The sequence below is a fragment of the Adiantum capillus-veneris genome, chromosome 26, assembly GCF_014529385.1.
Source record: "Adiantum capillus-veneris isolate H3 chromosome 26, ASM1452938v2, whole genome shotgun sequence".
Taxonomy (NCBI): domain Eukaryota; kingdom Viridiplantae; phylum Streptophyta; class Polypodiopsida; order Polypodiales; family Pteridaceae; genus Adiantum; species Adiantum capillus-veneris.
The window spans coordinates 139,363,558-139,435,646 of NC_140956.1; the positions used below are offsets into that span (position 1 = coordinate 139,363,558).

At 44.4% G+C, this 72,089-nt stretch overlaps 1 protein-coding gene across 2 annotated transcripts; it reads left to right on the forward strand.

The window, feature by feature from the left end:
* The first annotated feature begins 6,717 nt into the window (after positions 1-6,717).
* ABCB26 (transporter associated with antigen processing protein 1) lies at positions 6,718-53,855 on the forward strand. 2 transcript variants are annotated; one of them, XM_086502087.1, is made up of 19 exons: positions 6,718-7,303; positions 32,356-32,483; positions 32,643-32,685; positions 32,772-32,816; positions 32,896-33,018; positions 33,119-33,222; positions 33,301-33,355; positions 33,464-33,534; positions 33,650-33,752; positions 33,845-33,895; positions 33,986-34,055; positions 52,023-52,096; positions 52,242-52,298; positions 52,394-52,468; positions 52,545-52,619; positions 52,718-52,999; positions 53,094-53,161; positions 53,244-53,304; positions 53,384-53,855. In XM_086502087.1, the coding sequence occupies exons 1-19, from the start codon at positions 6,800-6,802 to the stop codon at positions 53,459-53,461; spliced, it is 2,067 nt and encodes a 688-aa protein (XP_086358213.1). In that variant the 5' UTR covers positions 6,718-6,799; the 3' UTR covers positions 53,462-53,855. The 2 variants fall into 2 exon arrangements, with proteins under 2 accessions (XP_086358213.1, XP_086358212.1); XM_086502086.1 differs by having other exon boundaries at positions 6,720-7,303; positions 33,845-34,055.
* Positions 53,856-72,089: the final 18,234 nt, after the last annotated feature.

A 72,089-nucleotide genomic window follows, 5' to 3' on the forward strand; every position in this document is an offset into this window, starting at 1 on the left:
GATTTGGACCTTCATGGAATCTTTCTCTCGTCCACTTTTCAAATCAAGCCTCACCATCAACACAAACAGGTGTTTTGTGTCCATTAACATTGCCCCTTATCTTTTTGCATCCATGTTTGTTTGCTTTAATTGTGATTGGTAGCATAATATTCAGTGCATTTTCTTAGTATCAGACATTAAATTCAATGTATTTTTTTGTCATAATCACTTGTCTAGGTTTAAAAATCAAGCAGTCCAACTAAGCTAGTTTGACCAAGCTAGGTGTTAGAGATCTTCTCTTAATACCATGGGAAACGCCTTCCTAATAATTAATGGTTACTTAGGTTCTTAATCCGATTTAGGCAGCATTGTGTGAAATGTACTAGGGCTTTCTAGTGGGCTTAGTCCCTATTGACCTTTAGCTTAAGTATTATAAAGGGAGTTTACTAGTGTGATGAGCCTGGGGAGGGTAACAGTGTTATATGACCCCCAAAGTTACAAAATTAAAATGCTAAAAATGAACAAACAAAAAATCAAAGTGCCACAATGTAAAATCTTAAGCTGGAAGAGAAATCTCATCTTGATTGAGTACTTCACTCACATGTATCGCCTATGGTACTAGAGCCCTAGAGGTTCCCAGTGTGGGTGCTTTTCCTTGAAAAGCAAAAAACCCAAGGCATACAAAATAAGCACACACATCAAAATTGAATCACTGTGAAAAGACTTTGGGGGTCAAAGAAAAGGTAATCAATCAAGCGATGATTTCATGAGAAATTCCTTTTATCGTAGCTTAACTACAAGGTCTTCTAGGTATAGCCTCTAGTCAGCCCTCGAACATGAAATACTTGGCTCTCGTGATTAAACAACTTAATTGACCAGAGAAAATTAAGAAGCTTGCCCATGGTATTAATAGTCGATCTTTAGTGCCTTTCGATCGTTAAATTAACGACCCAATACTTGTTTAATTTTTTACCTTTACAACTGTTTATGCGTTTGATTATATTGCAATTTAATGTTTATTGCTGACAAATGGATTAAAATTTTGTTACCAATCAAATTGTCTGCCTACAACTGCATATGCTTTTTAATTGTATATGAGAATGCAATTACTATGCCAATGTTGTTTGATTTGGCAGTGATGACTGAAGAAGGCTAAGGACATTCATCTCAAATGCTCTTCCACCTCAATGAACGAGCTTCAACTCAATAGCTTCCGAGGAAGGAATCTACATCAGGAAGGGGGGCATGTTAACCCTCACACAGATTCCTATCACCTACGATGAATGTTGTATTTTTTTTTGTAGAGTCAGGTACCGGGCTTGTCAGTCCAATAGGAAAAGGGTAAGAGTGATCGTCGATGAGAGGTGCACTCTAGCTGGAACATTCAAGGGATTAGTTGGTTAAGCATGGGCGCTCAATTGTGAATGGGGCGAGCTCATATAAAAGTCAACTAAACCTAAAATTCACTCATTCTCTCATTTGTGCAATTGAAGAGTGCTCTTGCTCCATCTCCATCTTCTTCTTCTTCATCTCCTTTTGTGTGTGTGTATGTGTGAGAGAGAAAGAGAGAGAGAGAGAGAGAGAGAGAGAGAGAGAGAGAGAGAGAGAGAGAGAGAGGGTGCGATTGAGCATTGCGGCGGCACGATGGCCGCGAGGCGGTTGAGCGCGGCGTAGCGGCGTCTCCCTCTTCTTTGCGGCGAGGAATCCTCCACGACAACAAGAGTTAGAGCGGTGAGTGACATACCATCGCCATCTTTGAGCTTACTAGTTTAGGCTTGTTGTGTGATTGGAGCCATTTGTGGCTCTCACACAGTGTATCGGCAAGTTCCTTGCATTGACACATGCGACATACGCGCACAAGACCTATGGAAGTGGTAGTGTCCATGATCGTGCAAACCTATTGGGTAATTGCCTAAAAAAGATAGATATTTTGTCCATTCTCGGTGCACCTCAAGAGACAACAATAAAAAAGGACACCACTAAGTGCGTATATGCACATTTTCTCTAATCTTGTGATGGATCTTTACATGAAGAGCACGTTGTCGAGAATTGCGGTCTTGCCAGGAAAGCACCGAGCTTATGGCTGTGAGAGTTACTGAGAGAACTCAACAAAAACTATATGAAGGAGTTAAATCATAGATGCCACGAAGACTAGGGTTTGGAAGGAAGTGCAATCAAAGAAGCCCCACTCTTTCTCTCTTGCACTCACACACACAAAGAAAGAACACAAAAGAGAGTGTCAAAACAACACAAAGATGAAAACATCAAGGCTATGGTCATATCGTATCATGGGTAATATGAAAGGGTTAATAGATGAGTTAATGGCATTCAATCTTGGCTGACCAAATAGGCTACGAATTGTTCTTTGGAATTGTAGTTTTGTGCTTACCATAATATATATATTTTGTCTAGTGATTGGGATTAATTGTGTGTACAAATCCTCTTGGTTCATAGCAAGATAACTACGCTTACATCAAAAGAAAAGTTATAGTCTATGAGAGGTAGTATAATGGGATCCGGTGATAGAAGTATTTCATTGAGCCTTTCTGGGCCAAAGAGAAACACTATACGTTGTTGAAAGTGTATTTTACGGCTAATCCATACATTAATTCTAATAGATCTTTTCAAGGAAGAAGAGGTCCCCTTTTATAGTTGAAGGGAACCCCCAAGGGTTTACACAAGAAGAGAGGAGCCAGTGTGAATAGAAATTGGAAAAGTTAGAAATGAGCTGTCCCTGCATGATGTGGGCAGACTGGGGTCCAGTATTTTGATCATATCTCCTCAACCATGGCTCCAAATAAAAAAGTAAAAATATGGGTAGAAACTTCAGCTCATTAGCTACGATTTTCATTTTAAAATCGTTTTCCAATTCGGATTGGAACCTTGTGTAAAATAATAATCAAAATAGGGTCCATTTCTGGCAGCAAAAGTTTTCCTGTGGTCCCCTTAGCCTAGAATTTCATTTGATTCCAAAGGACACCTCATGCCATATGAAAGCATGACACTGTTCTTTGACAAAGTTTTGTAATCATGCTTGCAATCATGCATTAAAATAAGTGTATCTTTCAAATCATGCCACCTAGTGTCCCACTAGGATTTGATTCCCTCCTAGTAGCTATTTAAAAAGAAATATAAGAAAAATATGAAAAATACAGAGTTTACCCTAGATATAGGATCTAGCTAGGGTGTGAGATGATAATGAGATAGTAAAAATAAAGAATCAATGATTTTTGCCCCGAGTTAAAGAGGCGGAGCTATTGAGGTTTTTCCCATAGTATTTTTTATGGTAAAGTAAGAATAGGTTACTCTTGAGATAAATAATAGAATGAGATAGAAAACATATTATTATACTTAAATATGCATATGTACATTATAGAAAATATAACTATGTATCTAAAAAGTTGCAAAATAACTCTTGTAGCATGCGTTCCCACTATGTACGTGTCACAGCACGACAACGTGTAATGAGATTGGCCATTAGGCAAGGTCAATGTCAAGTTGAAGGAAATCGCTTCCTTAGTAACTTAAGGAGGAGCCCATTTCCCCCTCTTGCACATCCAATTCTTGTAAAAAAATTGCACATCCAATGTGGTGCGATTTTTAAAGTACCTAATGCAAAAATCTTGAGGAGGCAATCACAAACTTGAATTTGGCCTCATTATAAATTTTCTTGGTAATTTCCTAATTGACCCCTGGCACACCACCTAAGATCATTAAATCTATGTCCTTGCAAATAAATATCATTGGCATTCATGCAAGAGGCAAGACCCGAAGAACATGGCATTCAAGCAAGAGGCAAGACCCAAAGAACATGCTTAGCCACCAACTAAGATCAATAGATGTAGCGGCCTTGCCATAATTAAGGCTGGATTGAATGTTGCTTAACATTTTGTGTCAAAAGGTAATTATCGACATTTGGCTTTGGAATCTCATTGTAGTTAATCGAAGGTATGTCGATTGGTTTCATCATAAAATAGCTTGAGGGAGCCTTAGGTATAACTTACGACTAGGAAAATAAAAGAAGATATGCCTCGCCACAAGTAGCTTAGAGGACATGCAAGAGAACATACTCTTAGCAATGCTTGGATGGAGAGCCATGAAGGTACTTGTAAAGCTATGGAGTGGTTGTTCTTCTCTTGCCAATTGTTGCTTGGGTATAGGAGAGGTGAATATCAAACATAAACTAAACATGTTGCATGAGCACCCCCATGCCATCCTTTGTATGCTTGGAACCTTGAAGCCTCCCTTTCCAATGTCACTCCGATAGAGCACAATTTCACACACGAGGAGGACTCATGGTGCTCGATTGCATGAACACATATTCCTCTTTTTTGAAGTGCCCTTTGATTTATTCATCATCTTCATTCCTTGTGTTGTCCAAAAGCATCTCACCAATGTTACCCTTGGGTCTCTTGTGGCTAGAGGAGGCACACATGGTTGGGTGCAATAGCACTACAAGGTGGTAGGATGAGGTGGAAGGAGAGACATGTAGAGGGTTGATTCACAAGAGCTTGACCTTGAGCTTGAGAGTGTGTATATGGCAAGCTATGAAGAATTGAGGGCATGTGGAAGAGCTTGAGCTTGAGACAATGTAGGTAGTTATGGAGAAATGAGGGCAAGTGGGAGAGCGTGAACTCATGAGAAAGTAAATGGCAACTATGGGGGGCAAATAGGAAGGGAGCTGAGGATAGTTTATATTTTAGAGTGAGAATGTAGATGACAGATATGAAAAGCTTTAGTTGGTGTAGATTTCAGAAAGAGAGTATGGAAAGAAAAACGGAGAAGAGGATGGAGAAGAAATTAGGTTAGTTTCAACACTAGATAGGTGGAGAAAGGGTTCTAAAGAGAGAAAATGCAATTTTGATGTTAGAATACGTGGGGGTGGAAAAAAGAAGTTTTAATATTCTTTTTAGTGTTCTTTTATGGACCGATCTGTTTTTGGTGGATAAATAAACAAAATGAATCCCCCATTCTCTCTACGGACAAAGTCATTCTTAGTGGGGAAAACTAAGTTCCTCCCTACCTTTCCTTAGCTACGAGGTGGTGGTACCACCACCCTCTTCCTATTGGTGCAACCTTAAGCCTTCCTTAATCCAAAGGGCCCTTTCATGGACTAGATATTTCCTAATGGTGTTTTTAGTTTATCTCTTGGATTATAGAGGTGGAGTTTGTCTCTTTTATTAGAGATGTTTTGTATCCTAAATTGGGGATGTTATTTATTTTGCTTGTGGACTGGAGAGTCTTCGTGTCCTTATATCATTTGTCATATCCCAAATCCCAAGGGGAGGATTCTTAGGTTATATGGGCTTTGTCCTATGTTGTATGCTTCTTGGTGTGTACCACTACTTGTTACATGGATCGCAATTGGCATAGTCATGTGCCTAATCCTAAATATACTAAAGGACAAGTGGGGTGTATATGGAGCCATATTCAGCCCCAGTCTTCTAAGATTGAGCCCATATTTTGGGTCTATTTTGGAGCTCATTTTGGACTCGTATGAACTTGTACTACCTATTTGCACCCTTGTTTGAAGGTTCTATCACCTAGAGTTTCAATAATGAAGATTACTTTGTGTCTATTCTCTCTCTTGGTGCATACTTTGATCAAGTGTGTAATTATGCTTAAATGATGAATGCTTGTTTGCTCTATCCACAATAACGATCACAACTGCTAGCACAAAGAAGGACTTTAACTTCAAGTTGTCCTCTACTCGAATGGTGGTAAAGCGGGCAATGTATGCATTTGGGCGGTTGAAGCAACATTGGCGATATCTATATGAAAAAATCTCCGAGCCAAAGTTTAGATACGCTGTAAAATGTTGCTCGTTGCATTTTTCACAACATATCTTTGGATGTTGACCGCTACTTGGAAGAGGGCCCCAATGATCCCATGGCTTTAAAGCAAGCTTACCCCCTTGGCATTGTTGTGTGTGCAGATGCACTAGCCACTTGGGGTGAAATGTGTGTATATCGACACTTGCAAGCCAAGTGGTGCTCAACTACAAGACTCCGACATATTGAGGAGCATGCCATCTGCCATGGTTGAGGAGTGCTCCGATTGACTAGAGAATGCAACAATCATCATGTATTGGAAGTAGAAGTTGTTCAAGTCCTAATTGTGCGAATCCATGGTCTACAAAAGGCATGAAGATCAGAAGCTAAACTCTTAGCAACCATGTAGTGGTTGTAAGAAGAAAAGCACTTCAAGGCCAGTATTTCAAGCAAGCAGGTAAGGAGATGGCTAACATCATACTTAAATGGATTTTGGAAAAGGAATCTCCCAACAAACGTCTTCCCAAGTGAACAACCCGTTCCTTCATCAATGTTAGCGCATAAAAGACCATAACCATGACGCTTGTTGGCCTCTGTTGCAATGTAGTAGAATTTGCGACTTCTCACATAGACCAATACATGCGTGCATGCACACACAATCCATGTCCTCTCTCATCTATTTTTGAAGTGCCTTATTATTGGAGCTCATAGGAAAGAGGATTTGGGCAAATGGGCAGCCCCAACCTCAAACAGAGAGGGATACTAAAATTTAGTCATACGCTAGAGAGACGTTTTTGCTTTGTGTCAATGTAAGGTGGCGAGCGACCAAGGAGTAGGGGGGTGTTTTTGAGCCCTCATATTCATTGGTGCTAATAAACGCCAAATATGACCTGGAAGCTCCAATTTACAAACACCTTTGGGAACTCATGTGAACTGGCTCATAGACGACTTTTTGGTCCTCCCGACAGGCAAATGGGCCCTTAAAATGCGATATCTGGCGATACCAAGTTCTTGATGAAGCAACGCTGTTGTTCTGCCTTCCATCCTCCATGGGTGCTTGTCTTTATCCCCACTCTTTGGACCTCTTCATTTGCCCATCCACTCGCTGGAGCAGACGAAAGAATGACAGTAATAAATGCGTCTCTTCATCCAACACAACCTTTGACATTTTCTGTCAACCATTTCTGGCTTTTCGTGGCGAGCTCATAGTCGGAAATTTGGGCAGCAAACGCCTCAGCTTGTGCTGCACCGCCGTTGGTAACCCTCACGTTTCTGGGGAATCTAGATTTTCTGACAGTGGCAATGGCTCCTATGACTCATGCTCCTCAACACACCAAAGTGATAAGGAGAGGCTCTTTATTGAGAGACTTGTATCAGCGCTCAAGAGCATCCAATCTGTTTTGCCCGGAGGCTCTTGGTGGAAGGTTCATGGAGTCATTCAGGATGATTCATCCCAGATTTCTTTTGTGTCAGCGATGCAACGCTTCTGGCCTCTTGTTGCTCCTGACAAACTTATAATCAGCGTGGCTTTCCTCGCGCTTGTGCTAGCAGCAGTGAGTGCCAACACACTTTCTAGTCTAAGTTCTTGGTCCTTGCTTGCAACTTTGTTTGGCATGTATAGCAGTGAATGGTTCTTGAAGAACTTCCAATTGGGTTGTGAGGATTTCCAAAGTCTCTTGTTGTATCTTTCCAAAGTTACCATGGATGTTGACAAACAAAAGATAATTTGACAGATTACAGTGTACTAGGATTTATTTCACTGTAGCTCCTAAGGAGTGGAGTTCTTTATGTTCCAAAATGTGGTGGCTCAAAATGGTAGAGCATAATGTCAGAGTCTTAGAAAATAAAGATAGGGAAGTTGGCCAAGTGAGCTCTTGACATTACCGCCTTCGACTCGCCCTGAGCAAGGTTGCCCTCGTGAGTCATGGGCGAATTGTTGAATACCATGATCGCAACGGTTTCTGCCTTATTTGGTCTCTGTAGTTCACAGGCATCTGCCACCTTAGTGTTGTATTGGCTTCGGGTTTTTCCTTGGTTACCTCTTCGGCTGCGGCTCCACACTCCCGTCACCCCTTTCCTTCTTTGCACCTGGTGGTTTGTCTATCAGGCTTTCTGTACCTGGTTCAGCTTCGCGTGCAATCTTGCAGAAATGGAATTGCTGAGGGGTGTTGGTGATTTGGGAAGCCCTTGGTATGCTCCTTTTACCTAACGAAGCTCGTGATTGCGCGCAGTTCCTGCCTTGGTCGTTGCCAATGGAGCTACCCCTGCTGCCCACTCAACGAGCCATCTTGTGACTTGCTTGCCTTTAGTGGCAGATGCAAGCCTGAGTTCTTTTGTTCTTTGGTTTGTTTCAATGCTTTTCTTTCTTATTTTACTTATTGTTTTGTGTTTTGCATGTGCCCCCCTTGCTTCAGTGTGTGGGTGAGTTTATGCGTGCCTTTTTCTTTCCGCTTGCTTTTTGGTGGTGTGAGTGGATGTGTTTGTGTGTGCGCATGTGGGTGCGTGAAGCTTGTCTTGTGTGGTATGGTGTTTTTGTTTGTTTTCTTCAATTTTTGATTATTGGCTGTTTTTATTTTGCTTTTGTGCTTGTATTCTTAGGCAAGGGATTTGTCTTGCCAGTAAATCTGTGTCCACCTGAGTTGGTGGTTTCTTCTCTGGGAACATTGTGATTCCATGTGACGTTGTCGTGGCCATATCTCATGTGCCTCCTCGGATAAGTGAAGAGGTGTTGTCCAAAGCAATCCTCAAGTCACGATCCCCTCTAGAGTATGCAACTGCCAAGCAAAGACTCGAATGAATGGTTCTCCTAAGAATCCTATGCCCATAGATGATCAAGCCGAAGTCAAAGCTATCGTATGCTGCAATAGTCATTGATAGACCGCAAAGACCACCACTGGGTGGTGTCCTGCCACGAGGTAGCATCCTCCAATGCACAAAACGCAAGCCAATAGGCTGCTTTCCACCCAAAAATGCAGCTGTGAGAGGTTGTAAGGCGAATTCAGTGTGCTTGTTCGCTCTGGTTAGAGTAGTGAGCGGCGCATAGGCTTTGAGGAGGGTAGATTTCTGTGTGCAGAGCTGTGGGAGGGCTGAAAAGAGAGAATTTAAGAATAGAACACTTGCAAAAGAGTGCAAAACATCAGATCTCAATCGGTCGAGGCATAGGATGCTTAGGCCAAAACGCCATGGGTGTTGGATGTGTTGGTGAAAAATGCTAGCATGCTGAGGTACTGTAGGTACTTGGTGCTTTTATCGAGGGTAATGACTTATGCTTGAGAAAAGACCCCTAGGAATTAAAGGTGGGTTGGGCAATGCCATTAAAAAACCCACGATTTCTATAATGCTAGCTAAATGTCACTTCAACTCTAGGTAATCCGTGAAGAAATCTTCGTCGACTCACAGTGGCTCGTGGATTTTGTGCTACAGGCTTGGACACTCCAAGCGAGAAATCAATAGCACACACGAACAGAAACCGCAAAATCACTGAACTTTACGAGAGAGAGAGAGAATCGACACGGCGCGACACAATTCCACGTCTAGATGCATTGGCCCCAAAGACTTGCGCCCCTTTTAGTATTTCTTTATTATTGCTCACAACAAAGCGTAACTCCCAAGGGTCCTCTGCTCTCAGACTTTGCGTCCAGATGCTCTGCAGAGTGAGGCCCCAAGGGCATCGGACTAGTCCATTAGATTAGGTTTTCCAGTTTTGGAACCCTCTTGTGTAAATGGTTTGTACAAGCGTTTTGACATATGTTATTACACTTCGATGGTCATCTGACATGATCAACATGTAGGTTTAGGTTAGAGGAGCATGCGTCATGGCGGTCCAGTTGGTTTGTCAAATGGGTCACAAAATAGTGAGTTATTATTAGAAAACTCACATGTGCGAACGTTTGCACATTTTTCCGACTTGGCTTAATTTTCCTGACCTGACTAAAAATCCCCTATAAAAGAAACATGTAAGGTGCAGCGGAAGTGAATGTTGAACTTTGCTTAAGATGAGTGCTCCAAACCGTGCTCAAGGGTTCCTTTTACTTACAGAAGGGAGAGCCTTCCGTTCCTTTAGTGTGAGAGTGCAAATGATCACAAACAAAGTGAATGACACTGTGAATGAAGGTGCTGAGAGAGAGAGAGAGAGAGAGAGAGAGAGAGAGAGAGAGAGAGAGAGAGAGAGAGAGAGAGAGAAGAATACGACCCGGTTGTCAAATCCTCCTCCAAGGGCCCCCCTCTCTATGGCGAGAGAGGTCTATTGATTGCACAAATCTGGTACAATAGTCTAGATGCAATGGACTTGCCGACGATGTCGACAACAACGACGATGACGATGAGATGGGCTGAAATCTGAAAACGCTAGGGGCTGAAATCTGCAAATCTGTTAACTGCTGAATTCTGACACCGTGTCAGCGAGGACGGCGATGGCGACGACGCCACGACGATGCGTTGAAATGCAGATGCTGAAATCTGCGGACAACGGGCTGAAACTGAAAATGTTGGCTGATCTGACCGTGTGGCGAGGATCTGTTGCGGTTAGGTGAGATTTGTGTGGTTTGGGGCTGATCTTGCGGAGTCTAAGTGCTGAAAACTGAAAACGCTGATGCAAGGGGATGATCTGTCGCCCGGAATCTGGAAAACGCTATAGTGGTTTGCAAACTGCAAAAACGCCAGGCTGAGTCTGGGATGTGCAAAACGCCAGGGTGGTTCTGGTACTGCCGGTAAAAAACGCCAGAAGCTCTGTTGGCTGAAAATGCTAGGGAATTCTGTTGGTCTTGCTGAGAGGGTGCACTGCAAGTGTAGGAACTTCTGTTGCCTTTTCTGCCAGAAAGTGCTAGCACTAGGTTTTTATTGATACCTGCTTAGCAAAAATGCCCTACCCAGTTTCCCAACAAAGTCTCTTATTAATAATAAGTGAAAAATGGATAAAATAAGGAAAATGGGTTCTGTGCACTGTAAAATGCTGATGATGGGTAATGACTGTCATGCTGATAATCATGCTGTGTGCAACCAGAGGATATGCAACTACTCTATGTGCCTGGACATGCACGGCCTGCGCACAAGCTCACAAAGGTGCCATAACACTTCCTAAGCTGACCTGAACCCTAGACCTGAAGTACCTTGTCCACATGCACATAGGTTAGATGTGCACGTGACATCCCCTCCTTTTTAAAGTGAGGTATTGGTACCGATCCGCATGGCTTCCTTGTAGGCTGCCAACAATTCTGGGTAATCTTTGAAAAACTCTTCATCGACCCACACTGCCTCGTGGGTTCCTCGATCCTTGAACTTCAAAAAGTACTGTCTGACTTGCTTCCTTGAGCCATGGCAAAACCGATGCAACAATACTTGCTCTGGCTCCATGACTTCAGCTTCATCGATGATCTCGGGCTCTTCTTCTTTGGAAATGTCCTTCGGAGGTGTTTCCTGAAGCACTTTCAACCAAGAAACATGGAAAACGTTGTGCATTGACCATGAGTTAGGCAATTGCAATTTCATCGAAACCTCATTTATCTTTTTAATGACAAGAAATGGACTATACATTCTGAAAGACAACTTAGGGCATTTCTTTCGACTTGCTTAAGATGTTGCTTCACGATTCTTAAATAAACCCAATCCCCTTTCTTGATAGAAACATCCTGACGATGCTTGTTAGCCTGTCGTGAGTAAGATTCCTGAGCCTTGCTTAGCCGAAGCTTCATAATTTCAGAAATCTCATCCAATGATTGACTTTCAGCATTGGCACAGGCATTTGATTGACTGAGCGAGTCAAAAGTGACTGGAACGGACGGCCAAAAGCTGCCTCATACGGAGTTCGATTAATGGCAGAGGAAAAAAAGTCGTTCAAAATAGCCTGAACCAATGGAAGATAGAGCTCCCGCTCCCAATGAGACTGCTGATCATGCACATAAGACTTTAAAACATCAAAAGCCAACTGATTCTAAATCTCTGTTTGACCTTCTGGCTGTGGATGAAAAGCCGATGAAAAATTCAACTTAGTGCCAAAATTTTCAAAGAGTGCGCGCCAAAAATTGTACGTGAACTTAACATCCCTATCTGAAACTTGGCAAACCACAGAGGGGGTACCAATGCTTTATGAACAATCGTGCTACATCTTGTGCGATGACTGTGGCCTTACGAGGAATCAACATGCAAAACTTGTTGAAATGATCAACAATGGTCAAACATTGAGTGTTTCTTGAATGCAAACCAGGTGGAAGGTCAGTCACAAACTCCATGGAAATATCCTGAAAAGGTCCATCGGGAATGGGCAGCGGAAGCAAGAGGCCTCGCTGCTTACCCCGAGGAGCTTTTACCTTTTGACAAATAGTGCACTGTGTGACATAACGAAACACATCCTTTTCGCTTTCGCATTTTAGGCCATAAAAGAATCTTTCTATTTTATCCAGAGTGGTGTTCATTCCCTTGTGCCCACCCGTGAGAGAGTCATGTGTATCGTGCAATACGGTTGTCCTGAGAGAGGGCAATACATAGACAGTGATGAAAATACAACAAACCATCACGAATGAGATAGTTGCTAGGCCCTTGGGAAGCAAGAGCCTGCAACCATTGCTTACCAAACTCGAAATCTGTGTACCGGTTCTTCATGCTATCGAAAGACACAACCTGAAGAGAGAGTGCGGATCTTGACTCAAGAGCCAGGATCTGTCCCTTGCGACTTAACGCATCTGCAACAGGGTTAGCTTTTCCACACACATACTCAATCAAACCTCCACATTGCTCAAAAAATTGCGACCACCGTGCTTGGCGATCACTCCAAGGTGCACTAGGCATAGACTGGAGCCACTTGGGCTTGGTGATCTGTGCGAACTGTGAACTCTCTACCATACAGAAAATGCTTCCAATGCTTAAGAGTGTGAATGACAGACAAAAGTTCTCTATCATAACGGAATAGTTCTTTTCTGCACTATTGAGCTTCCGACTAAGGAATGCAACTAGATGGCCATGCTGCTGAAGCACAGCGCCTATGGTGACATTGCTCGCATCCGTCCATACCTCAAAGGGGTCATACCAAGAGGCAAGGATAAGACACGGCGCTTCTGTCATTGCAACTTTGAGAGCTGCGAAAGCCTCAATGCCTGCTTTAGGCAAATCCACGCGCTGTCAGCGAGTCTTTATCCCTTTCAAAACATCTGTCATGGGTGCAGCAATGCGTGCAAAATTCTGTGTGCGAACTATATGCTTGACATAAACCAAGAAAAGAACGCACATCATATGCAGTTTTGGGCAAATCTGAATTACGTACTTGTTCCACCTTTGCGGGATCTAGCTCGACGCCTTATGCAGAAATGATATAACCTAGATAAGTAACTTCAGTGAGAAAAAACTCAAATTTCTTAGCTGCAATGTATAGCTGACACTCATCCAAATGGGTTAATACCCTTTCTACATCCTTTTCATGTTGTTCCCACGATGCAGAAAAAATGAGAATATCATAGAAAGATGAACACACATAGACAAACCATATCGCCAAAACGGCCTACCATGAGATGGTTAAATTCACCCACGGTACCTGTCACAAAGTGATGACGTGTCTGCCGGAGAGCCGAAACCCTAGCTGTTGCTGAAAACCCTAGCCTAAAACCTGCAAACCCTAAAATTTGCCAGAAACCCTAACCCTAACCCTAAAACCTGCAACCCTAAAACCTGCCAAAAACCCTAACCCTAACCCTAACCCTAACCCTAATGGCACCAGGGCTGAATCCCGGAATTTGCGGAGCCATGCTGATGTGGCATCGTACGGCAAGGCCCGGAAAAAGTGGCGGAGATTACGCTGGCTGAATTTACGTGGCTGCTTTTTGCTTTTCTCTACGCAAATTGAGATAGAGAGAGAGAGAGAATACTTTTGCTTTATTTATTTTCTAAAGCTCAAAAGAGCTTGAGAGAGGAAAAAAGCCTTTGCTTTTATTTTAGGGTTTTGATTTGAAGCTTTTCGGGGCTCTGCTTTTGGCATCCCTTGTAAACATTAAATAAGTGGTTTGGGCTCCCACTCTGCAGAGCATCTGGACGCAGAGTCTGAGAGTGAGACTCGAACCACTCTTGTACTTTGAACTGATTAATACATAAAGAAATACCGAAAGGGGCGCCAATCTTTGGGGCCAATATCTCTAGGCACAGAACTCCGCCGGGCCAATGCAAATCTATTGTGAACTGTGAACTGTTTTGAAGTGGTTATTTGGTGCTGTCGCGATTGATTCTTGACTTGGAGTGTCCAAGTCTGCTACAGTGGTATCAAAGCATGGCCGATTTCTCTTCTACGAGAAATCCGATCCCAATTTTTTTTCCGCGGCACCTATGGCTTCACGCAAGGATCAATCGACTCCCTCTGCATCTGGAGATGCGGACAGGGATCACAACGAAGATTCCGGCAGAGAGTATGGCCCGTCTCGGCCTACTCAGGCGAGCAACGAGAGATGAAGCGTCGTCAATTGATTGGCGATGCGACAAAGATGATGCTCAGTTTTGCGAAGGACCCAAAATTGGCAAAATATATGAGCGAGACTTCTTTTCAAGAAGTGCACGAGTAGTGGCAGAAAACCACAACACCACCCCCAAAACCCGCTCTCAAGAAACCTTCTGCTCACAAGACCTATTCATAAAAGGAATTAGAAGAGGTGGTTGCCCATGGATTGCTCAGCTTTTTGACGCGCAGAACAAAGCCAAAAAGCACGGCAAAAAGCAAAAGAAAGACACTGACTTCCTGGGTTATTTGGGTCGTCAGTCGACATTTGAAAAAGCAAAGAAATAGAAGAAGCGTGTTCGATTTGAAGGAGTACCCAGTTCTTCTTCTTCTTCTTCTTCTGACAGTTCTTCTAGCTCTTCAGATTCGAGCGAAGAAGACAGAAAAGGCAAAAAGCGAAGCAAGAAACAACGCTTCGGAAAGGGCAAGAAAAAGGCAAAAAAATCTAAATCTTGCCCAGTGAGTGACAGTTCTACAGAGGACTCGTCTATAGACAGTTCAGACTTTGATGATGGCAATTTTTATGCGAAAAAGAAGAATTTTTATAAAGCCAACTGTTAGGTGCAGCGGAATGAATGTTGTATTTTCTCAAGATTAGTGATCTTTATTGCTCAAGGTTCCTTGTAGTTCTTAGGGAAGGAGAGAGCCTTCCGTTTTTATGGAGAGTGCTATGATCACGAACAAAGTGAGTGGATATTGTGCGTGCAAGTGAATGAGACTGAGAGAAGGAGAGAAAAGACATACGACACCCGAGAGGTTGTAAAACCCTCCTCCGAAGGCCCCACTCTCGTCGGCGAGAGTGGTCTACTTTGATTCCACAAAGGTGTACAATGCGTATGCAATGGACTGATGCAACTTGGACTATGCCGATGACGATGACCGTGACGACGACGACGACGACTTTATGGCTGAAATCTGAGCTCTTCTATTTGCTGAATTTCGGGACTGTTTCGGTGGATGGAAATGACTGTTTTGGCTGCGTTTTTCGAGGCTAAAATTGGGGGATCTTCAGCAACCAATGGGGGCTGAATCTGCTACTGATCAAGCATGCTGAAAACGCTGCATTTCTGCTGCGTTTTGGCTGAAAATAAAAAACGCTGGCTGTGGGCTGAGCGTTAGTAAAAACGCTAGGGCAATGGGTACTTCTGCTGCAAACTGGATGGATCTGCAACCGCTAGGTGACTTGGGGGATGAGGGCGATCAAGCAAAGGCTGAAATCGCCATGGGATCTAGCACTGATGAGGAAAAGCAAAAAAACGCTACTAGGCTGAAGTTGATGGCGATGATGCAAGGGAAAACGTTGGGGATCTGCTATTGCCGGCGGTGATTGCAAGAGAAAATGTTGGGCTGATATCTGTATCCAGAAACGCTAGGGGCTCTGATGGTGTGGCGAGGTGGAAAGCTCCAAAAATGCCAAGTGGTGGAGGTACTGCTGAGAAGTTGCCTGCTGAGCGGGAAGCTCCTGCTGCCTCTTGTGCCAGAAAGTGCTAACTTGGGTTTGCTTATATATTAACTTAGCAAAATTGCCCTACCTAATTTTGTTGGAAAGTCACTTAAAAATAATAAGTGAAAATACCAAAAATAGGGAAAACAGGCTAAATGCACTGGAAAATTCTCGTGACTAAATCTGATGGATTCTGAAGGGAATACTGATGATCATGCTGTGTGCAACCTGAGGATATGCATCTATGCTAAGTGACTGGGCATGCACGGTCTACGAATAGACTCACAAAAGTGCCAGATCATTGCTAATCTAAACTGACTGGACTGACTGAACCCTGTTGTGGTGTAGCTTGTCCAGGGACACATAGGGTTGGGATGTGTCACGTGACACCAACCAGTATGACTTTCTGGAAGATAAAAGCAAGAAAGTCCGAGAGTTTAAGGAAGGTGGACAGTCGATCAAATTTGACACTTTTTCAGGATATAAAGACGCTTCGAAGGCTTTGTCTTGTATACAACAGTTTGACATGCTTTCGCGGGAGGACGCTACTCAGAGCACTCCAAGATTCCAAGAGCTGCCTCTTATTTTAAGGGGAATGCTGGAACTTGGTGGTCCACGCTTCTTTTAAACAAGACTGCGCCAGTTAAATGGCTGAAATTTATGAAGCTTTTTATTTCTTCTTGGCTGACGCAAGAGTATGAATGCGATATACGAGCTGCTTAGAACCATCTTCGGATGACCAAGAGAGATACAACGGATGCTTATTGCGAGAGATTTTGGAGCTCTTTTCTACCCGCCTCTTCATTCAAGAAGATCTCGTTCAGAGAACAGATTGAGCGGTTTACCTTGGGTCTACCTACAGAGATCCGAGATCACTGCTTGGAAGAGAAGTCAGCTTATTTTGGAGTTGATGAGTCATGCGAAGCGGGGTTTTGCCATGCACTCTGGCAGTCTGACCTACCCCACCGATAAGGTCATGACACAACGAGCCGAACAGACTTCAGCGAATGAAAGTAGAAAGAGAAAGAGCAACCCAGAAAAGAAGGATGCACGACCCAAGCTTACCTCGCTTCATCAGGGGAGGGAAGTGCTTTAGATGCGGGGAACATGGGCATATCTCCGCGAAGTGCCCTAACAAGGCACCGAATGAACAAGATAAAAAAGGGCCAGAAAGTTCTAAAGCAGCTGAGAGACGTGGCAGAAAAGGCAGATAAAAAGCAGAACCGGTACCACATTGCGTGGGACCTGAACAGACTCAAATGAATGAAAGTACAAACTTTGCCGCTTTTGGGGCAAAGTGAAGGATCAGGAAGCTCTTTTAAAGGAGCCAAGGCCAACTTCTTTTCACTTGGAATTGGCAGCTCGATTTGAAACTACGCCCGACAAGCTGAGGCCACAGGCGGAGGAAGTTCGAGTGGCACCCGGACGGGATGTTGCCATTGCACCGAGCATTGGCAAACTTTGCTTGCAATGACAGGGGTGTTCAGGGCACGCGAGTGACGTTCTACTAGAAATCCCTTGGTTCCACAAGAACTACGCCGTGGTTGACTACCGGGCCGAGAAAGCGACTTTGACAAATGAAGGGCTCAGAGTTTGTACTTGATGAACTTCAATTTCTTTACTCATTCTTTTGGGAGAGAACTGAATGATGGACAAAGGTCGAATATGTTTTGACCTGAACAAAAGAACGCCAAGAATTTTCTCCACACTCATGCCGATTGCTTTTTAGAGGGCCTGAAGATCATAGTTACCGGGGAACGCCCCCTAGCCCCCGTTCCGGCGTTCCGGGGGGGCAGTTCCCTTCCAAAACGTTCCGAAACGTCCCGAAACGTTTGACGTTCCGGGTGGCCAGTGCAAACTGGAACGGCCGTTCCGAAACGTTCCGAACGCCCCCAAAACGTTCCGGAATGCCCTTGGAACGGCCAACGGCTACAAACAAATTTGGCAAAAATTAAAAAAATTGAAGTAAATGTTTGGGCTTCGTTTTGAAGTGTGCAAGGCCTCAAGGACTCATAAAATGCACCCCCCTCCCCCTTTCTCTCCACAAGCTAATCCTCAAGGCTCAAGCTCTCTCCCTCTCATACTCTCAAGATCTCTCCCTCTCAAGACTCACTCTCTCAAGGCTCAAGGCTTTAAGCCTTCAAGCTCTCTTCCTCTCCCTCCCACTCTCAAATCTCTCCCTCTCCCTCTCACTCTCTCGAGTCTCTCCCTCTCTCTCTCTCTCTCTCTCTCTCTCTCTCTCTCACACATCATCTAGTCATAGCAAGATTCAATGGTCTTCAAAACGAGTTTTTTGTGAGTATTAGAGTCAAAGCACTCTAATACTCCTTGTATTTAAACACAAGAAGCTAAAAAATGCACTATTTGGGTGTTTTTTATACCTCCCGTTCCGCGCCGTTCCAGTTCCGAACCCCTAGCCGTTCCCCCGTTCCGCGGGGATCCTGTCGCCGTTCCCGTTCCGCGTTCCGGGTAACTATGCTGAAGATCATACCATTGATCTGATACCTGGAAGCACACGACCGAACCGGCCACCTTACTGTGTGAGCCGAACACAGAATGAAGAGATTATGAACCAAGTGAAAGATCTCTTGGAAAAGGGTCTTGTCCAGCCTAGTACTTCACCGTATTGCTCTCCAATATTGTTGGTTTTGAAGAAAGACGGATCTTGGAGAATGTGCATCGATTATAGAGCTCTCAACAAAATCACCATCAAGAACATATTTCCCATTCCTAGGATCGATAATATACTCGACAGATTACAGGGATCCTCATGCTTTAGCAGGATTGATTTGAAGAGTGGATATCATCAGATCATAATCGCGCCGGGAGACGTCTACAAGACAACTTTTCGGACGACTTTTGGGTTATTTGAGTTTTTGGTGATGTCTTTTGGCTTAACCAATGCTCCTGCGACATTTAACCGGATGATGGACATGATATTTTCGAGAGTACAAGCTATTTGTTGGCACTTTCTTTGACGATATCATTGTTTTCTCCAAGAATGAGGCAGAACACAAAGATCATCTGCTTCAGGTCTTCCAGGCATTACGAGATCACATGTTAGTGATTAATGCAAAGAAAAGCGAATTTTTCCTACTGGAGAGACATTTTTTGGGGCACATTGTCTCAGCAGCAGGAGTGCAAATGGATACGGCCAAGATAGAGACTATCCGTGATTGTCCCGATTTGAAGAATGTACATGAAGTTGGAAGCTTCTTGGGACTGTGTTCGTACTGAAGGCGGTTCATTCGAAAGTTTTGCGGAGGTTGCTTCCCCTTTGCATATCTTGACACAGAAAGGAGTCCCTTTCTCGTGGGGATCCACAGAGGTGACTGCCTTTCAGACATTGAAAGAGAAATTGACTACGGGACCAGCTTTGACTTTGCCGGACTTGCAGAAGTTATTTGAAGTATATTGTGATGCTTGTGGTCGTAGTTTGGGTGCGGTCTTAATGCAAGAAGGCCATGTCATTGCTTACGAGAGCCGATTGTTCTCAAGGCCGGAGATGACAACACAAATTTATGAAAAAGAGCTTTTAGCGGTTATCCATGCTCTTACTCAGTGGCGGCATTACCTACTCGGAGCGGATTTTACCGTCTTTACAGACCATCAGAGTTTGCGCTACTTGTCACAGAAGTAGCTTTCGGAAAAGCAGATGCGGAGGGCGAACATCTTGTCACAATTTCACTTCCAGATTGTCCTTGTGTAGGGACAGAAGAATGTGGTGGCAGATGCTTTGTCTCGGAAGTCGTTGGTTGTGGCTATTTCCGCGATACATCATAGGAGCTTGGAGCTTCGAGTATATGGTTGACTTGTATGCCACAGATACAGATTTTGCAGACGTTTTCACACGGATATGGGATGGGAAGATAGTAGCGGGATACTCCATTCGGGATGGCTACTTGATGAGAAAAACCATGTTGTGCGTTACACAGCCATTGAGGGAAAAGTTATGACTGAATGCCACTGTCCACCTTTTACGGGTCACCGCGGCATTGGCTACCACCATGAAAGGAGTAGAGAGATACTTCTCTTGGCCGAGACTCAAAAAGGATGTGGAAGAGTTTGTGCGCAGTTGCTTAGTATGCCAGAAGGTCAAGTTTGACAGGCATAAAGCACAAGGATTGTTACAGCCTTTACACATACCCACCTCCCCCTGGGAAAGTATTGCAATGGATTTTATTTTTGATCTCCCGAGAACACAGAGTGGTCACGATGGTATCTGGATTGTTATTGACAGATTTAGCAAACAGGCTCATTTCATTCCAGTGAAGAAAACACTTAAGCCGGATCACTTAGCGAGACTGTTTGTGGCCCAGATTTTCAGATTACATGGCATGCTTGAGACGATTGTCTCCGACAGGGACCCCAGATTCACGAGTTTGTTTTGGAAGGCAATTTGGGAGAATATTGGCATGCGGTTGCAGTTCTCGTCATCGTTCCACCCGCAAACTGATGGGCAATCTGAGATTGCCAACTCAGTGGTTCTATATTTATTGAAGTCTTATATCTCGGAACAGAAGACTCAATGGGAAAAGTACCTACCTTTGGTGGAATTTGCCTACAATAACACGATACACTCTTCGACGGGGAAGGTGCCATTTGAGATTGTTGAAGGTGCTGCGAAGGTTCCACCCTTCCTAAGCACGAAAGATAAGATTTTTGAAGCGGATGAATATACGCAAGACTTAGATACGGCTTTTGACAAGGTTCGCGAGGCTTTGTAGAAATCTCAAGAGGGACAGAAAAAGGTAGCGGATCGCCATCGTCGCGACTTGAAATTGAAGGAGGATGATTGGGTGCTCTTACATTTTGAGAAGGCACGCTTGAGAAAAAAAAAGGGAAAGGAGAGGCTTTTTCCAAAGCTTAGTATGCGATACTACGGACCTTTCCAGATCACTGAAAAGATTCCGACTGAAACTGCCCGATACTTGGAGGATTCACAATGCATTCCATGTGAGTCTCTTGAAACCTTTTAAAGGTGATGTGCCTGATGATGGGGAGCCTGATGAGCAACCCAAAGTGGAAGAAAACGAAGAGATCCTTGTTTCGCAGATCTCACCTTCCCATAGCAGATCCTCGCCGCATGGTCAGATCCCGCTCAATTTGCAGATTCAGCCCGGAAAACGCAGATTTCAGCATTTGCGTATTCAGCGCGTCCTCGTCGCATCATCGCCATTGACATTGTCACTGACATAGAGTCAGAATTCAGCAGATACAAGATTTGCAGATTTTAGCCCGTCTCGTCGTCGTCCTCATCGTCGTCGACATCGTCGGCAAGTCCAAGCATTGTAGAGATTTGTGCAATCATAAGTAGACCGCTCTCTCCATAGAGAGTGGGGCCTTCGGAGGAGGGTTTGACAACATTTTGGTGTCGTATTCTCTTCTCTCTCTATCTCTTAGTCGCAGCACCTTCATTCACAGTGTCCAGTCACTTTGTTTGTGTTCATTGCACTCTCTCAGTAAAGGAACGGAAGGCTCTCCCTTCCGTAAGTAAAAGGAACCCTTGAGCACAGTTCGGAGCACTCATCTTGAGCAAAGTTCAACATTCACTTCCGTTGCACTTTACATTGGTATCAGAGCTTTGGCAGTGTTCTGTATCACTCAAGGAAAGAACCACATAAATTTTTTTGCTTGTTGAGGTCGCACGTAACCCAAGTCCACTTGGGCGTGTCGATTCCTAATCGTGTTTTTGAAGAGTGACAGGAATTCCAAGAAAGAAGGGCTTGTCCAACGTCCCCTTGTGCCTCTTTTCACTTATTGAGAGTGGACCATGCACTTAGCACTTAGCGGCCGGCCAATCAACGTGAGATGGGAAAAAGCAACCTTGGTGTGAGCGCAAGGCTTGCAAGGGGTGCACCCACAGGGAAGAGTATAGCTCGGGTAAAGAGAAGATCCTTCTCTAACACAGATTGCAAGCTAAAGAAGAACCTCAAGAACCCAAGAACCTCAAGACCCCAAAGAACCTCAAGACCCTCAAGAACCCAAAGACCTGCACGAACCCAAGGTCCTTGTGAACTTAAGAACCCACGACTTTAGTAGATGGTCATCACCCGAAGCGGAATGGATACTTCGCATGGAGGTGATGAGCATGAGGGTGGCGAAGAAGAATTTCCCCCACCAGGCGGTTTCACTGACCCTCTCTCTTCCCCATCTACGTGAAGGATTGCACTAACTCCTATGGAGGCTTTCGACAAGATGATGATGGACAGGAAGTTAGAATGCGAAGAAAGAAGAGCAGAAATGGATCGCAAGCACAAAGAAAGAAGAGCCGAAATGGAGCGCGAACACTTAGAAAGAAAAGCAGAAATAGCCTGCGAACACGAAGAAAGCATGGCAGCCATAGAGCGTTGAGCACAACGAAAGGAAAGCCGCATTGTTCTGACTCTTTTCTAATGTGCAGGCGCAGCTTAAAGGGATTCGGGAGAAGGAGACTCTCTCAGTCTTGTCTTCTCCAGAGCAAGACACACATGATTTGCATGATTATGATAAGCACGATGATGATAAGCATGATGATTTGAATGACAATGATAAGCATGATGATTTGAATGATAATGACAAGCATGATGAACTGCATGATAATGACAAGCATGATGATTTGCATGAAGAAGATGTGATTGTTCACAAGGATGTTGTATTAGTTGATACTTTCTCTAGTGAAGCTAACCTCATTGCAGAGACGATCAATCACGAAGCACCGATCTCGGCTCTCGAGTCGAGGTCCAACGAACCTGCTCAGGAAGAACTGATCTTGGCTCTCGAGCCTAGGTCCAGAGAACCTCCCTGGGAAGTATTATGTGTTCGCATGATTAGTCAGCACGCATTGATCGAGTGTTTTATTCGTGATCGTTTCCTGTATTTTAATCAGCGTCTTTATGTGATCCCTTCTTCTTGGCATGCCATATTGTACGATGAGCAGGATTGACTTATGAATGAGCACGGATGTATGCGGATGATTCATGAAAAGATGAAATGTTTGCACCCAAGGAATTCACATTCCATGTCTCTTCCTTGGCATGACATAGTTTCAGAAAGCGCACAAGAAGGATTGAGCATCAAGCATCGGCATTTCCATTGTGTTTTGCCATAGTTGATTGATTTAGATCAGAAGGTCAAGATTCGACCCCATTGTTTGCGTATGTTTGATGAACGGTTTGGCAATCCATCACTTTGTTCATTTGCATTTAGGAATTTTCATCCTCAGAGATTCTTGAAGAAGGTAGACGCGTGACTCTAGACAAAGTTGAAGCATTGAAGGAGCCACATATGACTTTGTCGCTTTCGGCGTGGCCCAAAGAAGCAAGCGTTGCAGACCTTTATGAAGTTCAAGAATCGCATGACCCACACATCAGAGTGGGCCGGCGAAGAGTCCTTTCCAGGATTCCAGACATTGTTGGCGATCTCCCTCAACGCCATACAGTTTGGTACCAGTACCTCACTTTGAAAAGGAGGGGATGTCACGTGCACATCTAACCTTATGTGTACGTGGACAAGCTACGTCACGACATGGGTTCAATTCAGTTTAGTTAGCCTAGCTTAGGAAGTGTTCTAGCACTTTTGTGAGTCTGTTCGCAGACCGTGCATGTCCAGACACTTTGAGTAGATGCATATCCTCTGGTTGCACACAGCATGATCATCAGCATTACCATCAAAATCCATCAAGAGCATTTTCCACTGCACACAACCTATTTTCCCGATTTTAGCCATTTTTCACTTATTATTTTTAAGTGACTTTTGTTGGGAACTAGGTAGGGCAATTTTAGCAAGCAAGTATATAAGTAAACCTAGCGCTAGCACTTTCTGGCAGAAGAGGCAGCAGGAACCGTGTATTCAACAGACACCTTCTCAGCAGACCCCCCACAGGACACCTAGCGTTTTTGGAGCAGGACACCTAGCGTTTTTTGCATCAACAACTTAGCGTTTTCAGCATTGCAGACAAGCCCAACGTTTTTGCACATGTAGCAACCTGGCAACAACAGATCACAGATTAGCTCTAGCGTTAGCAGTTTGCACTAGCAGATCAATAGCGTTTTTGCATATCAAGACAAAATCATCCCTAGCATTTTTGATTTGCATATCAGCCTCGGCATTTTGCAGATCTACCGCGACGGAACCTCAAGATAGACCAACATTTTCAGTTTTCAGTATTTAGACACAGCAGAACAACCCTCGAACCTCGCAGATCTCACCTTCCTGCAGCAGATCCTCGCCACATGGTCAGATCCAGCGTAGTTTGCAGATTCAGCCCGGAAAACGCAGATTTCAGCATCTGCGTTTTCAGCGCGTTGTCGTCTCATCGTCACCATCGACATCGTCATCGACATAGAGTCAAAATTCAGCAGATAAAGATTTGCAAATTTCAGCCATTAGCATTTTCAGATTTCAGCCCGTCTCATCGTCGTCGACATCGTCGGCAAGTCCAAGCGTTGTAGAGATTTGTGCAATCATAAGTAGACCGCTCTCGCCATAGAGAGTGGGGCCTTCGGAGGAGGGTTTGACAACATTCTAGTGTCGTATTCTTCTCTCTCTTTCTCTCGGTCTCAGCACCTTCATTCACAGTGTTATCCACTTTGTTTGTGTCCATTGCACTCTCTGACTAAAGGAACGGAAGGCTCTCCCTTTCGTAAGTAAAAGCAACCTTGAGCACAATTCGGAGCACTCATCTTTAGCAAAGTTCAACATTCACTTCCGTTGCACCTTATAAGTAGCTTGCTGAAAAGCAGATGCAGTGGGCTAACATCTTGTCACAGTCTCACTTCCAGATTGTCCATGTACAGGGACATAAGAACTTGGTGGCAGATGCTTTGTCCCGGAAGTAGTTAGTCTTGGCTATTTTCGCGGATTCATCATAGAAGCTTCGAGGACATGGTCGATCGGTACGCCACAGATCTAGATTTTTCGGATTTATTTACACGAATATAGAATTGGGAGGTAGTATCGGGATATTCCATACGGGATGGGTACTTGATGAAGAAAACGATGTTGTGCGTTACATAGCCGTTGAGGGAAAAGGTTCTAACCGAATGCCACAGTCCACTATTTATGGGTCACCATGGCATTGATACTACCTCGAAAGGTGTGGACCGTTACTTCTTTTGGCCGAGACTCAAGAAGAATGTGAGGATGTCACGTGACACATCCCAACCTTATGTGTCCGTGGACAAGCTACACCATAGCAGGGTTCCCGTCAGTTCAGTCAGTTTAGATTAGCAGTGATCTGGCACTTTTGTGAGTCTATTCGTAGACCGTGCATGCCCAGTCACTTAGCATAGATGCATATCCTCTGGTTGCACACAGCATGATCATCGGAATTCCCATCAGAATCCATTAGCATCAGTTAGGGGAATTTTCCAGTGCATTTAGCCTATTTTCCTATTTTTGGTTATTTTCACTTATTATTTTTAAGTGACTTTCCAACAAAAGTAGGTAGGGCAATTTTGCTAAGTTAATATATAAGCAAACCCAAGTTAGCACTTTCTGGCAGAAGAGGCAGCAGGAGCTTCTCGCTCAACATGCAACTTCTTAGCAGCACCTCAGAACCTTGGCTTTTTTGGACTCCCAACCTCGCCATACCCCAGATCTCCCTAGCGTTTTCCTTCTCTAGTAGCAGAGCCATCACCCAGGTGTTTTCCCGCGACCACCAGCCTCAGCCCTTAGCGTTTTGCTAATGCCAGCCTTTCTGAATTTCCCAGCGTTTTCAGCAATCTACTAACGCTAGCAGATCTGCAAATCAAGCATACCAGCGTTTTTGGATTTCAGATGCAGAACTGCCTGACGTTTTTGGCCAGCAGCAAGGAACCTCAGCGTTTTTTATTCTCAGCCATACCGCAGCAGATACACACAGTTTTCAGCCTCAGACACCGTAGCAGAGCAGCCCCCCAGTTGGTTGCAGATGTTCCCCCATTTTCAGCCATAAAAACGCAGTCAAAACAGTCATTTTCAGCCACCGAAACAGCCCCGAAAATCAGCGATTAGAAGATCACAGATTCCAGCCATCAAGTCGTCGTCGTCATCGGCATAGTCCCATTGCATCAGTCCATTGCATACGCATTGTACACCTTTGTGCAATCAAAGTAGATCACTCTCGCCGACGAGAGTGGGGCCTTCGGAGGAGGGTTTTACAACCTCTCGGTGTCGTATCTCTTCTCTCTCCTTCTCTCAGTCTCATTCACTTGCACGCACAATATCCACTCACTTTGTTTGTGATCATAGCACTCTCCATAAGACGGAAAGCTCTCTCTTTCCCTAAGAACTAAAAGGAACCTTGAGCAATAAAGATCACTAATCTTGAGAGAATACAACATTCATTCCGCTGCACCTAATAGAGGATTTTACACGCAGTTGCTTGGTATGCCAGAAGGTCTAGTTTGACAGGCATAAAGCACAGGGATTTTTACAGCCTTTATCCATTCCCACCCGCCCCTGAGAAAGTATGGCAATGGATTTCATTTTTGATCTTCCGAAGACATAGAGTGGGCACGATGGTATTTGGACTGTTATTGTTAGATTTGACAAGCAAGCTCATTTCTTTCCAGTAAAGAAAACAGTCAAACCGGATCATTTAGCGAGACTGTTCATTGCCCAAATATTCAGATTACATGGCATGGTTGAGACAATAGTCTTTGACAGAGATCCCAGATTCACTAGTCTGTTTTTAAAGGCTATTTGGGAGAACATTGACATACGGTTGCAGTTCTTGTCATCTTTCCACTCGCAGACGGATGGGCAATCTGAGATGCCTACAATAACACGACCCACTCTTTGACGGGGAAGGCGCCATTTGAGATTATTAAAGGTGCTACGAAGGTTCCACCCTTCCTTAGCACGAAAGATAAGATTTTTGAAGCCGACCAGTACATGAGGGACTTGGACCCTGCTTTTGCCAAGGTCCGGGAGGCTTTAGCGAAATCTTAGGTAAGACACAAGAAGGCAGCAGATCGACACCGTCGCGATTTGAAATTAAAGGAAGACAATTGGGTGCTCTTACGTTTTGAGAAGGCACGCCTAAGAAAGAAAAAGAGAAAGGAGCGGCTTTTTTTTCCTAAGCTTAGCATGAGATACTATGGACCTTTCTAGATGAAAGAAAAGATAAATGATGTCTCCTTTAGACTGAAGCTGCCCGATACTTGGGAGAATTCACAATGCATTTCATGCGAGTCTCTTGAAGCCTTTTATAGGTGATGCGCCCGATGATGGGGAGCCAGATGAGGAACCCGAAGTGGAGGAAAGCGAGGAGATACTCGTTCCAGAACAGATATTGGCACATAAAGATAAAAAGATCAAAGGTAAAGTGATTAGGGAGTTCTGGGTTAAATTCAAGAACTATCCTGCATTGGATGCAAAGTGGATGGAGGAGGAGGACCTAGCAGATACTCCTCATATTGTGGAACTTTACCTTGAAGTCTTCGATTTAGCATAGTCTACTCCGATAGAACCCCGATTTTAGCATGGGTGAATTTAGTGCAGCGGGTTTGTACAAGAGGGGTGTCACTCCGCTCCTTTGTCAATAGATTACCCCGATTTTTGATATAGAGTCACTTATATCTCTTTGGGTTTCAGGGATACTGCTGGGCTGACAGTATTCTGCTGTATGACTTTATGAATTGGAATTTTCGAAAATGAAAATGATATTGATTGATTTGTACTTGATTTGTTTAAGTGCCAGAACTGAAAGATGAAATGCCTGCAGCATTTCGGTCTCATAAAATTCTATAGACATGATTGCAATAAGGATTAGTTAATCGGACATCTGTGAGGTCCCGACTGGATCTAGATGCGATTACTAAATACGTTGCCGGTTAATCATGGTGTGAGATTTGGAATGAATTTGAATGTGATTTGTCATTGTGATGTCTTGTGATGTCAAGTGATGTCCGGTGATGTGACTATCGATTGGTACATGTGCTAGATGTGTTGTGCCTAGTGCGTTGGTACTAACAGTCATTGTACTACTAAGACAGTTTATGGCCTCTGTCTGTTTTGCAGGCGTAATCGAGGGCGATTACAATGCTCTCAAGAGGGGGGTATGGCACAAACTGGTGACGTAGCTAACCCCGGACACACACAGACACTGCCCGAAAATCGCGCCGCGATTTGCGCCGACACGTGGCAGCTATACGGACTCGCAGATTACGCTGGCAGTGCTGACGTGGCATTCCATACGGATTTGCGTGAAAAAGCGCTGACTGAATTTTTATGGCAGCTTTTGGGCCTATTGATTTTAAAGTTAAAAGATTTTGAGTTTAATGCTTTTGGGGCTCTGCTTTTGGGCATCCATTGTACCTTTAAATAAGTGGGCAAGGCCTCACTTCTCAGAGCATCTGGACGCAGAGTCTGAGAGTGAGTACTTGTCCGCTCCCTTGTACTTTGAACACAGATTAATACAAAAAGAAATACCGAAAGGGGCGCCAGTCTTTGGGGCCAATACCTCTGGGCACGGAACTACGTCGGGCCTTGTCAATTTTGTGAACTGTTTTGAAGCGAATCTCTGTTGTGTCACGGTAGAATCTTGACTTGGGGTGTCCAAGTTTGTTACATCCTCCATCCACTTCGCATCCAACGCAGGATAGTTCTTGAATTTAACCAAGAACCACCTAATCACTTTACCTTTAATCTTTCTATCCTTGTGTGCCAATATCTGTTCTGGAATGAGTATCTCCTCACTTGCCTCCACTTCGGGTTGCTCATCTGGCTCCCCATCATCGGGCACATCGCCTTTAAAAGGCTTCAATAGACTCACATGAAATGCATTGTGAATCTTCCAAGTATCGGGCAGCTTCAGTCTAAAGGAGACATCATTCATCTTTTCTTTTATCTGAAAAGGGCCATAGTATCTCATGCTAAGCTTTGGAAAAATCCGCTCCTTTCCCTTTTTCTTTCCTAGGCGTGTCTTCTCAAAACGTAAAAGCACCCAATCGTCTTCCTTTAATTTCAAATCATGTCGGTGTCGATTTGCTGACTTCGTCTGTCTTTCCCGAGATTTCGCTAAAGCCTCCCGGACCTTGGCAAAAGCAGTCAAAAATCTCATCTTTTGTGCTAAGAAGTGTAGAACCTTCGCAGCACCTTCAATGATCTCAAATGGCGCCTTTCCCATCGAAGAGTGGATCGTGTTGTTGTAGGCAAATTCTACCAAGGGCAATTTTTTTTCCTATTGAGTCTTTTGATTAGAAATGTAACACTTGAATAAATCCAGTATGACTGGATTTGCAATCTGAGATTGCCTATCTGTCTGCGGGTGGAAAGATGACGAGAATTGCAACCGTGCGCCAATGTGTTTCCAAATAGCATTTGAAAATGAACTCATGAATCGGGGATCTCTGTCAGACACAATTGTCTCAGCCGTGCCATGTAATGTTAAAATCTGTGCAATGAATAGTCTTTTTAAATGATCCGGCTTGACTGTTTTCTTCACTGGAATAAAGTGAGCTTGCTTGCTAAATCTGTCGATGACAGCCCAACTGCCATCATGCCCACTCTGTGTCTTTGGGAGATCAAAAATGAAATCCATAGCAATACTTTCCTAGGGGCGGATGGAAATGGTTAAAGACTGTAACAATCCCTGGGCTTTATGCCTGTCAAACTTGACCTTTTGGCATACCAAGCAACTGCGTACAAAGTCGTCCACATCCTTCTTGAGTCTTAACCAAAAGAAGTAACGGTCCACACCTTTCAAGGTGGTGTCAATGCCGCGGTGACCCATAAAAGGAGGACAATGGCATTCATTCAGAACCTTTTCCCTCAACGGCTCCGTAACGCAAAATATCATTTTCTTCACTAAGTAGCCATCCCGCTACTACCTCCCCATTCTGTATTCGAGTGAATAAATCCGAAAAATCTGGATCTGTGGCGTACGATCAATCATGTCCTGGAAGCTTCTATGATGAATCGCGGAAATAGCCAAGACTAACGGCTTCCGGGACAAAGCATCTGCCACCAAGTTCTTCTGTCCCTGAACATGGACAATCTGGAAGTAAAACTGTGACAAGATGTTAGCCCAGCGCATCTGCTTTTCCGAAAGCTGCTTCTGTGACAAGAAGTAGCGTAAACTCTGATGATCAGTGAAGACCGTAAAATCGGCTCCGAATAGGTAATGTCCCCATTGAGTAAGAGCATGGATCACTGCAAATAGCTCTTTCTCATAAATCTGTGCTATCAATTCTTGCCTTGAAAACAATCGGCTTTCATAGGCAATCACATGGCCTCCTTGCATTTAAGACCGCACCCAGACTACGACCACAAGCATCACAATACACTTCGAATGACTTTTGCAAATCCGGCAAAGTCAATACTGGTCCAAAGTCAATTTCTCTTTCAATGTCTAAAAGGCAGTCACCTCTGTGGTTCCCACGAGAAAGGGACTCCTTTCTGTGTCAGAATGTGCAAAGGGGAAGCTACCTTTGTAAATTTTTGAATGAACCGCCGATAGTAAGAACATAAGCCCAAGACGCTTCTAACTTCATGAACATTATTCAAATCGGGCCAATCATGTATAGTCTCAATCTTGGCCGGGTCCATTTGTACTCCTACTGCTAAGACGATGTGTCCCAAAAAGTGTATCTCCGGCAAGAAAAATTCACTCTTTTTGGCATTGATAATTAACTTGTGATCTCGCAATGCCTAAAAGACCTGAAGAAGATGGTATCTATGTTCTGCTTCATCCTTGGAGAAGACTATAATGTCATCAAAGAAAGTGCCTACAAACAATCTGTACTCTTTGAAAATCCTATCCATCATTCGTTTGAAAGTCGCTGGAGCATTGGTAAGGCCAAAAGGCATCACCAAAAATTCATATAAACCGAAGCTCGTCCGAAAGGCTGTCTTGTAGACATCTCCTGGCGCGATTCTGATACGATGATATCCGCTTTTCAAATCAATTCTACTGAAACAGGAGGATCCTTGTAGTCGGTCAAGAATATCATCGATCCTTGGAATCGGAAATATGTTTTTAATGGTGATTTTCTTGAGAGCTCTCTAATCAATGCATATTCTCCAAGATCCGTCTTTCTTTAAAACCAACAACATTGGAGAGCAGTAGGGTGAGATACTGGGCTAGATAAGACCCTTTTCATTTGTCAAAGTCGCTTTCTTTGCCCTATAATCGACCACGGCGTTGTTCTTATGGTACCAAAGGGACTCCTAGGAGGACGTCACAACCTTCCAAGGGCATTATGTAAAAGTCCTCATGCCCAAAATACCCTTAAAAATGCAATCGAAGTTTGCCAACGACAGGTGTAATGGCTATGTCCCGTCCGGGTGCCGCTAGAACTGCCTCTGCTGGTGTCCCATCCTATCGGGTGTAATCTTGAGCCGTGCTGCCAATTCGGGAGAAATGAAGTTGGCCTTGGCTCCTCCATCGAAGAAAATCAGGGCTTCTTGATCTTTCACTTTGCCCCAAGCTCGATAAAGTTTTGTACTTTCATCAATCATGCTTGGGTCAGTACCCATGCAATCTGAAACCAGTCCTGCTTTCATCTTGCCTTTTCTGCCACGTTCCTCTGTTGCTCTCGAACTCTCTGGCCTATCTTCATGTTGTTCTTGCTGTGCCTTTTTGCGGCACTTTGCGGAGACGTGCCCATGTTCCCCGCAACCAAAACACTTCCTTTCTTTGATGTAATTGGCCCTGTCTCGAAGAGTGAGCCGGGGTCGTGTATCCTTGTCTTTCTTTTCTTGGAAACTACTGTCACAAATCCAGCAGTTAGACCAGCGTTTTCAGATTCAGCCTCAGATCAGTGAGCGTTTTTCAGTTTTCAGCCCATCCTCGGTATCGGCCATAGCAGATCAGCCATAACCTCGTGGAAGGTTGCAGATCCCCATCAGTTCCCCTAGCATTTTGCATTTTCTGCCCCTAGCCTCGCAGATCCAAGCATCAATAGCAAGATCCCATCAGCATCTAGGACTATTGTATCAACATTTGTGCAATCTAAAGCAAATACCTCTCTAGGGATAGAGAGGGGGCCCCTTAGAGGGGGGTTTGGGACCCCATCTAGTGTTAGTCTCTCTCTCTCTCTCTCTCTCTCTCTAAGAACCTTCACTCATAGTATCATTCTCTTCTCTCTCTCTAGTCTTTGCACATCTCTCATGAAGTAAAAGGAACTCTCACAAAGTAATAATAACCTTGAGTACGCACTGAGCACTCATCCTGAGCATTCACCATCAATTCCGCACCATTAATCTCTTCCACTGCACATTACAAAAAACCAGCTGACCAAAAAGTCTCAGAGCGACTTCCAAGTAAATGACCACAATGCGGGATGCGGCTCTTGCATAAGTGTTGCTCTTGGGTTATCAGATAATCTAAGGGATGGTTGACCTCAGTTGCTAGGCTCGATTTTTTCTTTGACATTACAAAAAGACATAGTGAGCTCAGCGGGGGCGGGCAAGGGGGTTGCATCAGAGTCCTTCCAGGATGAGTTACAGCACATGCTCTTGCATCAGCATCTATAGAAGATACGTGTACTGCATCCTCCCGAAATATACAAACAGTTATCAGCCTTCATTCTGCTTTTCAACTTTGAGGAGCTTTTACATGCTAGCATTGACCAGCAGATGAACTATTTGATACATTTAGCACTGAGGAGGCGCCTCTTGCTTGATTTCTTTGAACTTATCAAACTGTGTATTATTTTGTGCAAGACTAGAAGTCTCTGCTCATTTCTACTGTGAATGTGATTGTTTGTCTGCACATATTGCAGTTCTCAGAAATCGCAATACCACATTATGTAACAGCTACCATTTTCTCTGCTCAAAGTGGTCTAAAACATGAGTTTGTTCAAAATGCAAAACGTCTCGCCATTTTGAGCATTGCATTTGGATTATTCAGGTCAGACACTCTTCCTTGCCTCAAAAAGAGTCAAAGCTTAAAGTGCTCTCATTAATATCTGCAAACCATTTTGCTTGTAACCATTATCCCTTAACATATGTTCAAGTGGCCTTAACATATGTTCAGGTGTAACTTTTCGTGGCAATGTTTTGATTTCAGCGGGTTGCGGGGTGGATGTTTTGGTGTTTCAAATCAAATTTTGGTAAGCATATGTCTACGTCTGCTTGCAGTGGTGAACATTCCATAATAGCTTTGTGCTGCAGTGAACAATACAGATCAATTTTTCAGGTGAGGCGTATGAGGGACAAACTTTTCTCCACGATGCTAAATCAGGCAGGAGTTGGCGTTTATCTCCTTTCAAAGAAGAGTACTGTAGACTTTTTTGGTTCTTACTTCCATTAAGGTTTTGCAGGATATATCCTTTTTTGACAAAGAAGCTGTAGGGATCCTGACAAGCAGGTTAGGATCAGATTGCCAGCAAGTTTCCCAAATCATAAGCAAAGATCTAAATATTATGTTAAGGAATGTTCTTCAGGTAACTTGTTCTCTCTTCTGTTTGGGTATTGTTATATGTTGGAAGAGGAGAGGAAAAAACTGTCTTACTTCATGCTCACCCAATCTTGGCTTTTCTTCAGGGCCTAGGGTCTTTGGTATATTTGTCAAGAATATCGTTGCCATTGGCGCTTTCTACAATCACTATCTGCACAATTATGTGGTGCACTATGGTCTATTATGGAAAGTATGAAGCTGCAAGCAATTGGCAAAGACATTGGTCTGTTGGAATAAAGGATTGATGGATAAACATCTCATATTGCAGATATCAGAGAGTGGCTGCAAGATGTGCCCAAGATTTGGTTGCCTCAGCCAATGAGGTTGTAGCAGAACATTGATTTGCAAGATGTCTGGTATTTGAATTTGGCCACCCGAAGCATGACATAAGTTTTGCATTCACATAGCACTGCATTGCTTGACTTTGTTAGGTGGCAGAGGAGAGTCTCTCACTGGCAAGAGTAGTTCGCACATTTGGAACTGAGAAGCACGAGTTTGCAAGGTGAAGGTTGGTTTTATTTTTTTTATGGGCACTTTCTACCTTTTTTTTGGGCTTTTTGTTACCGCCATTGGCTCATGGTATTGAAATTACCTGGATCTTTTCAAAATGACTGCAGGTATAGTAACTGGTTAGAGAAGCTGATTAATGTCAATCTTCGTCAAAATGTGGCCTATGGTTTGTGGAACTGGAGTTCCAACACTCTTTACAATGCAACTCAAGTACACCCTTGATATTTGGACCTTGTTGTCTCAATGTATGCTCTGTGGGCATTCACAGATATCCTTCTCATGTCCAGGGGCTTATTTTGTAGGTGATTGCATTAATGATTGGAGGAAGCTATGTTCTGATGGGTAACATCACAGCTGAGCAGCTCACCAAGTTCATATTATATTCTGAGTGGGTTGTTCACTCGACATGGTGGATAGGAGATCATTGGGCTTCGTTGATGCAGGCAATTGGCTCAAGTGAGAAAGTTTTTGAACTGATGGATTTGCCTCCTAGTAATCAACTCATCAATGGAGGTACGTGAGTTTGTCAACCATGGGTTTAGATGTAGCTAGATAAACTGTCAGGTGTGCTTGTTTTCAGCTAGTGTGACCTTCAATCTGTCCAATTGACTGACTGCTCCTCAGGTTTAAACAGTGAGGCTGTTACAGTATTTGACATACCATGATTATCAGTAAATTCTGCCAGTTGAGTTTCGGCAACTCTTTTTATGGGAGCAAATTAATGCACCTTCTCCAGGTGCTTGTAATAATGTATTGAAAAGTTATTATTGATTGGAGGGAAACAAGGAATAATGCTTGCAAGCAAGTCATTTTCACTGACCAGCTAAAGCAATGCCTGGAATAGGTTGGCTCTTAATTTTTGATGATTTTGGCTGTTCGCTTTGCATGCTTGGAAGGTTGGATTTCTGAAATTTTCCGGTCGTGTAAATTGAGGAACTTGATTGCCGGTGGAGAAATTGTGTAAATGCCTGATGTCTTGAATATTAAGTGCATGACCATTAGTTACAAAGATGATAATGCACAGAGACCACACACACGTATGGACTATGTTAGTTGGTTCTTCACTCTTGCTTCTGGGACATGTTTTTGCTCTCATAGCTGTGCTTCAAGCATAGTTGGAGGAGATGTGGAAGCACCTGTCGGAGTGATGACACACATATTTTACACTTGCCTCTCTTATGCATGTATAGAATGCTAGGGTGTATCCACTTGCGTGATGGGCTGGACTACATCCCATCCCCCACTCTTGGATACCTTTCATGTGATCTTTTGGACGCACATTATACTGGTCAACAGGATCGCAAGCTTTACGAGGTGAACTTGGGCACGAAGAATCTAGACGCTTGCTTGCAATAATTTAAGGCCCCTTTTCCTAGGATGTGCAGCCTTGAATTCCTCTTTTGGGTTACTCCCAAAGTATGTATCTCACAGACTATGGCATTGTGTGAAGTCATCTTTTTTCTTTTGCACCTTTCACAAAATAGCTAGATGGTGGGCCCTCCTCACTGTGGCAATTCCAGTGTCAATCCACATATACCCTTGTTTTTTGGAGCTCAAAGCTAGTGAAGATCGGTTCCAGAGGGAGCCCTTGGGTTGCTCGCTACTGCTGCTCGCCCCCCCCCCTTGCTGCGCCATCGCTACCCTCCTCCCCCCCCCCCCCCCCACCACACACACACTGTCCCCCCACCCCCTTCAGCCCCTGCGCGTTGCCCCTCAGTCCTCCCGCTGCCCCCCCCTGTCTGCGCGCTGCCCCAAAGGCTGCCCGCAGCCCGCTGCCCTCCTCTCGCTTTGCCTTCCCCACTCCATCCCCCCGCTCGCTGCTGCTTGTGCACCCGCACATTACACGGCTGCCCTCTTCGCCCTCCCCCCCCCCCCCCCCCCCCCATCCTCTCCGCTCCCGAAGGCCCTCTGCACCTGGCTCGGCAACACTTTCTCTTCGGAAAAGTGCCTGGCTAACTTGTTTGCAGGTTTTTTCTTCACCGCCCGCTTCTTCAACTTAGCAGTAGACACAGATGGAGGCTCCAGCTTCACCACAGAGGGACTTGCCTGAAGCCCCCTCGCCCGACCCCGCTGAGCCCACCATTCGACTTGCTCTCTCGCCGACAGAGCAAGCGAGCCTTGCCGCAGAGGTAGAACGCTTGCAGGCGACTTCTGTCATCTGCAAGGTTCTCGGCACTCGTCCTAGCAGAGGAGAGCTGCGAGACCTGCTCCAGGCCCGCCTCCTCGCAGAGGTGGGCAAGATCTTGGATGTCCAGATTCTCGGACGGGGGTACTACCAGATTGAGTTCGAGACTTCCGAGATGGCCTCCAAGGTCATAGCTATGAGTCCATTGGCCATCCGAGCATCACGCGCCCACTTTCGACAGTGGCGACATGGTTTTGACCCGACTTCGGATGTGCTAGTAGAGGAGGCGGACATCCCCATCTCAGTCTACTTTCCGGGTTTACGGAGGGAGTACCTTCCACTTCTCTCCAGGATTGGCTCCGCCATCGGGACTGTCCTGGAGACACCTCGTACGGCAGCATCAGTAGCTGCCAAGGCGGTTGGCATCCCTTCTGTTCGAGTTTTGGTCAGAGATACCCACACGCTCCCGAAGGTCATCCTTCTGCCTCGGGTGAGTGGGGGTTGGTTTAGGCAGAGTGTGGAGTACTCGGGTCCCCCGAACCAGTGCTTCATTTGCAGACAGATGGGCCACCTAGCGGAGGCCTATCCACGGAGGAGACCACGACCCGCACCTCAGCCTCAGCCCCAGCCTGCCAAGGCTGGGCCGCAGCCACAGCCAGCGACAGCGCACAGATTCAGCGCCACCCTCCGAGCCTGGGGTTCCAGCGGAGGAGGGGTGGCAGCAGGCCCGTGGCCGTCGACGCCAGGGGCCACAGCGACAGCCTGGTGTCACAAAGTGATGACGTGGCGGACAGCAAAAACCCTAATTTCTGCCAGAAACCCTAAAATTCCTGCAAACCCTAATTTTTGCCAAAAACCCTAAATTCCGGAAATCGCGGAGGCGGATTATTAAAAAAAAAAAATTTTTTTTTTTTTTTTTTTTTTGTTGGAAAATGATGAGCGACGCGAATTTTGCTTTTGCTTTTTTTTATAAAAAAAAGAGAAAAGACTCTCAAGAGAGAGAGAGAACTGATGCTTTTGATTTTAAAAGCTTTTGGGGCTCTGCTTTTGGGCATCCCTTGTAACCTTTAAATTAGTGGTGAGGGCCTCACTTCTCAGAGCATCTGGACGCAGAGTCTGAGAGTGAAACCCTAACCGCTCTCTTGTACTTTGATGATTGATTAATGCAAAAAGAAATACCGAAAGGGGCGCCAGTCATTGGGGCCAATATCTCTAGGCACGGAACTCCGCCGGGCCAGTGCAAATCTATTGTGATCTGTGAATTGTTTTGAAGTGGTTATTTGGTGCTGTCGCGGTTGATTCTTGACTTGGAGTGTCCAAGTTTGTTACAGTGGTATCAGAGCACGGCCGATTTCTCTTCTACGGGAAATCCGATCTCCGAATTTTTTTTCCGCGGCACCTATGGCTTCAGGCAATGATCAGTCGACTCCCTCTGCATCTGGAGATGCGGGCTGGGATCACAACGAAGATTCAGGCACAGAGTTATGGCCCGCCTTGGCCTACTTAGGCGGAGCGGCGAGAGATAGAGCGTCGCCAGTTGATAAGCGATGCAACAAAGATGATGCTCAATTTTGCCAAGGACCCGAAGATGGCAAAATATATGAACCAGACCTCTTTGGAAGAGGTACAGATGGAGTGGCAGAGAACCACAACACCACTCCCGAAACCCGCTCTCAAGAAACCTTCTGCCTCCAAGAAATATACGGAGAAGGAACTGGAGAACGTGGTTGATGCACGGATTGCTCAGCTTTTCGACGTGCAAAAGAAAGGCAAAAAGCACGGCAAAAAGCAGAACAAAGGTACTGACTTCCCGGGATATTTGGGTCGTCAGTCGACATTCGACAAAGCAAAGAAACGGAAGAAGCGTGTTCGATTTGAAGGAGTACCCAGTTCTTCTTCTTCTTCTTCTGACAGTTCTTCTAGCTCCTCGGATTCAAGCGAAGAAGACAGACAAGGTAAAAAGCGAAGCAAGAAGCAACGCTTTGGAAAGGGCAAGCAAAAGGCAAAGAAGGCTAAATCTCGCCCAGTGAGTGACACTTCTACAGAGGACTCGTCTACGGACAGTTCAGACTCTGACAACGGAAACTTTTATGCGAACAAGAGGAATTTTTACAAAGCCAACCAGTATGACTTTCTCGAAGATAAAAGCAAGAAAGTTCGAGAGTTTAAGGAAGGTGGCCACTCGATCAAGTTTTCCAATGGTTGTAATACACACATCTTAAACTTGGTGCTGAAAGATTGGTATACTAGCGAAAAAACCACATGGTTCGCCAAAATAATTGATACAACACGTCAGGTTGTGAAATTTATCTTGAAACGACAAAGAGTGCTCGATTTGTATAGGATGCGCTTCTGTCCAGGTGAGGATGGGCTGACTCCAGCTTCTTCTTGGAGTACTGGGACCTGCTTGGCCCAGATCTTTGTAGTGCCTTTCAGTACATTCTGCACACAGGAGTGATGTCGGATAGCATGAGTGAGGGCCTGATTTACCTCATTCCAAAGGAGGGTGGCTCCTTGGATGAGATTCGACAGTGGCGCCCCATCACCATTCTCAACTCAGCCTACAAAATTCTTGCCAAGGCTCTAAGTTTGAGGATTCAGCCACTTTTGTAGAGCCTTATACATGGGACTCAGACAGGTTTTGTCAAGGAACGCAGTATCCTTGACAATATCTTCACTTTTTGGGAGGCTTCTGCCCTTGCACGGCTCCGTGGGGAGGACCTTGTGATTCTTCTTCTTGATTTTGAGAAGGCATACGACAGAGTTGACTGGGACTTTCTAGGCACGCTTCGCAGGATGGGCTTCTCAGATGCTTGGATCAAAGGGGTGTCAGCTTTGTACAGACAGGCTCACAGTCAGGTGCTGTTGGCAGGAGGTAGAGGTGAGCGCTTCATGCTCACACGTTCGGTCAGATAGGGCTGTCCTCTTGCCCCTTTTCTCTTTTTGTTCTATGCAGAGACGATGAGCAGATTTTTGGTGTCACAGCAGGTTGGTTTGAGAGGCTTAGCACTCCCTATACGGGGAGATGAGCTTCTGGACGCTGAGTTTGCCGACGACTCAGCCTTGTACTTAGAGGGCCAGGAGGCCAATCTACACAGATGTGAGCAGGCTTTGGAGATCTTCTGCTGTGCATCGGGCGCATTGATCAACTGGAGAAAGACAGTGGCTTTCTCGGTTGGCAGTGCTCTTGTGCCAGATTGGATGCCAGGAGAGGGTTTCAGGTGGATTCCTCCAGGGACTGCAGTTCGGTACTTGGGTTGTCAGGTTGGTCTGGACTTGTCCCCCGAGCAGCAGATTGCTCCTCTTCTCCTGTCCATCAGGAGAAAGCTGTTACATTGGAGCCCAGCACGACTTTCGCTGGCTGGTAGAGTAGTAGTTGCCAACCAGGTGTTGTTGGCGACTATGTGGTACATCACTTCTTGCTGGATCTTCTCGAGTTTTTGTATTAGCCAGGTAGAGAGGCTGATCAGGAACTTCCTTTGGTCAGGTCGCGATACTCAGATTGCCCGAGCCAAGGTGGCTTGGTCGGTCATCACACTTCCTTGTTCTCAGGGAGGGCTTGGGATCATTGATCCTGCACAGCAGAGCAGAGCCCTTCTTGGGAAGTTTGTCGTCAGAGGACTTCTTCCAGGTGAGGAGCCCTGGAAGGAATTCTTGTTGCAGAGGCTTCGTGCCAGGGTGCCTCAGTCAGGAGGCCCTTGGCAACCTTCGTCCAGATGGATCTTTTCAGAGCTGCGCCGAGTTGGTTTGAGCAGGAGACTGGAGGACAGATTCGCTATGAGTTTGCTTTGATCATGGGAGCTCTTACGGCGTGGCCTAGAGCAGAGACAGCCGACGTGCACAGAGGAGCGCCTACGGCAGCCCCTCGTCTGGAACCCCATGGTTAGCACTCAGAGAGGCCACTTGGTTGGGAGTCGGCCTCATGTTTCTTGGGGTCCCATGGCGGCAGGTCCAGCGCGTTCTCTAGGTGACTGGCTAGAGTTCACAGGTTTGTCAGAGGAGGTGCAAGCTGTCCAGTTGCAGGGCATGAGAGGGGTGCAGAGCATGTGTCAGGACATCTCAGAGTGAGTTCCAGCTGAGTGGCTCACGCCTCTCGAGCCAGTAGCACCCCGGTGGATGGGAGCCTTCACACGACTGGAGGTTCTCATTTCAGTTAGGGCTTGCTCAGAGACTGTCCCAGCCGTGTTCTTCGAGCTTCAGGGTGGGGGACGATTACAGCGAGTTGCAGTAGAGGCCCCGCAGGTAGCAGAGTGCTGTTTCCAGAGGATCCGAGTTGTGGGCATCTGTGGGAGGACTTGCGTCATAGACCTTGACCCAGCAGCTCTTGAGACTGGACACTGGAGGCTATGGGCTTGGGAGTGTTGTCCACTGGCACGAGTATAGTGGGATCCTGGTGAGTGGCTATGGAGGGACCCTTCTCTTCTGCCGACCGCCTAGGCGTCCCCTTCTTTCAGTACACTGTTCAGCTTGGACGTCATATACTTGCAGCACAGAGAGAGGCCCGCCCCGCTGCAGCACGTCATTGGTAGGAGGAGGGCCTCACAGTCGAGTTCTTGGCAGCTTTTTGGCAGAGGCTGTGGGACTCCAGACAGCCGAGGCGAGTCACCTTGTTCCAGTGGCTGGTTGCACACAGAGCCACAGCAGTAGGGAGCGGGAGCTGGCTGGTGCATAGTGGTCTCTTGGCCGCATGTGCAGCCTGTGACCAGTTGGTGGAGAGTGAGCGTCACTGTCTTTGGGACTGTCCCTCGGCCCAGCAGGTGTGGCTACGTGTTCTTCGGCTGATGCCTGCCCTCTCCACGGCTCGACAGTACACTTGGGGGGCAGCGGCTTGGTCCACCCTCACGGGCCCAGCACTTCAGTTTGAGCTATCTTCCACCAGCAGGATGATAGTGATACAGGGGGGGCGACCTACACTCCAGCCTGCTACAGAGATTACTCCACAGGAGTGGTGCAGTGAGAGAGAGGAGTGTTGGGAGCTCATCAGCGGCCTAGCTCTTTGGTTCATCTGGCGGGCCCGCTGTTTCCGCATCTTTGAGGCTCGTCCTGTGCCACCAGAAGAGACTGTTCGTGACTTTTGGCTAGAGCTGATCCATACTCTCAGAGGACAGCTTGAGGGACTACAGGGAAGCTCCGACCGCATGCGGGAGCGCCGCGAGGCTTTTCTTCGACTCTGACGCCCTGGGCCTTTCTACACCATAGTCCAGGGGGTGCTCAGATGTCACTACTGTCCACCTGTGTGGCTCTTCCCTCCTCCCATCTCTTGATTTAGCCTCATTGTATATATGCTGTTTTTTCATTGGGAGAGTCTCCCCATCATGCTTGTTGTAGCCCTCTCTCGCAGAGGTGGATGCAGCCCTATGGGCAGTTTTCATTAACTAATAGAAGGATCTTTTTCTCGGAATAAAAAAAAGATCGGTTCCAGATGAGTGACAACACAACAAAGATTGGCAATTTTCTCGTTGCTTCAAGCAGCCTTTGAATTTGCATCTTAGAGGCAACATCACGGGGTGACATTTCAGCTTGAAGCAGAGGGCATCAGCTATGTCTTATGGTTGTACATTATTTATCACCAGGTATGTGATTCTTTGTTGAGATATATATGTTCTGTATATGCACGTAGATGTCCACGTTGCCAAGGATACAGAGATGGGTCGAACTCATGCAGGAGTTCATTCTCAGAAGAATGCAGTCCCATGGATTGCAGATGCTCTTAGCCAAATTGTTGACCTCATAGTCTCGCTCGCGGAGATCTGGAATGAATCTATTTCTCTTTTTTAGGGCGTAGCTCACATAATACTCACATTCATGGGATTTTGCGTTAATGGTTTGGATGTCCAAGAGTCGGCTATAGGGGGGGAGAGAGCTGAAAGGTAGTCCATTCTCGATGGTCTGCTTTTCAAGTGAGGCAAAATTTATGTATCCTATATCCGCTATGCAATTTTGTTGAGTGTCATGCTACACTGAGTGCAAAACTCTTTGGCATACCGAGAACTTTGGCAAGACTCAACACTGGATCTTATATCCGTTGCAAATTTTGGATAAAAAATGAAGTAGTCTTTCGACCAACTTTGTAAGTTGGGACTTTGTTGTACTAGTAGAGGCCATGAGGCCGTAAGGGTTGATCATAGCTACTTGAACCGATGACAAGATTCATATCTACTAGGATCACATTGAAGAGTCATGCGTAAGCTCCACTCTTCATGGAACTTGTTATAGTGTTTGCCAAAAATGAAAAGGCAGTTGTGTTCCACGGTCATTGTCAATTGCCATGCGTGTTGTCCTTGGAGCGTCTTGAGACCTGTCACGTGACACATCCCAACCCTATGTGTCCGTGGACAAGCTACACCATAACAGGGTTTCCGTCAAGTCCAGTCAAGTTAGATTAGGAGTGATCTGGCACTTTGTGAGTCTATTCGTAGACCGTGCATGCCCAGTCACTCAGTGTAGATGCATATCCTCTGGTTGCACCTTGCATAAGCATAAGCATTTCCATCAGATTCCATCAGAGTCAGTTTGGGGATTTTTCAGATGACTTTATCCCATTTTTCCCTATTTTTGACATTTTTCACTTATTTATTAAGTGACTTTTGTTGGGTACTTAGTAGGGCAAATTGGGTAAGTTAATTTATAAGCAAACCCAAGTTAGCACAAATTGGCAGATGAGCCAAGGAGCACAGCAGGCTACCAAGCAACAGGTGTTCCCTCCCTCTCTCAGCAAGACCCTCTCCAAGCATCTTGGGGAGGCCCATTTCCCCCGCATCATCCTCAACTTGGGATCGCCCATTCCTCTGGCTGCCTTAGCGTTTTTCCTCCCATGCAGAGATCGCCAGCAAGCAGTGAGAGCTAGCGTTTTTGCCTTGGTCAGATCAGCGTTTTTAGCAACTACTAACGCCAGACAACCCTCAGCCAATTCAGCGTTTTCATCAAGCAATTTGCAGCAGATCACCATAGTTGGGTAAGGAGTTGTTAAGCACTTGAAAACCTGCAAATTTCAGCAAGAAACCCTCTGCTATCCCAGCGTTTTTCAGAAAGGAACTTCTCCCCAAAAACGCAGCCAAAGAGCAGATGACAGCAGCGTTTTTCATCACCTTTTCGACCCCGACAAAACAGTCTTTTTTCAGCCATTAAAACAGCGAGAAACAGTCATTTTCAGCCACCAAGAAAGTCACAGATTTCAGCCTAAGTCGCCGTCGTCATCACCGTCGTCGTCATCGGCATAGTCCCATTGCATCAGTCCATTGCATACGCATTGTACACCTTTGTGCAATCAAGTAGACCACTCTCGCCGACGAGAGTGGGGCCTTCGGAGGAGGGTTTTACAACCTCTCGGTGTCGTATCTCTTCTCTCTCCTCTCAGTCTCATTCACTTGCACGCACAATCCACTCACTTTGTTCGTGATCATAGCACTCTCCATAAGACGGAAAGCTCTCTCTTTCCCTAAGAACTAAAAGGAACCTTGAGCAATAAAGATCACTAATCTTGAGAAAATACAACATTCATTCCGCTGCACCTTACAAGACCGTTGGACAAACAAAATGAATGCTCACGATAAGGGTGTTAGGAGTTACACCTTCTTGTCCGATGGTGGCTCCAATATCTTCAAAGAGCAGGTTCTTTTGTGGACCTAGATTAGTATAATATTTTCAGTGAGTGAGGATTGGTGACTCTTGTTGTCCTATATGTGGATGATCTTGTGATTACAGGTAGCCACGAGCAGCACATACTTGGTACTATGGAGACCTTGGAAAAGGAGTTTAAGATGACAGATTTTGGCTTGCTTTGCTACTTTCTTGGGCCGGAGATAAGGCAGGTAAAGGGGGGGACTTTTCTCTCTCAGCCGCGCTATGTCCAAGAGTTATTGGAAGCATTTGGTATGACCAAGTGCAAACCTATCTGCTCTCCTATGGATCCCAACTAGAAGTTGTCACGATACAACCCCTCAGATGTAGCAGATGCTACAAGGTATCGGAAGTTGGTCGGTTCTCTTATTTGGGTGCTGAACACCTGGTTTGACATTAGTTTTCTAGTGGGATTTTCTCTGTTCATTTATGGAGAGACCTCCCAAGTCACATATGGAGCAGGCTCTTTGGACCTTGCGGTATTCGAAGCAATTGTTAGGCATTTGGTATGTAGTTTGAGGTACAGTCTCCACGGTCATTCTTTGAGGATGGAGTGATTCAGATTGGGGCGATGATCGAGATGGACGACGGTCGAGGACTATAGGTTACACCTAGAGGAAGCTTAGGTGTATATAGTCGTCCTCGGCCATGCGCAAACGCAAGAAATTTGCCAGCGCCAGAAGCAAGCAGGAGAGAGAGCGTTGGAATTCTCGAATTGCTGGCTTTCTTTTCTTTGTTTTATGTTTGTTTTAAAGTTTTTGTTTAATGGCCAATTGAAAGGGTGTGTTCAAATGGCCCTTTAATTAATGTGATTGGCCGGTGAGGTTGGGCACCCACTTTGGGGTTTTAATAAAAAAAAATGCTTGCGCTGCTGGCTGAAGTTACTGGTGTAAAAAAATCTTACGAAAAGCTGCCAGTGCAACGCTTGGTGAGGAGGCGCCAGGCTGAAGAGCATGCTTGGTGAGGAGGCATGCGAAGAGACAATTCAGCCGGCATGTCATGCGCCAAGGGGTGCGAGCACGAAGGGGCACGCCATCGGGAAGGGGTGCAAACACGAAGGTTCAATTCAGCCCAGCAATTCAGCCAGCGCTGAATTCAGCAACCAGCCCAGCGTTTCCAGAATTCAGGCCAGCACTGCAAATTTCAGCCCAGCGTTTTCATAAGTCAGCCCTTTTGGTTGTGTGGAGAAGGGTGCCACGAAGGGGCACATCGCCTTGGGAAAAGGTGCGAGCAAGGGAGAGGTGGGTGGCCTTTTGCCGGATTAGTGCCCTTTCGCATGAAAGGGTGCAGGAACTTCTCTGGGTACGCCGTGCACACACATCTTTGTTCCGTCTTTACTTGAATTGGAACATAAAAAATTCAACTAACCTCATGCTCATATGCACATGTGTACCACCTTTCTTTTGCTTCCATACAACTCCGGGAAAGGGATAGAGTGTAGCGGCGAGGGTGAGAGGCTCACAACCTTCGGGTCTCGGGAAAATTTTTCTCTAATACCACTGTGAGGATTAGTGGTGCTAATCCTATAATTAAGACTTCAACTTCATATATAAGATCAAATCGAGACTCAATAAACTGAATGTGTGTTTGATTGATTGAATGAATGCCTGAAACTGAGGACAATAGGCTCCTTATATAGGAGACGAAGAGACACAAATGAAAAGACACGTCTCATGGTGAAGAGACGCGATTAGGGGTAAAGACACATCCTTTTGGTAAAGAGCTACAACCATTGGGCGAAGAGTCGCACCCGTAGAGCGAAGGGGTGTGACCAATCATCGAAGGAGTGTGGCTTTTGGCGAAGAGGCATGTCTCTTGAACGAAGGGTCGTGACCATCCAAGCATAGGGATTCTCCTTGGCATGGCACTTTGCATATCTGCAACTAGGAGTAGATGTAATACTGCAACAGTCACAATTGTGACATTAGTTTGGGGAATGGGGATGTTGCAGTTTGAAAGTACTATCGGGAAAGAAGAACAGCCACATATGGCTCACTTTTAGGGATAATAGAACTTTACCCTAGATCCGTTTACAAGTGGTAAAGGAACACGGTCTGGTAAAATTTCTTGCACTCTATATGGCCCTTGCCATGCTGGGACTAGCTTCTTTGCTCTTTTTTTTTGGAAGTGTGCCTAATAGAGCATCACCAGCGAGCCTTGCACTATTTAAGGCTTGGGAAGATGATGATCATGTTATGCTTTGCGACAAAGTTTCTATGCTTGGAGAGCGTGGTAAGCGAATCTGCGCCTCTCTTCCAACATGGATAAATGAGAGAATTGGGTAGAGGCAATTCTAGGTGTGACATGAAAGCTGCCCACCCTACAAGATCCGGAGTTGAATTCGAAAGGAGCAATTGCTTCTAAGCCGAAAGCTAGTTGAAAGGAAGTGTGGTTTGTGGTTGCTTTGAAGGAAGTGCGATATGCCCATACAGTGCCGAGGATTGCTTGAGCCCAGGAAGTTGGATGCAGATGGCAGGCTTTTAGGAGGAGCGCGATCAGAACTTTGTAGTTGCTCTCTGCCTATCCATTTGCTCAGAGGTAGTAGGAGTAAGACTTGCGATGAAAGATTTTATAGTTGTGTAGCAGTTAGTCGTACCGATCTTGGAAAATGACTTATTAGGGAGAATCTTATGGGATCTTCCCTAAAGTGGTTTGGAAACGCAAGGAGCTGAATGCAAAGCAGGGCCCATCGTCGTCGGGACAAGCAACACAACTGCATGGAAGCAGCACCAGCCTGCCACCTTCCGTGCAGTCTGTCCCCTCCTACTTAGCTTTGCCAACTGTTCCCTTGCGCCTTCTATTTTTATAGCTCTGAAGGGGCACAATTTTAAACAGGAAATTGACAAGGTGAGTTGGTTAGCGCAGGCGGCTACAGGCGGATGGACCTGAGTTCAAATCTGGCGTAGGGTTTTGATCCCTTTGCGTTAACCAGTTGGAGGAGGTTGTGTGCGCATTTGGGAGGATTCGGGGCAATATAATTTCATGTGAGCCAGTATGCCTATGTGTAAAGCCAGTGTGGTAATCAATTCATTGACAAAGTGACTGCCTGGATCCTTGGTGATCTCAAGGGGACACCCAAGTCTGCAAAATATATGCTCATACAAGAACTTCGCCACAATATTACCTCCATCCACTTGGTGGCATAATCTGTAGCAACAGGAAGATACTTACGATACTGTGCAGTCCGTAGTGGGCAATACCTCCATCCACTTGGTGGCATAATCTGTAGCAACAGGAAGATACTTACGATTGCCTGGTTGAGCTGGGGGAGAAATTGGACTAACAAAGTCCAAGCCCTATCTTTCAAATGACAACCATGCCATAGATACCTGTAAGGGATGGTTCGATTGCTTATTGCGTTTGGGTGCACAACGTTGACAGACATCACAAACCTTCACATGAGCAATTGCATCCCTAAACACATAGGGCCACCACAAGCCACTCTGTAGAATTTTTTGTGCTGTGAATTGACAGGGTAATGGCCACGTTTGGGACCACTATGGGAATCTTCTAAAATATGCTCCACTTCATGAGGGGAGATACATCTGCGCAGTACACCATTAGGTCCAGACTTCTAGAGCCAACCTCCAATCAGAGTAATGGTCGAGACTTCATCAATAGTCTTCTTTTTGTAAGGGAGAGCATTCTCTGGATAAGAGGTCAGTGAACAACAAATACAACACATGGCTATACCATTCCGGTGTCGTGTCCATTGTAAAGAGATTGCTATTTGGAAAGTTATCGTCAACACCTGTAGCTGCTTCACCTGTTTGTATGCGAGAGAGGTGGTCGGCCATGACGTGGCGCTTGCTTGGACGGAGGACCACTTCGAAATCAAACTCTTGGACCAGAAAGAGCCACCGCTAAATCACTTGTGGCTTATTCAACAGATAATGCAAAGCATGATGATCAGTAATAATGGTGAAGTGAACCCCTAATAAATAATGCCCAAATTTTTGCAGTGCATAAACAAATAGCCAAACCTTCCCTCTCTGTTGTGCGTGTGAGAACAACACTCACAGTAGTCTGACTAGTATCAGTATGTACATGAAAGGTAAGAGACCAGTTTGGGGCAACTTAATAGGGGCTTCTGTCAGGTGCTTTTTAAGGTAAGCAAAAGCTTGGGCTTCAGCCGTGGACCACTGAAAGGGTGGTACAACATTGGTCAGGCAGGTTAGGGTTTGGGTAACATTGACATATATGTGAATGAACCTGTGATGATAATCTTTGTAGGAACACCCTTGGAATTAAGGGGGAAAGACAATCTCAGAATGGCCACTATCTTGTCAGGGTCAAGAGCCAAACCTTTAGTAGACACCACATGACCTAACAACGGACCTTGAGTTACCAAAAAGTGGCATTTGTTAGGGTTGAGATTAAGACGCGGCTACCAACACTTCAGGAAGACTACGGAGAGCTGAGCTAGGTGCTCCTCCAAATATTCCACCGGGGTGGAACACTGAGCGCTGGAGAAGGTTGAACAATCATCCATGAAGATTCAAAGGTGATCAATGATCAGAGGATAAAAGATGATCTATACTGTGCGATTGAAAGGAGGAGGGGCGTTTTTCAATCCAAGCGACATCCTTGTATAAATGAATATACCCCATGGAGTCACGAAGGCAGTCTTGATGTAAGAAACTTGGACACCCCAAGTCAAGATTCTACCGTGACACAACAGAGATTCACTTCAAAATAGTTCACAAAATTGACACGGCCCGGCGTAGTTCCGTGCCGAGAGGTATTGGCCCCAATGACTGGCGCCCCTTTCGGTATTTCTTTTTGTATTAATCTATGTTCAAAGTACAAGAGAGCGGGTAGGTGTTCACTCTCAGACTCTGTGTCCAGATGCTCTGAGAAGTGAAGCCCTGCGTGCTTATTTGTAAGTACAAGGGATGCCCAAAAGCAGAGCCCCAAAGCATTTAACTCAAAAGCTTTTTAGCTCAAAAGCAATTGTCCCAAAAGCTGCAGGCAAATTCAGCCAGCGTAATTTCAGGAAATCCGTACACTGCCACGTCAGCATGTCAGCGCTTTATGTGCCGCAATTTTCGGAAATCCGTACCATTGGCCACGTCAGCCTGCCAGCACTTTATGTGGAATGTGTTGCCACGTCAGCACTGTGTGTCTGGGGTTAGCCACGTCACCATTTTGTGACACTTGATCTGGTCCGTAAGATGAATGCCCAACCGATTGTAGCCATTGAACCCATCCATGACATTGTAAAGTATGTGCCCCGCCACATCTTCGAGCACGCGTTCGGTGAACGGTGTTGGAAAACCAATCGGAATTGTCACCTTGTTGAGAGCGCGGTAGTCGACACATACCCATATTTTATTTCATTGCTTCTTGGGCACTATGACCATGGGTGATAGCCACTCGGAGTGCTCAACAGGTACAATGATCCCTGCTTCTTGCATTTTCTCTAGCTCCAGTTTGACAACTTCAACGTTCTTGGGGTTGAGCTTGTAAGCTCGGCCTCTGACTGGCTTAGCCCCTTCGACCAGAGGGATAGTGTGGACACCCAGTTTTGGTGGAATTCTTTTAAATCTTTGTAAGCCCAGGCAAAAACATCCTTGACAGAGTGCATAAAAGACACTACCTGATCGAGCAACGCCGAGTGATCCGATAACGAATCGGCTAAAAGGATGTGCTGAGGGTTGTTAGGGTCGCCCAGATTGACTTCTCTGACTGGGTCAGGAGGTGTGGCTGGCGAGGATTGTAATGGGGATGGGCACCACGTGGCAACGGAAAAGAACGGACTGAACAAATAACAACTGAACTGAAAGAGATGCACGACATACGAGACGGGGACTGGCGGAGTTCCACCCCGAGAGAGCACTGGCCCCAAACCTTGGCGCCCCTTTCGGTATTTCTTTATTTTGCTTGAACTCAATTTAACGCCGATACTCCATCCTCTGCACCTCTACAAGAGAATGAGCCCTTGGCTCATATTTTAAGGCTCTTGACCTTTCAAAAGCAGTTACATGAAAAGCTATCAACTCAAAAGCATATGGTCCAAAAGCACTAGCGCCAAAATATCACAATGCAACACAAATGCTCACATATGCATGCTACAAGACATAGAAACATAAAGTCGCTGAAGAACACTCCCCCCCGCAAATAACCACAAGGGTCCGGGCCATGAGCTGTTCAACTACTCCCTCATTACTCCTTTCGCAAATAACCTAAAAAGGTCCGGGCCATGAGATATAGAGGCCTTTTACAACCAAATGCCCCCCCAAACCGCAGCCTGCGTTGTTTGGAGGTGTTGAGAGTAACCTTTGCTCAGACTTCTTAATACTCCCCCCATAAATAACCATCCAGGTCTGGGCCATGAGTAACAACAACAATACTCTTGCCGTAAATAACCACAAGGGTCCGGGCCATGAGTATGAGCAAGCATTCTCGAACATCATTTCTCACTACTCCACTCGGGAGTAAAATCATCAATCATTGAAACCAGTATGAAAATCAATGTCAAACAATTCAAATAGGCACTAGGACAGGTTCAAAACAGATACCATCCATTTCAAACAAAGTCCAAATAGGATCACCAAACAAGTTCTCAAACAGAACTCAAACTTAAAAAGCAATCTTGACATTAATCGAGCTTGAAAAGACGATTGGCTTTCCATCTTGAAACCTGCACCAAGATTAGGGTTAGATCTCTTCCATAAGGTTGTAACCGACCGCAACATGGTCCATAAGCTCTTGAATAGTTGAAACAAGCCTCGACAAACAGTGTTCTTGTGGCAGTGATGGTAGCTCCACGATATCACACTGGACCTTTGAGGTTATCAGCTCGAGAAGAGACACCTGTATAACGAGATGTCCAAAAATTGTAATCTGCTAGGGTTTCTGTGGCAAGCCTTTCAGGATTCCCCACTTTGCTAGAAGCTGCAATCTGAAGGAAGATGTCTGAAGGTATGTAACTTTGGGCAAAAATTTCTTGAAAGCTTGCCAAGTCCTTGGAGTGAGCGGCTTGGTAGCTATAGACTTCCACCACTGCATGGCACTGCCTTTGAGAAAAACAGTGGCTCGAAAAATCTTTGTTCCTTCTCTTGCAAGTGATCTATCTGGCTTATGCCCTGTAAGACAGAGCAATGAAGGCGGGAGTGCGCCCGATGTGCTATGAACTCAGGGTGGGAGTGGCAACCTTTTATGCTAACAAGCATAGGCATTCCTGAGGGCTCCAAGCAAGCATGTGGGTATACCTGAAATACTTCAAGACACTGAAACTCTTTGCACCAAGAAGTACTCTACATTATCTTCTGGATATTGTGGATGGTTCCAAATCCTGAAAAAGTTCAGTGCGGTGTCCTATAAGCTGGGAGTTGCCCTTACTCCTCAATGTGCATCTAATGTTCCACTTTAGTCTTTTAAAGGATCATTTGGGGCAAGATGAACAGTCTAGTCGAGGGCTAGAGGCAGGACAATCCCATTGCCCAGGCTGTTAGGGTTCTGGAACAACTCCAAAAGAGGATCAGATGACGGTGCTAGGTAAGCTCTTCAACTTCTGCAACTTGTGAGAATTGAGGCCTCAAGGGCTGCTTTTGTACATGTATTGGCACACAAAATTTAGAAGTAAAAGACTTTGATACCAACTTTTGATGTTGATATCTGCTGCTGACTTAGGCCTTGACGGCCAGTGCCAAGTGCCATAGTCAAAGGACCTACACCAGGTGTACTTGCAAAGATACACGTGGCACATGCTCGCATGCATCATTCTTTGCGATGTCGGCTGGTACGAGACCGCAATTATGCTTCTACCAGGCGAGACGTTGCCCGTTGACTGACTGTGCCTTATACAACCATTTGTGCAAAGAAGGTTATGCAGGATCCTAACTAATATAACGGAAGTCTATGCACATGCGAGTCTTGCGAACAGGCTCACAGGGGGCCGGTCGATGTTCCCAAAGGTTTTCTAGTCTAGGGTTTGGGCTTTGAGTCATAGTAGCATGTCCACGTAGCACATTGAGTCCATGTGCATGTGACACAAGCTTGGCTCTTCTCTTTCATTCTCTCCCATCTCACGCATGTCTATGATGGCAAGTGTGTCACCTGTATGCTTCTGCACTGTGACTCACACATGGCCAACAATGAGATCGTCCATATTCGCCCTCTTTGGTGTGCTCTCTTTTTGAGCCAGTCTTCTCTCGTGGGTGTTTGGTGTGGAGCATATCCATGTAGCACACGGAGTCCACGTGCATGTGACACAAGCTTGCCTTATGACTCTTGTCTGCAACAACGAGATCTTCCATATTCGCCCTCTTTGGTGTGCTCTCTTTTGTAGCCAGTCTTCTCTCGTGGTTGGTGTGGAACCTTCTGTGTGATGTGTGGACATTTTAATCTAGGTTGATCCTTCTTGCTTCCTGTTTGGGACAAACGTTTTTAGAACCTTTTACATGGTGAGCCCAATCAAAGTAGCATGGGGACATGAAATCTTGTGCATGTGAAACAGTGAGGAGCAGCTTGCCAAAACGATTCCCAAGTTTTTAACGAGCAGTGTATGAAGAAACAAAGAAAAGACACCAAACAAAAATACAACATGACAACATTTTAGATGAGCATACACTGTTGGCTTTGGTTTGCTGGATCTTTTTTTTGAAGCTTGACAAGTTTAGTTTTCAATGTTTACTTCATAGCGGCTATTCTTTGACTTTACTGTCGAAGTGAGTAGGTGTGTTGGTTGTTTTGACTGCATAAAGACAAGGTTGATGACATTTGTGTTGCAGGTCGGCATCTTCAAAATTTTAAGGGAAATATACAGTTTAAGGATGTGACTTTTCATTATCCCACAAGACCATCGGTACAATATGCTCTATTTCCTGTTTGTTGTAAAAGCTTGGACTAGCTATCAAAAAGAATTCTAGATTGTAACAATATACTAACACCTCAATAGGCTACTAGCCAGGCATGCTCAGAAACTTGATGGGAAAAAATGCATCTTGTAGGTTTCAGTCTTGCGAAACGTGAACCTCTCCATCCATCCAGGTGAGATCGTGGCAGTGGTAAGCTTCCTGCTTAGAATCTGTTTTTGTTATGTCAGGTTGTTATGGTAGGTTTGCAGATGTAATCGATCTGGTTTCTCATTGGCAATTTGAAGGTGGGGCTCAGTGGAAGTGGCAAGAGCACACTTGTGGCTCTTCTTCTGCGGCTCTATGAGCCCACCAGTGGTGAGGTGAGTATGCATTTGAGGAACCGTGTGTGGGTGCAGCACTTTTTTGAATCTTCAAAAGCCCCAATTATTCATGCAGATATTAATTGACAATCATTCCATCAATGAGCTGGATGTCAGATGGCTGAGGCAACAGCTTGGGGTGGTGAGCCAGGTGTGTTTCTTCTCAAGGTTCAAATATGTCAGGCTTAGAGTAGTGAAGGTAATTGTGAAGGGCTTGAATTGTGTGCGTGCTTCAATGGAACAATGCAGGAGCCTCGACTTTTTAGTACCGATATTGCTTCCAACATTTCATATGGTTGTGAAAGGAGTATAAGTCACACAGACATAGTAAGAGCTGCGAAGCAAGCTCATGCTCATGGTTTCATTATGGCATTACCAGAGGGTTACAAAACAGTGGTTGACAACTCGCGCCTCAGCGGTGGCCAGAAGCAACGCATAGCCATAGCACGTGCGCTTGTGAGAGATCCTGGTGTGCTAGTCCTTGATGAGGCTACCAGTGCCCTAGATGCGGAGAGTGAGCATTTTGTGCAGGTATAATTCTTCTTGTGGATGCCTCTGCCTGTGGCATTCTATGTTGTGTATTTTGGTGTTGTGCCTGATGACAATTTTGCTACTCTGACCAAAGAAAGCACTGGAAGAATCCATGAAGAGGTGCGGCAAGCAAAAAAGAACGGTTCTGGTGATTGCTCATAGGTACTAGGGGGTCTTACTACTTGTATCATTGACCTTATCCAATTCCATATATCATTATCTGTGGGTGCTTTCTGAATGGCAGGTTATCAACCATCCGTTTGGCTGATCGTATTGTTGTCATGCGGGGTGGTCGGATATCAGAGGTTAGGCATTGCTTACAAATTGTTGCATGCAGTGTCCTTGGTTTTGAGAGTGAAGTGATTGTTATGTGTTTTGAGGCAGGTTGGTAGTCACGATGAACTGTTGAAACTGGATGGGGAGTATGCAAGGTTGACTCGGCGGCAAATGAGCACATTGTGAGGTTTGCTTACTCCCAAGGAGGTGTCTTGGGAGAAGTCTGCTGCGGCCAAAATTTATTGGAGGCTGCCTCCTGTTTAACCTTCATTTTTAAAGCAATTCTACCTCGAGGTGACAAAATGGCTGCTGGCAAATTGGCCTTATCACAGCCCCTGAAGCCTTGAATAAAGCAACTTAGCTCCAAGAAGCACTTCGACTTGACTGGGATATGTTACTCCATGCCCATCCCTAGGATAAAATAAAAGAGACCTGGATTTTTTTGTAATTCCACCCAGAAATTCTGAAATATACTCTTAAGAAAAAGTGGTTTAAAAAATCTGTTGTTTGAAAGATATGAAACGTTCCTTCACTAAAGATAAAACCATTGCATTATATGATTTAGGGCCTTTACACATCAGACCTGTGCCCATGCGATGGATACTTTGTTTGTAATGTGCAAAAGTGGTACGTCTGTTAGCTCAGCTTTTGAGAGTTCGGTGTGAGTTGAATACTGGTTGGGCAGGTGCTTTTCTACGGAGCGAATAAATGATTGCCAGCTCGTCCAGCTCAGCATGTGGCCCTGCTGGTGCGAACTCTCTTATTTCCATTGGTGTTCAGTATGTGGAGTGCCCTTTTTACCGAAATCTATCTTTTCTATGCACAATCAAATATACCCCCTCCCCCCCCCCCCCCCCCCCCGGCCCCTTCTCTCTCAAGTATTCGGCCAGCAGATGTTTCAGTTTCAACCTCAGGACAGTCAGGACAGCAATACCTTAGCACCTATAGCACACCTTCACAGGCCTAGGTGATCCCATCGCAAGGAATTGTTCGGGTGCTTGAGGAGTCAAAGATGACTCAATGTATGAGAAGGTAGAGCCTCTTAAGGGGTGACATTGAAAAAGAGATGTATGCAAATGCAAAAACTTACAAGAAAGCTATTTATGCAGATATGAGGAAAGAATTGGACAAAGAGATGCTTAGTAAGCGTGACGACATGTACATATCATCGAAGGCTGACATGCAGACGATTGTGAGGGTGAATTCTCTAGAGGAGCTATGCAATGGAAGCGAGAGACATATGTAAGCAGCTTGCTATGAACTAATCTGTTGTGTGTGAAGGATTGTGCTACCAAATTTTCGTAGTCTCTCCAATGTTGTTGCATTGTTTGCGACACAGTGATCAAGCTGTGCCTTGATTGCTCCTATTAATGTATTGTCCATTTTTGTCATGTATGAGGTGCAGTAGCTCGCAGCTCCATGTGCGTTCAGCATGAATTGTATATCTGTGTTTGCATTCCAAAGTGAAGCTATTGAATTGTTGAAGTTGTTCGTGAATATATCGCTTGGTTTGCGCTTGAGGAAAATAGTGGGTCTCGAGATAGTTGCTTGCAATGCAAGCAAGTACTGTTCCATGGAGAGTTGTACTTGTTCTAGCCATTCTTCAAACGTAGGGGCATTTTGTAAATTAATTTGGCTGAGTTGTCTTCCGACTTCTGCTGTTTGTTTCAGCCCTAGACGGCTCTGTCTGTCGTGCACGAGGATGGAGAGGAGGGATGTTGAGAATATTCAGGGAGAAGTTGCCATCCCTCATTCATATTGTTTGGAGGGATGAGCGGGCCAGATATATGTGGATCAGAGTGAGCAGAGACAGGAGGCCGTTCTACATTGCAATATGCTATTTTGTCCCCAGCACATCTCATTATGCATCACCCAAGGGGGAGTCACCCTACATGATATTGGATGAGGACATATGAGAGTTCTCTAGGGATGGAGATGTCATTCTTTTGGGAGACTTCAATGCTAGGACGGGCTAGTCTCAGACGGCTTTCTACGACACCTCAGAGGAAATGTTGAGAGAATTGGATGTCAATGATATGGGATTGGTCAGGTGTTCGCAGGATGAAGAGCATACTGGATATGAGGGATATTTGATAGATTTGGGGATTGCACATGGACTGGCCATCTTGAATGGCCTCCACAGATTTCGAGCATCGACTGGGTTCACTTGCTTTTCTCATAGACATGGGGCCAGCGCCGCCAGCATAGTGGATTATGTTTTTGATCAGCCCAATTTTATACCCTCTGTTCAGGACTTTACAATCGGGCCCAGGCCTATTGGGGTAGCAGTAGATCATGCTCTCCTCACGTCTACCGTCTCATTCAAGTTCAATACAGCTCCACCGGCACATACACCTATGTATACTCGATACACTTTTACTTCAGAGATTGATTCTGTCTACATAGATGGCATCTATAGACGCTTATGCACAGAGGACCCGAGGAGACCTTTAGGAGAGCTCACTTATATATTGACAGAGACACTGCAGGATGTAGCAACAGAGGCATACCCCCATATTGAGCTTGGGCAGCGACGACGTTCTGGGCGCACACCCCAAAATAACTGGTACGATGAGGAGTGTAGAGAGACGAGAGCCCGACATTAGAGGGAGGTACTTCTAGGAGTCATTACTCACAGGCAGTCACGGATTGCTTCTTGGTGTTTGGTATGACAAAAGAAGAGGTTGTTTCTAGCTCGGCTAGAAGAGGATTTATATCAGTTGTTTTTGAGCTAGGATTCAGGCGAGGCATGGCGACTCTTCCATGAGCACTCTCCCTCACCAGTCATCACTTCTACGGAGTTGTGGGTCAATATGCATCATCTCTCTACACAGTCTCGGGGTGCCACCTCTTCCAGATCCGCCAGAGATATCCTCACACACGTGCTTTCTTTATCGCCGAGATGGTAATGAAATCCATTGACAGGATGAAGACTAGGAGAGCATATGATCATGATGGCCTGGTAGCAGAGCATTTTATACATGCCAAAGATTTTCTTGCAGAGCTTCTAGCAGTGATGTTCAACCGTGCCACGTGTAAGGGCCTACTTGATACTTGGAGTTTGTCCACGATTGTAGCTATCTTCAAGTTAGGGGACCCTATGGAGCCTGTGAACTACCGCACTATGATGATTCGACACACATTGGCACGGTTGTATGCATCCATCCTTGAGCAGTAGTTGAGTAGATGGACAGAGAGAGAGGGTGTACGGGTAGCAGGACAGGTGGGTTTTAGGAGAGATTTCTCTGCTCTTAATCATATTCTGACACTCAGAGCCAATATTGAGGAGGGGAGATCAAGTGGGACATGGCTCTATTGTTGCTTAATGGACTTCCACAAAGCCTTTGATACAATGCCCATGGCTAGATTGATGTGCATACTACAAGAGATGGGGGTTCCAAAAGAGTTGATTTGGGGGATTTTGGCTCTATACAAGTGAGTAGTGGGGCATGTGCGCACTTCAGAGGGGATTCTGATTTGGTTCACTCCACTATTGGGGTGAAACAGGGCTGCCCGCTATCTCCTACACTATTTGGCATGTATGTGGATGAGGTTGCTGACTACATTGAGAGGGATGGTGATAGAGGAGCATAGTTGGCAGGGACATGGATCCCACTATTGTTAGATGTTGATGATATTGTGCTGATTTTCGACTCCTCGGAGGGGATGCAACATCATTTAGATGCTTTGTACACATTTGCCCACAATAGTGGATTGTCATTTAACCTTGGGAAAACCAAGGTTATGGTGTTTAACACCACACCACAGTGGGTCAGGAGGTCAGCACCTATTTTTACATATGGGCAGGAGATGGTGGAGTATACACCTATCTTGGGGTAGTCTTCAGTGGACCAACATTTTCATTGAGGAGAGCAACAGAGACTACATTAAGGAGAGCTTATGCAGCCTTCAGAGGTTTTGAGAAGATGTGTTCGTAGGTTCAGTTTCAAGAACCTCGAACAAAGCTGTGGCTTTTTAACAATCTAGTGGCTTCAGCTATGCTCTATGGGGTTTAGATTTGGGGCCCTTAGTGGATCACAAGGGTAGATGTGGTAGCACTGATGGATGGAGATGTATTGAGAGGCCTCTAGTCTCAATGATCTCTCGGATGATTCGGGTCAAGGCCTCAGTGCCACACGAGATTATTCAAGCTAAGCTAGCTGCCCCCCTTCTCGTAGTTGAGGCCCTTACTAAATCAGTTTCCTTCATGCATAATTTATGGGACCTTCCCATAGACGGATATGCTCTACTAGCCCTCGAGTCATCCCGACAGCTAGCGCTACAAGGGGACACAATATGTTGGTATGGACAGATGACATCATGGTTTCAGTCACATGGCTTCAACATGGATAGATTTCCTCCATTCAAGTACTCCTTGGATGCACCATCCCTTTCTCTCACACGGACAAAGACCACTAGACTTATACATCGGGATTTGATTCAACCAGATATCAAAAGCACATGGATACAGCCGGTACAAGAGTTGGACACGAAGATGGCTTTCTATAGAGAGCATCTCTTCCAACTAACAGAGGATGGATATGTGATCAGACCGGTCTATATGGACACTCATTTATCCTATGGGATACGATGTGCTATTGGTCAGATGTGCACATCATCGCATCAGCTAGAGATTGAGACTGACAGATTTAGGAGAGTACCAACAGAAGCAAGGATATGCCAGTTGTGTCATATAGAGCCAGAGACAGAGTGACATCACATTTGTCATTGTCCGGTATACTATGAGATACGAGGCCGCTTTCACTGTCTATTAGAGAGGGCTTTGGACCGTTGGCTAGAGTCATGAGATATCAGGATCAGAGATGCCTCGGGTTGTTTTTGCTTGAGCTGCGTAGACACAGGGAAAGTCTCTTGAGGAGACGGTGGGAGACAGTCAGAGGGAGATCATTGACTTCTTTAGAATAGGATCTCATCAACCAGACTTCAGAGCCCACTTCTACCAGTTGTATATTAGTGGACAGAGCCGAGCTCGGGAGAGCTAGACGCCGGCAACCACAACATCGACGGAGGCTCCACGAAAGAATCATGACTATTCTAGCACGGCATGGGAGACACCTAGTACGACTATTTACAAAGGCGGACATTGATGAAGCCCTTCAGCCGACCGATGCAATACTTTCTCGGACAACGCCCAATTTCGGGCATGGATGATGATGATGAAGATTATTAGTATGATGATTTTAGTCTTTTAGTTTTAGTCTATCAGTTTACTTCATTGTATGTTTGTACCGAGACATTGGATTAGATCCACAAGGATTGTATTAGTTTGGTCTCATAGGTCATTTTGGCCTTTTGAAGGCGTTTAATATAACATTTCATTTCATTTTATTTCTCTCTCTCTCTCTCTCTCTCTCTCTCTCTCTCTCTCTCTCTCCCCCCCCCCCCCCCCCCCCCCCCCCCCCCCCCCCCTCGTCTAGATTGAATCTGTTCATATTGAACGCTAGTAACATTAATGAGAAAGGGCAAGATGGAGGGTATTTGCTAGCTCAGTTTGTGTAGGCATAAATTTTGAATACAGTTCATACAAAGTACTGAAAGAGGAGTGAGGCTGCTGGTTTACAACCTCAATAGCCAGGTCTCTTAGTGTATTTGTGTGATTTGTATCATTATGATGCGTGAATAGTCAGTGAAAAGAGAGGATCAAAAGTGAAAATATTAAAATTATTTGGGAAGTGAATGTTCATGTGTACTTTGGAAAAAGATTTCACTTTCACTGGTTAGCAATTGAAGTGAAGATACTTAAATTACATGGTAGGTGAAAGAAGACTTGATTTTCATTGGTTGGTCAAATTCGATGTCTCTTGATTCCCCTAATATCTTGTATGATTGTTTTAAAAGAAATTTCACTAATACCACTAGTTTGTAGCTCTAAATTGTTTTTTCAAAGTCTCCTTTAGTCTCAAACCTCTTGCTTATTGCCGTACCTTTCAATAGAAAAAGAGGGTGTATGCTTAGGTTTGTCCAGGCCGTGTACAATGCAGATTTCCCATCCTCTCTCTCTCTCTCTCTCAAGTGTGGTAGATTGATTATGCCATTTCCCTCTTGAATAACAGGTCTTGAGTTCAACTCTCCTCGTCGGCTAGATCTTTAAGGTCTCTTGGGATAGTTTCCTACGACGTTAAAACTCTCTTCTTCTTCTCTCTCTCTCTCTCTCTCTCTCTCAACCCAGCACACGAACATGCAAGATTAATGAGAGGCTTCACTATCCTTGATCTTTATACTTCAAGTTGTTATTGAGGACGGTTGAGCACAAAGACGACGTATTATTGTTGCTTTGTTCATTTCCATAAACCTTTTGAAACAATATGTAGAGCGAGATTGATGACTTAAGTATTCTATGTGAAATTGCATGGGGTGTCTTTGCACTTTATGAGACATCAAAAAATAGATTATGTATGCCAAAGGGCCTAGCATAGAAAGTTCACTCCATCCTCCCATGACCGACGATCAATGCAGTGCAATGCCTTTTGGAAGCGTGCTTCTAAGGTGATGACTAAGCTATAGACTGCGGCACTTAAATGCACCATTGGCTATAGTTGGGATAGCATTAGAATTGTACACATAGAGTCCTGCTCAAAGTCTTACAACAAAAGAGGCTTTGAAATTACCACAAAGACAAAATCCCTTTTCAACTAGCATCGACACAACTTTGAGTACCACCCTGACAGTCGTGAGATGGGATATAGAGAATCTTTTGTCAGCTATATTGAAAGTATTTACATTTATGTTGACATGTATGTTTGTGTTTGTTGTTTTTTGCTAATCACATGCTACTGATGGTTAATTGTAGGTGAGAGTTTGTGTTTATTTATGTTACTAACCTTGCGTTGATTATTGAAGAAAGAAAAACATTGCTTAATTTTTCTAAATTTGTATGCCTTTTCAATCAAAATCTTCTTGGAATAACACAGGCTTTTGTAGGTGATTATATTAACGTAGTTTTCAAATTTAGAAACTGTACATTTCAAGTACTGGTTGAGGGTAAGGATTTGTTCATTCTCCTCCCTCATGGTGCAATCTAGTGATGACAATTGTGCTGCCGAATTTCCATTTCATGTGTGTTTCGACCTCTATTTTGGAGTTTCAGTGCATTTGTGTGTAAGAACGCTAAGGTTTTGGTTTCTACAAATCTCCCACTTGGTGTTACATGAAGCTTGATTGATACTACAGTCTTCACAACTAATGTATAGCTATGTGAAACGTTGTATTGGATGTCAAAAGTTCAAAAATTTGATAGCTTTGTAGCGCTGTAGAATCTCACAAATAAATTCAAGATGAATCCAAGGTATTATAATGTGTGATTTACTAGGCCGATAACTCAAAATAAAGTGACAATTTCTTAAGACAATGTGAAAAGTTGAAAAAGATGGAAAAGATTATAACTAACGAGCATAGATCACAACACCAAGTTGATTGTGAAGGTAGAAATATCTAGAAGGATTACTTGGAATCTTTGTATTGTCCAAAACACTCAAAAAGCTAGAGTGCCATTGTTGATGCAATTTATGACTGAATCCAACTAGGTTGACATCAAATTCTTTCTCTTTGCAAGCTTCAAGGCAAAGGCTATGGAGGATACCATGGCTCTAATATCATGATGGGATTAGAGAGGGAGATGAGGAGGATGGAGAAGATGACCACAACCAAAGGGAGAGAGACTCATGAAAGAGTTGAACTTGGGCATACAAAAGGCTCTTACATAACTTTTACAAAGCTTTCTAGGCATGCAGTAACCGACCTTAACCACCCAATACTAGAATCACTTAACCTATGGTGCATATTTCATGAAGGAAAGTTTTGTTTCTAACATTTGCAAGCACGTTAAGGAATGAAAAAACCAAGACAAAATTACAATTTATATACTTTGAAGTTCAGAATGCCCAATTTTATGATGGGTTCAGGTTATTGAGAGTACATTGAAGGTGAACAAAAAGTTGCAACTATATTTTACCCCAGGAGGATTCTACTCCTCAATTGGTGAAATCTTTCTATAATTCCATTGAACATTAACCAACGACCACCAACCATTGGCCATCGGCTATTATAATAATGGCATGTATATATGTCCTAGTATGGTAGGAACATTCTAGGAATATTCCTTGAAAATTTTCCGCGAGGGCACTATCCATAAACCCCTTCTCAGGGGGCTGTTGATTCCCTAGCCAAGGCTACTCACCGCCACCTAGACCCAAGGTTGGGCTCTTGAATTAGTTTCATACCATCCATGATCACAAATAAAGACCTCATTAGTGTGCAAGTTAGAATCCACAAAATATATGTCCGCTATTGGCTTCCCCTCATATGTAGGCCTTCAAACTGCGCAACATACATGATGGTGGGTAAAGCTGAGAGGTAAGCATTACACATATACGAGCACGGCATACAAGTAGTTCAAGATCTCTATTCATACTCAAGAAAAAAATTCAAGTTTTAGAGACATTGGACTTTATGGCTCTCTATGCTTCAATGGAACTTAGCTTGGACAAGTGATGGACCTTATTGCTCCCTATGCTTCAATGGAGTATATCTTGGACAAGTGATGGACCTTATAGCTCTCTATGCTCAATGGAGCTTAGTTTGGACGAGGGGTGGGCCTTGTGGCTCTCTATGCTTGGATGAAGCTTAGGCTTGGACAAGTGGTGAATCTTATGGCTCTCTATGCATCAATGGAGTTTATCTTGGGAAAGTGGTTGACCTTATTGACTCTTTACACTTCAGTGGAGCTTACCTTGGACAAGTGTTGGACCTTATGGACCTCTATGATTAAATGAAGCTTACTTTGGACAAGTGGTGGACCTTGTGGGCTCTCTATGCATGAATCAAGCTTAGGCTTGGATAAGTGGTGGACTCTATGCGTGAATGAAGCTTAGGCTTGGACAAGTTGTGGACCTTGCATCATCTCTCTATGCATAGCTTAGGCTAAGGATCTTGTGGCTCTCTATGCTTCAATGGAGATGATTTTGGATAAGTGGTGGACCTTGTGGGTCCCTATGTTATGATGGGACTTAGATAAGTTGTGGAACCTTTCCATGCTTAACTTAAATTGTGGACCTTGTGGATCTCTATGATTCAATGGATCAAAGCTTGAGTAAGTGGTGAACCTTGTGGCTCTCTATGCTTTAATGGGGCTTTGCTTGGACTAATGGTGGACCCTTGCATCCACTCTCCATGCCTTACTTAGATTGTGAGCCTTGTGACTCTCTATGATATAATAGAGCTTAGCTTGGATAAGTGGTGGAAGTTGCATCAATTCCCCATGCCTAACTTATATTGTGGACCTTGTGTCTCTCTATGATTTAATGGAGCTTAGCTTGAACAAGTGGTGAACCTTGCATCAATATTGCATGCCTAGCTTCAACTGGAGTGTATATTGAAGAAAAATGGAGTGTATATTAAAGAAAAATGGTGGACCTTAAGCATCTCTATGCTTAAATGAAGCTTATCTTGGAGAAGTGGTGGATGTTGCATCAATTCTCCACTATGCATAGATTAGAATTTGGATTGTGTATATCTATGCTTCAATGGATCTTAGCTTGAACCTTATGGATCTCTATTCTTCAATGAAGCTTATCTTGGATAGGTGATGGACCTTGTGGCTCTCTATGCTTCAATGGAGCTTAACTTGGACAAGTGGTGGATCTTGCATCTCTATATGCTTGAATGAAACTTAGGCTTGGACAAGTGGTGGACCTTGCATCAATTCTCCATGCATAGCTTAGACTAAGAACCTTGTGGTTCCCTATGCTTCAAAGGAGCTTAGCTAGGACAAGTGGTGGACCTTGTGACTCTTTATGCTTTGATGGTTCTTAGCTTAGATAAGTGGTGGACCCTTGCATCAATTTTCCATTCTTAGCTCAGAATGTGGACCTTGTGGTTCTTTATGCTTGAGGGGACCTTACCTTAGATAAGCGGTGGACCTTGTGGCTCTCTATTTTTTAATGGGGTTTTGCTTAGGTAAGTGTTCCCTTGAATCCATTCTCCATGATTAACTTAGATTGTGGAACTTTTGGATATCTATGCTTCAATTATGGTGCTTAGCTTAGATACGTAGTGGACCTTGCATCAATAGCCCATGGAACTTGTAGATCTCTATGTTTCAATGAAGCTTAGACTAGAAAAGTGGTAAACTTTGCATCAATACTCCATACCTACCTTAAACTATGGATATTGTGGATCTCTATCCTTGAATAGTGAAACCTCATGCATAGCTTAAACTGTGGAGCTTGTGTCTCTCGATGCTTCAATGGAGCTTAGTTTGGATAAGTGGTGGACCTTGTGGCTCTCTTTGATTTATTGGGACGTAGCATAGACAAGTCATAGACCCTTGCATCAAGTACCCATGCCTAAATTACAATCTAGAACTTGTGGCTCTCTTTGATTTGTTGGGACCTAACATAGACAAGTGATGGACCCTTGCATCAAGTAGGGCTCTCTATGCTTCAATAGAGCTTAGCTTCGACAGATGGTGGACCTTGTGGATCTCTATGATTTAATGGGACTTAGCTTGGACAAGTGGTGGTCCCTTACATCAATTCTTCATACCTAACTTAGACTATGGAGATTGTGGATCTCTATGCTTCAATGGAGGCTAGCTTGGACAAGTGGTGGAACTTGTGTCTTTCCATGCTTCAATGGAGCTTAGGCTTGGATAAGTGGACCATGCATCATTTGTCCATGTGTGGACCTTGTAGCTCTGTATGCTTCAATGGATCCTAGGTTGGACCTTGTGGCTCTCTATGCTTCAATGGAGCTCACCTTGGACAAGTGGTGGACCTTGTAGATACATGGTGGACCTTGCAGCTCTCTATGCTTCAATAGAGATTAGCTTGGACCTTGTGGCTCTCTATGCTTCAATGGATATCACCCTGGACAAGTGGTGGACCTTGTAGATACATGGTGGACCTTGCAACTCTCTATGATTAAATGGAGCTTAGGCTTGGATAATTTTTGAACCTTGTACTAATTCTCCATGCCTAACTTAGACTATGGATCTTGCATCTCTCTTTGCTACAACGGAGATTAGTTTGGGACCTTGTGGTTCTCTATGCTTCAATGGAACTTATCTTGGACAAGTGGTGGACCTTGTGGCTCTGTATATACTTGAATAAGTTTTAAGCTTGAATAAGTGATGGACCTTACACCATTTCTCCATGGTTAGCTTAGACTATGGACCTTGTGGCTCTCTATGCTTCAATTGAGTTTAGCATGGACAAGTGGTGGACCTTGTGTCTCTCTATGCTTCAATAGAAAAGTGGTGAACCTTGTGGATCTCTATGCTTCAATGGAGTGGCTCTCTATGTTTCAATGGAGTTTTGATTGGACAAGTGGTGGACCTTGAGGCCCTCTATGCTTCAATGAAGCTTAGCTTGTGGATCTTGCACTAATTCTCCATGCATAGCTTAAACTGTGGACCTTGTGGCTCTTTATGTTTCAATGGAACTTAGCTTGGACAATTGGTTGACCTTGTGGTTCTCTATGATTATACCGCGGGTAGAAGGTCTGTTTGATAAGCTACAAGGCTCTACCTACTCCAATAGGATTGACCTTAAAAGTGTCTATCATCAAATAAGGATAGTGAATGAAGGTATTCTAAAGATCGCGTTCTGTACAACATTTGGTTTTTATGAATATCTAGTCATTCCTTTTGGTTGACTTATGCACTAGCCATGTTCAATCGTTTAATAGAGAAAATATTTAGAACCTACTGCAAATTCACTGGTTCTTTGGTGATATCATCATCTACTCCAAGTCCTTGGAGGAACACAATCAACATCTCCAGCTGATTTTTCAAGTTTTGAGGGAGAACAAGCTTTTTAACAATCAAGAGAAGAGTGAATTTTTCCTTCAAGAGATTCAATACTCAAGTCATATTATCTCTGAAGATGGTATGCATATGGATCTTTTAAAGTTGGAGGTTATAAAAGCATGGCCTAACCCAAGGAATCTACATGAACTAAGAAGATTTATTGATATGTGTGCATACTATAGACGCTTCATAGCAAAATTCTCTGAAATAATAGGACCATTACATGACTTAACAAAGAAGAACGTTAAGTACTCATGGACCGCTAAAGAGAAAAATGCTTTTGACAAGCTCAAAGAGAAGCTTACCTCCCAACCAGTCCTTATGCTTTCGGATCTCTCAAAGCCATTTGAGGTCCAATGTTATGCTTGTGGTTGTTGCCTTGGAGTAGTTTTTCTTCAAGAAAGGCATGGCATAGCATATGAGAGCCAAAGGCTTAATGCCAATGAAGGAGTCTTGGGCATATACAAAAAAGATCTTTTAGCTAGTCTGCATGCCCTAGACACATGGAAGCACTATCTATTGGGGACTCCATTTATTTTATGAACGGACCACCAAAGTCTCAAGTACTTCACCAAGCTTTCCGACAAACAAATAAGGTGGGAAATTTTTATTTTGTAATTTTATTTTTATATTGCTCATATTGTTGGTAAGCACAATAAAGTGGATGATGCACTTTCACGACGACCAAAAGTTAATGCGGTGTTTATAAAAACTCACAATGATCTATCTTCTATGATAGATGAGTATGCAATTGACCCTAACTTTAAAGACATAATGTCAGCCCTTGCATTGGGGAAGAAAGAAGAACCATTCACCTTGTAGGATGGTTATCTTCTCCATGGAAATAGGCTATGTGTTATCCACCCCTGCTTGAGAAAGTTATGTATGAATCCCATGCTCCTCCCTATGCGGGGCTTAGAGGCATCCAACCTACTCTTCCAGGAGTATAGACATACTTCTATTGGCCTACCATGAAAATGGAAATACAAGAGTATTGGCAATCCCTAATTCACCATGGGAGACTATATCCATGGATTTTATCTTTGGATTACCCAAGTCTATCCATGGGAATACAGGAATATGGACAACAGCTGACAGGTTTAGTAAGCAAGCATATTTTATTCCTGTCAAGAAGACTATTAAGGCACACCAAATCGAAACTCTCTTCATATCTCAGATTTTCAAACACAATGGATTGCCAACATCCATCGTGTCAGCTAGGGTAGCTCTTGTATTGTCTTCCCCTAAAAAAGAGAACTCAAAGTCTTGTAGCTCAATTACCCATTTCTTGACCACTTTTGGCATGTTTGTGCCATTAATTAACTGTGGAAAAAAGGCGTAACTCGTTAAGAAAACAAAAGGTCATGGTAGCAAGTAGTGACAAAATCGTCGAGACAGGCAAATATTACACTGGCCATCACTAGCTCTACTTCCGAGAATTTTCTCTTTGCTACCAACTTCACTCGGCTTACACAATACACTGGCCTCATATAATGGCTGCCCTTCCCCTTTTGCGATAGCATGGCTCCAATGGCATCATCCCCTACGGATGGATTTACATAAAAAACTTGCTCCCAATCAGGAGCCTGCATGGCTGACAACCCCCCTAACACCTCTTTCACCTCTTGAAACATTTCTTCACACTTGTCATCCCATTGCAATGATCATGCTTTTCCACTTGTGTTAATGGATAAAGGAGCTGCAAAGACAATGGAATAAACCGCGCCATGTACTTCACTTTGTGTATAAAGGTTGCCAATTGCTTTGTACTCGTAGGTGATGGAAGAAGAATAATAGTCTTAACCTTGTCTGGATCAGCCTCAATGCCATTTTCTGACACCATATGGCCCAATAACTTCACCCTTGGCTGTGCTAGATGACATTTCTTTGGATTTAGTCGTCCTCCACATTCATCATATCGAGCCAATACCATCTGCAGCTTCTCATGGTGTTCAGCCCTACTGTTGTAGACACAAAAGTCATCCATAAAAGCTTTAACACAACTACCAATGAATGGTTTCAATACCCAATTTGCTCTCTCTTGATATAAAGATGGTCCATTTGACAACCCAAATGGAAATACCGTGTAACAATAACAACCCCATGGCGTAATGAAAGTTATCTTTGTTTGGTCTTTAAGAGCAATCTTCAATTGAAAATAGCCTGAAAAACCATCACACACATTGTACCTCTCATAACTTGCCACCACTGAATCCAAGATCTGATCGATGAATGGAAGAGGATATGGGTTCTTCTTAGTGGCTGAATTTAAGGGTTTAAAATCTACACAAATCCTCCACTTTCCATCCTTCTTTGGGCTGACTACTACTGTACTCACCCATTCTGTGGTTTCCACTGGGACTATGAACCCTGCCTTCAATAACTTGTCCACCTCTTTCCGCAAGGCTTCCATTTTCTCTTGACCCATCCTTCTTAGCCTTTGTCGCACTGGCTTAACACCTTCTTTCAGCTCTATATCCATATCTTCTCCTTTGCACCCTCTAATCTCTTCATATGAAGTAATGAAAAAATCAGGAAAACTAGCCAACATGTGCAAATGTATCTCCTTCTCCATAGTAGTTGAGAGGTCTCCACTGATCATTTGTGTCACCAATTCTTGCTTCTTTGACAATTCAACCTTGGTTTGCATCAGCCCTTCAATCACTTCATAAGGCCCTTTACTTTCATCTTCAATCTCATTTGCAAATGCAACTAAACTAGACTCCTAGATTTCTTTGTCCATCAAAAGAAATGCAACATCAACATCCTCATCTCACTGCTGGTAGTACTATCAGTGTCCTTGTCAGTCACTGTGGAATAGTCTTCATCTCAGTAGACTCATCCTCATCTTCAGAAAGCTCTTCCAATAGTTTCCTTGTGTCCATATTATATAGCTTCTTGGCTTTCCATAAAGGCTAATCGTACCATGTCTTCAATCTTGAACGGCTCCCACTGCACGTAACCATGGTCTACCCAGTATAATAGGATATGCTCCCAACCCTGCTTGCATCACATGAAAATCAACCACCGCCTTTGCATCATACGCCTCCACTTCTAAGCTCTTTACAACACCCAAACATTTTACTTTTTGATGGTTTGCCAATTTGATCCGAAAGCTTGATACCCCAGTCACTGTAAGACCCATCTTCTCAACGCATGAGTGTATGATGACACATATTTGGGCTCCGTCATCAACATAACCTTGTCCTAGATTTTTCTTTTGTGCCACACATCTACTATTGGGAGAATATCTGGTAGCTCATCCAACACCAACACCTTCACGGAACCTCTCTCTAGTTATTTCTCCATTGGGTTAACCATCCTCTTCCATTGTTGCTTCACCTTAGGCACCATCTCTATAAGCCGCCCAAAAGTAACATCTGCTTTCCTGCTTGTAAGATCCTCCTTCAAGTCATGAGCGAATAGCTTAATTGCCCATCCCATTGTGGAAAATCTAAAACTTGAAACTTGCGACGAGCCCTTCTTTTACTCTTGGCCTTGACATCTTAGCCTTCATGGCTCTTTTCCTTCTTCTTGCTAGGACCTGGGGTACTTCTTCCTTCCTTAGCCTGTGTGGTCGTCTTCCCAATAGGCATCACTAATGTATCCTCCAGCTTTGCTGCTTTGCTGCCTTCTCCAAGGTGACCACACTTATCACTTCTGTAACATTTAATGGCCTAAAAACTTGTGTGTAGCGGAAATTAGCATGAACATAGTGGGCATTTCATTAGAATAGATTCATAATGAGAATTACAAGAGTGCTTGGGTGGAGAGAGCAACAAAAATCATAACACTTAGTTAGATAGAATGAACAATACTTTCAAAAGAGAGAGAAATTAAGCTATTGACAACAGTTGAGGACCGGATTTGCATGGAGCCGGTCCCCCCTCCAAAAGGCTTTGTATTATGGTTTCTCCCATCAAGAGAGACATTGTACAATACAATTCTTTGTGTTCCTTCAAGACTAGCTAGTGCAATGAAGATGAAAACTTCATGCACTAAGCAAAACACTTAGCAAACACAACATCAATTATACCCAGTCTCAGACCCAAGACCTCACACACCTTCGAAGATGGTTAGAGCTAGCAGGGTATGAGAGTAGATTGAGAGGAAGAAGGAGTATCTTACAAGAAAGATGTACATCTCCTCACATAATCACTCATATTAACATAGCTTAGCTTAGTAATTAGCATGGTAGAGGAGATGCGCATGCATTGAAGCTTGGCTCTTGGTTGGATTTGCATCACAAAGCCAAGAGTTGTTGGTGTCGGCCTCCCTTTTCACAAGCTTGGAGTAGGTGGTAAGCTTTCCATTAAAGCTTGATAAGGAGAGAGAGTCTTATTTACTTCACACATGAGATTGTGTGAGTGTGTGTGTGATAATGCCTTGTAAAAATCAGCCCCCTCTCTCTCTTGGGCAAGCCCCCTTGCTATTTGCTCTTGCTGTCCTCCCATTGGACCTCCCTAGAGCTAGCCAATGACAATTAAGCATCATAAGTGATAGCCTTCTGACATGTGTCCCCCTTTCCCCCTTTTTGAGAGCTTAAGGTAATTTAATAATTCAACTAAACTCTCATTGGACCCCTTTGCCTCCTGGCCAATAGGAATCAGGCAAGCCATTGGGCTGCTGAATGCTCATTGGACCACTTGGGAGACTGTCCAATAGTCTTCTAGAGGACTTAATTCTCATTGGTTCTTTTGTTAAGTGTTTTTAAATTAATTAAACTAGATTTACTCTAGCCTAATTCTCATTGGTCCACCTCCAAGGCCATCCAATAGGAATTGGGTACACCTTGTGGGCATCTGGGCTAGGGAGCTGACATGTGTCCCTCATTCCCTTTGTGTAAAGGGAGCTTGTGTGTGTGTGTGTGTGTGACTTTCTCTCTCATCCCCTACTCCTAAGGCTCGCCCCCTCCTATGTAGGGATTTGTAAAGACTTTTTGGGACACACAAAGCATCCAATTCCCTCATGGTTGACCTTTGGACACAACCTTTGAATTTTGGAACCTTAGCATTTTGGAAGTCTTAATGGGCTGAACCTTAGGGTCTTTTTAGCCCATTGTTGCACATGGCTCTTTTGCAGATGCCCCCCCCCTTTGGATCCCTATTTTCCCTCTTTTGGATCCCTACTGTGGCCGGTCTGCTAGCTTAACCAATATTCTAGCTTTTTCTCCCCTGGCACTTCCCCATATTAAATGATCAGTTTACATGAGAAAATCATTTAGGAGAATTAGATATTGATTATTATGACATTACCTCTCTCTTGAAATAACAGTCTTCCTCGACTATGGTGTAGAGAAGATAAAGCATATTCATGAGTCCTTTTCTTAGCGGATAGAGGATCCCTATGTTACCCTACGACATCATTCCACAATGGATGACTAGTCCATTTGGCGCTTGAGAGCCTGAGGCTGCCGCAAGCATGTCTGCACATTAGTCCTATCAATCTTCCATAGTAGAGTGACTCTACTTGGTGTTTGGGAGATGTCGTCTCCGCAAACTTGATCTAAGCATGCGTGCAAAATAAAGAAAAAGAGAGTCTTATAAGACAAAAAACTTTGTTCATTTTTAACATTTTTTACATTTTCTTACTCTTGGGAAGCATTGTAAGCATTGACAAGGTTTAGGTTATCCTTCAATTGTATGCCTTGCATCCATCTAGCATCTTCAAAAGGATAATTCTTAAACTTAATAAGATATCGTCGGATAGTCTGACCGCCTCTTAGTACCTTGTCTTCATGTCGGAGAATGGACTCGGGTTGCAGCACCTCCTCTTGGTCCTCGATCTCCGGTGGGTCTTCAATAGTTGGTTCTTGAGGTGGCTCTCCTTTGTAAGGCTTTAATAGGCTCACATGGAAAGCATTGTGTATGAGCCAATGATTGGGCAACTTGAGTTGATAGACCATCTCATTGATTGGCCTAAGAATTTGGAAGGAACCATAGTACCTTTTTGCTAGTTTAGCATAGTACTTTTGGTGGCCCGTAGGATTCTTGCCCGTCCTGTGCCTTAATCGAGCCTTGGGAAACTTTAATAAGACCCAATTATTTTCTTTAAAGGTTTGGGCTCTTCTGTGCTTGTCAGCAGCAGCCTTTTGCCTTTGCTGTGAGATAGAGATAGCATCCTTAATCTTTTGAAAAGATTCTTGTAGGTCTCGGCTATACTCATGTGCAACGAAGATCTTCCCATGTACCTTAAGTAGCAAGGGACTTTTTGATCTTCCCTCAATTACCTCGAAAGGTGCTTTTCCCGTGGAAGTATGTACAATGTTATTGTAAGCATACTCCACTAAGGGTAAGTATTTCTCCCATTGGGATCTTTGATCTACTTCCGTTACATAGGCTTTTAGTAGATCGAGAATTGTTAGGTTAGCTATTTCACTTTGGCCATTCGTTTGTGGATGATAGGCTGAAGAGAAGTTTAGCCTTGTCCCTAAATTCTCAAAGAGACCCTTCCAAAAATTACTGGTCATTCTAGGATCTCTATCCTATCCGACACTATGGACATTGGCAAGCCATGGTACTTGAAAATTTGTGAAATGAAGAGGGTTGCCATTTGATGGGCTTTGATAGTCTTTTTGATAGGTATAAAATGAGCTTGTTTACTGAACCTGTCTACTATCGTCCATATTCCCGTATTCCCATGGATAGACTTAGGCAATCCAAAGATAAAATCCATGGATATGCTCTCCCATGGTGAATTAGGGATTGGCAAGGGTTGAAGCAATCCAAGTTGCTTCCCTCTATCAAATTTTGTCTTTTGGCATACCACACATTTAGAAACATACTCTTGTATGTTCACTTTCATGGTAGGCCAATAGAAATATGTTTCAATTCCCTTTAAGGTAGACTAAATCCCTCTATGCCCCGCATAAGGTGGAGCATGTGATTCATACATTACTTTCTCACGTAGTGAGCTAGTAACAAATAGTCTATTGCCATAGAGAAGATAACCATCTTGTAAAGTAAATGGTTCTTCTTTCTTCCCTAA

What these genes read in the sequence shown, in the direction of transcription:
- ABCB26 (XM_086502086.1), top strand. Translation starts at nt 6,800, where the DNA reads ATGGGTGCTTGTCTTTATCCCCACTCTTTGGACCTCTTCATTTGCCCA. An exon ending in TGGTTGCCTCAGCCAATGAG is followed by an intron (nt 33,356 to 33,463) that starts GTTGTAGCAGAA and finishes TGACTTTGTTAG; the next exon opens with GTGGCAGAGGAGAGTCTCTC. An exon ending in CTCTTTACAATGCAACTCAA is followed by an intron (nt 33,753 to 33,844) that starts GTACACCCTTGA and finishes CTTATTTTGTAG; the next exon opens with GTGATTGCATTAATGATTGG.